This window comes from Echiichthys vipera (genome assembly GCF_963691815.1).
Source record: "Echiichthys vipera genome assembly, chromosome: 14".
Classification (NCBI taxonomy): domain Eukaryota; kingdom Metazoa; phylum Chordata; class Actinopteri; order Perciformes; family Trachinidae; genus Echiichthys; species Echiichthys vipera.
The window spans coordinates 7432164-7499014 of record NC_139839.1 but is presented as its reverse complement, the minus strand read 5'-3'; the positions used below and the strand labels follow the sequence as shown (position 1 = coordinate 7499014).

Here is a 66851-nt window from a genome sequence, read left to right as displayed (position 1 = left end):
AGCCCCAACCCTAACCCTAACCCTAACCCTAACCCCAACCCCAACCCCAACCCTAACCCTAACCCTAACCCAGCCCCAACCCTAACCCTAACCCTTACCCTAAACCCAACCCTAACCCTAACCCTAACCCCAACCCCAGCCCCAACCCTAACCCTAACCCCAACCCAAACCCCAAACCTAACCCAACCCTAACCCTAACCCCAACCTCAACCCTAACCCTAACCCTAACCCCCAACCCTAACCCTAACCCCAACCCTAATCCTAACCCTAACCCTAACCCTAACCCCAACCCTAACCCCAACCCTACCCCAACCCTAACCCTAACCCCAACCCCAACCCTAACCCTAGCCCCCAACCCTAACCCTAACCCCAACCCTAACCCTAACCCCCAACCCTAACCCCAACCCCAACCCCAACCCTAACCCTAACCCCAACCCCAACCCTAACCCCAACCCCAACCCCAACCCTAACCCTAACCCTAACCCTAACCCTAACCCCAACCCTAACACAACCCTAACCCTAACCCTAACCCTTTACAAAGAAAAAGAGCAGAAAAAATCTGGATCCATAAACTTAACACAATAACCCCGGCAGGCCTCAATGACACCTAAACACACCATGTCCCCTCGCCACTTCTCTCACTCCACTCCCGCCATCTTCTTCTTACCTTCTTCCTTCCTTCCTCCTTCCCTTCCTTCTTCTAATAAGTTGCCCCCCCCCCCCCCCCCCCTTTTTTCTTATTTAATTTTTTTCTTTTATTTTTTTTTTCTTTTCTTTTCTTTCCAAATATCCAGCTCCTTATAAGTCTATGGACAAAGAATCACCCTTAGGACAATAACTCAAGGCTAAAGACGGCAGCTGCCAACCAGTAACCCTAGGTTCAATCCCAACCCTATCCATACTCAGGCTACCTTCCTGCCCCATACAAAAAAAACAATCACCACCATTACTCTTCTTATTCTTTGTTTTCTTATATATTTCTCCCTCTCCACCCTTTCCCCCTTTTCTTTCTTCTATACAATACTCTAGGCCAGTGCAAAAACCAAGTTTAACCCAAAACCCTAACCCCAACCCAAACCCCAAACCTAACCCCAACCCTAACCCTAACCCCAACCCTAACCCTTACCCTAACCCTAACCCCCAACCCTAACCCTAACCCAACCCCAACCCTAACCCTAGCCCCCAACCCTAACCCTAACCCCAACCCTAACCCTAACCCCAGCCCCAACCCCAACCCCAAACCCAACCCTAACCCTGACCCAAACCCAAACCCTAACCCTAACCCCAACCCTAACCCTAACCCTAACCCCAACCCTAACCCTAACCCCAACCCTAACCCTAACCCTAACCCCAACCCTAACCCCAACCCCAACCCCAACCCTAACCCTTACCCTAACCCTAACCCTAACCCAAACCCTAACCCAAACCCAAACCCTAACCCTAACCCTAACCCTAACCCTAACACAAACCCAAACCCTAACCCCAACCCTAACCCTAACCCCAACCCCAACCCGAGCCCCAACCCTAACCCTAACCCTAACCCTAACCCTAACCCCAACCCCAACCCCAACCCCAACGCTAACCCTAACCCTAACCCTAACCCTAACCCTAACCCTAACCCTAACCCTAAACCCAACCCCAACCCTAACCCTAACCCCAGCCCCAACCCCAACCCTAACCCCAACCCCAACCCTAACCCTAACCCTAACCCTAACCCCAACCCCAACCCGAGCCCCAACCCTAACCCTAACCCTAACCCTAACCCCAACCCCAACCCCAACCCTAACCCCAACCCCAACCCTAACCCTAACCCTAACCCTAATCCCAAACCATAACCCTATTTTAAATAGGCCATAACTTTTGATAGGAACATCATAGAGACTCCATCTTGGTACCAATGGAAAGTGCGTGGCCATAATCAGGGGGGTAGGCGAAGTCTCAACAAATGAGCACCTAAGGAAAAAAAAATAGGCACACAATTGTCTAAGATCAAAGGGTTCCCAATGTCCGATCGCAACTAAACCAGCACTAGTGCACTCAGCGCCCACGAAATAGGGTGTAATCAAAGTTTCAAGTCTCTAAAATAACCCTAACCCCTAAACGCTAACCCTAATACTAAACCCTAACCCTAACCCAACCCCAGCCCGGACCCTAACCCTAACCCTAACCCCAACCCTAACCCTAACCCCAACCCCAACCCTAACCCTAACCCTAACCCTAACCCAGCCCTAACCCTAACCCTAACCCCAACCCTACCCTAACCCTAACCCTAACCGTAACCCTAACCCTAACCCCAACCCTAACCCTAACCCTAACCCCAGCCCCAACCCCAACCCCAACCCTAACCCTAACCCTAACCCTAACCCTAACCCCAACCCCAACCCTAACCCTGACCCTAACCCCAACCCCAACCCTAACCCCAACCCCAACCCTAACCCTAACCCTAACCCTAACCCTAACACAACCCTAACCCTAACCCTAACCCTAACCCAACCCTAACCCCAACCCCAACCCTAACCCTAACCCCAACCCTAACCCTAACCCTAACCCTAAACCCAACCCTAACCCTAACCCCAGCCCCAACCCCAACCCCAACCCCAACCCCAACCCTAACCCTGACCCCAACCCAAACCCTAACCCTAACCCTAACCCCAACCCTAACCCTAACCATAACCCCAACCCTAACCCTAACCCCAACCCCAACCCTAACCCTTACCCTAACCCTAACCTAAACCCTAACCCAAACCCCAGCCCCAACCCTAATCCTAACCCTAACCCCAACCCTAACCCCAACCCTATCCCTAACCCTAACCCAAACCCAAACCCTAACCCTAACCCCAACCCAAACCCTAACCCCAACCCTAACCCTAACCCCAACCCCAACCCGAGCCCCAACCCTAACCCTAACCCTAACCCTAACCCCAACCCCAACCCCAACCCTAACCCCAACCCCAACCCTAACCCTAACGCCAACCCCAACCCTAACCCTAACCCTAACCCTAATCCCAAACCTTAACCCTATTTTAAATAGGCCATAACTTTTGATAGGAACATCATAGAGACTCCATCTTGGTACCAATGGAAAGTGCGTGGCCATAATCAGGGGGGTAGGCGAAGTCTCAACAAATGAGCACCTAAGGAAAAAAAAATAGGCACACAATTGTCTAAGATCAAAGGGTTCCCAATGTCCGATCGCAACTAAACCAGCACTAGTGCACTCAGCGCCGACGAAATAGGGTGTAATCAAAGTTTCAAGTCTCTAAAATAACCCTAACCCCTAAACGCTAACCCTAATACTAAACCCTAACCCTAACCCAACCCCAACCCTAACCCTAACCCTAACCCCAACCCTAACCCTAACCCCAACCCCAACCCTAACCCTAACCCTAACCCAGCCCCAACCCTAACCCTAACCCCAACCCTACCCTAACCCTAACCCTAACCCTAACCCCAACCCCAACCCTAACCCTAACCCTAACCCCAGCCCCAACCCCAACCCCAACCCTAACCCTAACCCTAACCCCAACCCTAACCCTAACCCTAACCCCAACCCCAACCCTAACCCTGACCCCAACCCCAACCCTAACCCTAACCCTAACCCTAACCCTAATCCCAAACCATAACCCTATTTTAAATAGGCCATAACTTTTGATAGGAACATCGTAGAGACTCCATCTTGGTACCAATGGAAAGTGCATGGCCATAATTAGGGGGGTAGGCGAAGTCTCAACAAATGAGCACCTAAGGAAAAAAAAATAGGCACACAATTGTTTAAGATCAAAGGGTTCCCGATGTCCGATCGCAACGAAACCAGCACTAGTGCACTCAGCGCCCACAAAATAGGGTGTAGCCAAAGTTTCAAGTCTCTAAAATAACCCTAACCCCTAAGCGCTAACCCTAATACTAAACCCTAACCCTAACCCCAACTCTAACCCTAACCCTAACCCTAACCCCAACCCTAACCCTAACCCCAACCCTAACCCTAACCTAAACCCTAACCCCAACCCCAGCCCCAACCCTAACCCTAACCCCAACCCCAACCCTAACCCCAACCCCAACCCAAACCCTAACCCCAACCCCAACCCCAGCCCCAACCCCAACCCTAACCCCAACCCCAACCCTAACCCTAACGCCAACCCCAACCCTAACCCTAACCCTAACCCTAATCCCAAACCTTAACCCTATTTTAAATAGGCCATAACTTTTGATAGGAACATCATAGAGACTCCATCTTGGTACCAATGGAAAGTGCGTGGCCATAATCAGGGGGGTAGGCGAAGTCTCAACAAATGAGCACCTAAGGAAAAAAAAATAGGCACACAATTGTCTAAGATCAAAGGGTTCCCAATGTCCGATCGCAACTAAACCAGCACTAGTGCACTCAGCGCCCACGAAATAGGGTGTAATCAAAGTTTCAAGTCTCTAAAATAACCCTAACCCCTAAACGCTAACCCTAATACTAAACCCTAACCCTAACCCTAACCCTAACCCTAACCCTAACCCTAACCCTAACCCCAACTCTAACCCTAACCCTAACCCTAACCCCCAACCCTAACCCTAACCCCTAACCCTAACCCTAACCCTAACCCTAACCCAGCCCCAACCCTAACCCTAACCCTAACCCCAACCCTAACCCTAACCCAAACCCTAACCCTAAACCCAACCCCAACCCTAACCCCAGCCCCAACCCCAACCCTAACCCTAACCCTAACCCCAACCCTAACCCCAACCCCAACCCTAACCCTGACCCCAACCCCAACCCTAACCCTAACCCTAACCCTAATCCCAAACCTTAACACTATTTTAAATAGGCCATAACTTTTGATGGGAACATCGTAGAGACTCCATGGGCACCTAATGGGAAAAAAATAGGCACACAATTGTTTAAGATCAAAGGGTTCCCGATGTCCGATCGCAACGAAACCAGCACTAGTGCACTCAGCGCCCACGAAATAGGGTGTAGCCAAAGTTTCAAGTCTCTAAAATAACCCTAACCCTAACCCTAACACTAACCCAGCCCCAACCCTAACCCTAACCCCAACCCTAACCCCAACCCTAACCCTAACCCTAACCCTAACCCCAGCCCCAACCCCAACCCCAACCCTAACCCTAACCCTAACCCCAACCCTAACCCTAACCCTAACCCCAACCCCAACCCTAACCCTGACCCCAACCCCAACCCTAACCCTAACCCTAACCCTAACCCTAATCCCAAACCATAACCCTATTTTAAATAGGCCATAACTTTTGATAGGAACATCGTAGAGACTCCATCTTGGTACCAATGGAAAGTGCATGGCCATAATTAGGGGGGTAGGCGAAGTCTCAACAAATGAGCACCTAAGGAAAAAAAAATAGGCACACAATTGTTTAAGATCAAAGGGTTCCCGATGTCCGATCGCAACGAAACCAGCACTAGTGCACTCAGCGCCCACAAAATAGGGTGTAGCCAAAGTTTCAAGTCTCTAAAATAACCCTAACCCCTAAGCGCTAACCCTAATACTAAACCCTAACCCCAACCCTAACCCCAACTCTAACCCTAACCCTAACCCTAACCCTAACCCCAACCCTAACCCTAACCCCAACCCTAACCCTAACCTAAACCCTAACCCCAACCCCAGCCCCAACCCTAACCCTAACCCCAACCCCAACCCTAACCCCAACCCCAACCCAAACCCTAACCCCAACCCCAACCCCAGCCCCAACCCCAACCCTAACCCCAACCCCAACCCTAACCCTAACGCCAACCCCAACCCTAACCCTAACCCTAACCCTAATCCCAAACCTAACCCTATTTTAAATAGGCCATAACTTTTGATAGGAACATCATAGAGACTCCATCTTGGTACCAATGGAAAGTGCGTGGCCATAATCAGGGGGGTAGGCGAAGTCTCAACAAATGAGCACCTAAGGAAAAAAAAATAGGCACACAATTGTCTAAGATCAAAGGGTTCCCAATGTCCGATCGCAACTAAACCAGCACTAGTGCACTCAGCGCCGACGAAATAGGGTGTAATCAAAGTTTCAAGTCTCTAAAATAACCCTAACCCCTAAACGCTAACCCTAATACTAAACCCTAACCCTAACCCAACCCCAACCCTAACCCTAACCCTAACCCCAACCCTAACCCTAACCCCAACCCCAACCCTAACCCTAACCCTAACCCAGCCCCAACCCTAACCCTAACCCCAACCCTACCCTAACCCTAACCCTAACCCTAACCCCAACCCCAACCCTAACCCTAACCCTAACCCCAGCCCCAACCCCAACCCCAACCCTAACCCTAACCCTAACCCCAACCCTAACCCTAACCCTAACCCCAACCCCAACCCTAACCCTGACCCCAACCCCAACCCTAACCCTAACCCTAACCCTAACCCTAATCCCAAACCATAACCCTATTTTAAATAGGCCATAACTTTTGATAGGAACATCGTAGAGACTCCATCTTGGTACCAATGGAAAGTGCATGGCCATAATTAGGGGGGTAGGCGAAGTCTCAACAAATGAGCACCTAAGGAAAAAAAAATAGGCACACAATTGTTTAAGATCAAAGGGTTCCCGATGTCCGATCGCAACGAAACCAGCACTAGTGCACTCAGCGCCCACAAAATAGGGTGTAGCCAAAGTTTCAAGTCTCTAAAATAACCCTAACCCCTAAGCGCTAACCCTAATACTAAACCCTAACCCTAACCCTAACCCCAACTCTAACCCTAACCCTAACCCTAACCCTAACCCCAACCCTAACCCTAACCCCAACCCTAACCCTAACCTAAACCCTAACCCCAACCCCAGCCCCAACCCTAACCCTAACCCCAACCCCAACCCTAACCCCAACCCCAACCCAAACCCTAACCCCAACCCCAACCCCAGCCCCAACCCCAACCCTAACCCCAACCCCAACCCTAACCCTAACGCCAACCCCAACCCTAACCCTAACCCTAACCCTAATCCCAAACCTTAACCCTATTTTAAATAGGCCATAACTTTTGATAGGAACATCATAGAGACTCCATCTTGGTACCAATGGAAAGTGCGTGGCCATAATCAGGGGGGTAGGCGAAGTCTCAACAAATGAGCACCTAAGGAAAAAAAAATAGGCACACAATTGTCTAAGATCAAAGGGTTCCCAATGTCCGATCGCAACTAAACCAGCACTAGTGCACTCAGCGCCGACGAAATAGGGTGTAATCAAAGTTTCAAGTCTCTAAAATAACCCTAACCCCTAAACGCTAACCCTAATACTAAACCCTAACCCTAACCCAACCCCAACCCTAACCCTAACCCTAACCCCAACCCTAACCCTAACCCCAACCCCAACCCTAACCCTAACCCTAACCCTAACCCCAACCCTAATGTTAACCCCAACCCTAACCCTAACCCTAACCCCAACCCCAACCCTAACCCTAACACAACCCTTACCCTAACCCTAACCCCAACCCTAACCCTAACCCCAACCCTAACCCTAACCCTAACCCTAACCCTAACCTAAACCCCAGCCCCAACCCTAACCCCAACACTAACCCTAACCCCAACCCCAACCCCAACCCCAACCCTAACCCCAACCCCAGCCCCAACCCTAACCCCAACCCTAACCCCAACCCCAACCCTAACCCCAACCCCAACCCAAACCCTAACCCCAACCCTAACCCTAACCCCAACCCCAACCCCAGCCCCAACCCTAACCCTAACCCTAACCCCAACCCCAACCCTAACCCTAACGCCAACCCCAACCCTAACCCCAGCCCCAACCCCAGCCCCAACCCTAACCCTGACCCTAACCCTAACCCTAACCCTAACCCTAACCCTAACCCTAACCCCAACCCCAACCCTAACCCTGACCCTAACCCTAACCCTAATCCCAAACCATAACCCTATTTTAAATAGGCCATAACTTTTGATAGGAACATCGTAGAGACTCCATCTTGGTACCAATGGAAAGTGCATGGCCATAATTAGGGGGGTAGGCGAAGTCTCAACAAATGAGCACCTAAGGAAAAAAAAATTAGGCACACAATTGTTTAAGATCAAAGGGTTCCCGATGTCCGATCGCAACGAAACCAGCACTAGTGCACTCAGCGCCCACGAAATAGGGTGTAGCCAAAGTTTCAAGTCTCTAAAATAACCCTAACCCCTAAGCGCTAACCCTAATACTAAACCCTAACCCTAACCCCAACCCCAACCCCAACTCTAACCCTAACCCTAACCCTAACCCCTAACCCTAACCCTAACCCCAACCCTAACCCTAACCCCAACCCCAACCCAAACCCTAACCCCAACCCCAACCCCAGCCCCAACCCTAACCCTAACCCCAACCCTAACCCCAACCCTAACCCTAAACCCAACCCCAACCCTAACCCTAACCCCAGCCCCAACCCTAACCCCAACCCTAACGTTAACCCCAACCCTAACCCTAACCCCAACCCCAACCCTAACCCTAACACAACCCTAACCCTAACCCTAACCCCAACCCTAACCCTAACCCCAACCCTAACCCTAACCTAAACCCTAACCCCAACCCCAGCCCCAACCCTAACCCTAACCCCAACCCCAACCCTAACCCCAACCCCAACCCAAACCCTAACCCCAACCCCAACCCCAGCCCCAACCCTAACCCTAACCCCAACCCTAACCCCAACCCCAACCCTAGCCCTAACGCCAACCCCAACCCTAACCCTAACCCTAATCCCAAACCTTAACCCTATTTTAAATAGGCCATAACTTTTGATAGGAACATCGTAGAGACTCCATCTTGGTACCAATGGAAAGTGCGTGGCCATAATCAGGGGGGTAGGCGAAGTCTCAACAAATGAGCACCTAAGGAAAAAAAAATAGGCACACAATTGTCTAAGATCAAAGGGTTCCCGATGTCCGATTGCAACGAAACCAGCACGAGTGCACTCAGCGCCCATGAAATAGGGCGTAGCCAAAGTTTCAAGTCTCTAAAATAACCCTAACCCCTAAACGCTAACCCTAATCCTAAACCCTAACCCTAACCCCCAACCCTAACCAACATATGCCATTTTTGACAGGCCTACTCATGAATATATTCTGACATACATGTTTATCTATAAAAGTAAATGTAGACATGTGCCACATGTGAATGAATGGTAAATGGACTTTCTTTCATATATCACCTTTCTAGTCTTCTGTCCACTCAAGGTCCCTTTGTAGAACTTGTCACATTCACCCATTAATACACTGACAGCAGAGTCCACCTGCCCATCATTCACAGCATCAGGAGCAATTAGGGGTTGTGTGAGAAGGACAGAAATAATCACTCAGAAGCCAGCGTTTGAGGTTTTTTTGTCCGTTTTGTGTTTTTTTTCTTTATTAAAGGAAAGCATATTACTACAAATTACAAATAACACTAATAGCGAATCACATCAGCCTACAAAGCAGATATTATGAATATTAAATGTTATAATACAAGATCTCATTCAAGTATTTTACATTTTTCCATTTTATATATTTTTTTGTTCCTTTTTTCCTGGTTTTCATCTTTTTTTCCTCATGACAAGCCTAGGATATAGTAATGCAATGAACTATTTGAATGGTTCATATACAGTTATTTATTATTCATATGGCTTTATGGAATTTTGTCCTTTTTTCAGTCTCTAGACATCATAACCAGCCATATTCCTCTTTGTGACATCCTAACCCAACTCTAACCCTAACCCAACTCTAACCCTAACCCCAACCCCAGCCCCAAACCTAACCCCAACCCCAGCCCGAACCCTAAACCCTAACCCCAACCCTCAACCCTAACCCCAACCCTAACCCTAACCCCAACCCAGCCCCAACCCTAACCCCAGCCCCAACCCTAACCCCAACCCTAACCCTAAACACAACCCTAACCCTAACCCAAGCCCCAACCCTAACCCAGCCCCAACCCTAAACCCAACCCTAACCCCAGCCCTAACCCCAACCCTAACCCTAACCCCAACCCTAACTGCAACCCTAACCCTAACCCCAACCCTAACCCTTACCCCAACCCTAACCCTAATCCCAAACCTTAACCCTATTTTAAATAGGCCATAACTTTTGATGGGAACATGGTAGAGACTCCATCTTGGTACCAATGGAAAGTGCTTGGCCATAATTAGGGGGGTAGGCAAAGTCTCAACAAATGAGCACCTAATGGGAAAAAAATAGGCACACAATTGTTTAAGATCAAAGGGTTCCCGATGTCCGATCGCAACGAAACCAGCACTAGTGCACTCAGCGCCCACGAAATAGGGTGTAGCCAAAGTTTCAAGTCTCTAAAATAACCCTAACCCTAACCCTAACCCAGCCCCAACCCTAACCCTAACCCCAACCCTAACCCCAACCCTAACCCTAAACCCAACCCCAACCCTAACCCTAACCCCAGCCCCAACCCTAACCCCAACCCTAACGTTAACCCCAACCCTAACCCTAACCCCAACCCCAACCCCAACCCTAACACAACCCTAACCCTAACCCTAACCCTAACCCCAACCCTAACCCCAACCCTAACCCTAACCTAAACCCTAACCCCAACCCCAGCCCCAACCCTAACCCTAACCCCAACCCCAACCCTAACCCCAACCCCAACCCAAACCCTAACCCCAACCCCAACCCCAGCCCCAACCCTAACCCTAACCCCAACCCCAACCCTAACCCTAACGCCAACCCCAACCCTAACCCTAATCCCAAACCTTAACCCTATTTTAAATAGGCCATAACTTTTGATAGGAACATCGTAGAGACTCCATCTTGGTACCAATGGAAAGTGCGTGGCCATAATCAGGGGGGTAGGCGAAGTCTCAACAAATGAGCACCTAAGGAAAAAAAAATAGGCACACAATTGTCTAAGATCAAAGGGTTCCCGATGTCCGATTGCAACGAAACCAGCACGAGTGCACTCAGCGCCCATGAAATAGGGCGTAGCCAAAGTTTCAAGTCTCTAAAATAACCCTAACCCCTAAACGCTAACCCTAATCGTAAACCCTAACCCCAACCCTAACCCCCAACCCTAACCAACATATGCCATTTTTGACAGGCCTACTCATGAATATATTCTGACATACATGTATATCTATAAAAGTAAATGTAGACATGTGCCACATGTGAATGAATGGTAAATGGACTTTCTTTCATATATCACCTTTCTAGTCTTCTGTCCACTCAAGGTCCCTTTGTAGAACTTGTCACATTCACCCATTAATACACTGACAGCAGAGTCCACCTGCCCATCATTCACAGCATCAGGAGCAATTAGGGGTTGTGTGAGAAGGACAGAAATAATCACTCAGAAGCCAGCGTTTGAGGTTTTTTTGTCCGTTTTGTGTTTTTTTTCTTTATTAAAGGAAAAGCATATTACTACAAATTACAAATAACACTAATAGCGAATCACATCAGCCTACAAAGCAGATATTATGAATATTAAATGTTATAATACAAGATCTCATTCAAGTATTTTACATTTTTCCATTTTATATATTTTTTTGTTCCTTTTTTCCTGGTTTTCATCTTTTTTTCCTCATGACAAGCCTAGGATATAGTAATGCAATGAACTATTTGAATGGTTCATATACAGTTATTTATTATTCATATGGCTTTATGGAATTTTGTCCTTTTTTTTCAGTCTCTAGACATCATAACCAGCCATATTCCTCTTTGTGACATCCTAACCCAACTCTAACCCTAACCCCAACCCCAGCCCCAAACCTAACCCCAACCCCAGCCCGAACCCTAAACCCTAACCCCAACCCTCAACCCTAACCCCAACCCTAACCCAGCCCAACCCTAACCCCAACCCTAACCCAGCCCCAACCCCAGCCCCAACCCTAACCCCAACCCTAACCCTAAACACAACCCTAACCCTAACCCAAGCCCCAACCCTAACCCAGCCCCAACCCTAAACCCAACCCTAACCCCAGCCCTAACCCCAACCCTAACCCCAACCCTAACCCTAACCCTAATCCCAAACCTTAACCCTATTTTAAATAGGCCATAACTTTTGATAGGAACACCGTAGAGACTCCATCTTGGTACCAATGGAAAGTGCGTGGCCATAATTAGGGGGGTAGGCGAAGTCTCAACAAATGAGCACCTAAGGAAAAAAAAATAGGCACACAATTGTTTAAGATCAAAGGGTTCCCGATGTCCGATCGCAACAAAACCAGCACGAGTGCACAACGACCACGAAATAGGGTGTAGTCAAAGTTTCAAGTCTCTAAATTAACCCTAACCCCTAAACGCTAACCCTAATCCTAAACCCTAACCCCAACCCCAGCCCCAACCCTAACCCCCAACCCCAACCCTAACCAACATATGCCATTTTTGACAGGCCTACTCATGAATATATTCTGACATACATGTATATCTATAAAAGTAAATGTAGACATGTGCCACATGTGAATGAATGGTAAATGGACTTTCTTTCATATATCACCTTTCTAGTCTTCTGTCCACTCAAGGTCCCTTTGTAGAACTTGTCACATTCACCCATTAATACACTGACAGCAGAGTCCACCTGCCCATCATTCACAGCATCAGGAGCAATTAGGGGTTGTGTGAGAAGGACAGAAATAATCACTCAGAAGCCAGCGTTTGAGGTTTTTTTGTCCGTTTTGTGTTTTTTTTCTTTATTAAAGGAAAAGCATATTACTACAAATTACAAATAACACTAATAGCGAATCACATCAGCCTACAAAGCAGATATTATGAATATTAAATGTTATAATACAAGATCTCATTCAAGTATTTTACATTTTTCCATTTTATATATTTTTTTGTTCCTTTTTTCCTGGTTTTCATCTTTTTTTCCTCATGACAAGCCTAGGATATAGTAATGCAATGAACTATTTGAATGGTTCATATACAGTTATTTATTATTCATATGGCTTTATGGAATTTTGTCCTTTTTTTTTCAGTCTCTAGACATCATAACCAGCCATATTCCTCTTTGCGACATCAAATAACCCCAGCTGGGCTCTTTCTCTCTTTCCTTTCTCCTCCCTTCCCACATCCATCACTCATCTCTCTCCAGTGTCCGGCCTGCTGGCCAAGTCCGCGTAAAACCGATGAGCAGAGACTGTGGCGCCCCCTAGAGGTGGTCTGGACCGCTAGCAGCAGTTCGATGCTGATAGAAAACTCCCAAAACACCTGAAAACGCCAAAATGTCCGGTGACGATCACATTAGAGGGAGGGATCATGCGACTGTCCCAGGAAGAAGCCTCCACCCGGCCCCCCCAAGTGGCATCCTACCACGTCTGGAGACAGCCACACCGGCTCACCCGTTCAAAGCTTCGCCGGTTTGGGGAGGAGCGTTTCTTCTTTTCGGAAAATTTTCGTAGCTCTTATTTTTTTTCGGTCTTTTAACCTCCGGTAAACACTTTGATGCAGCGACTGTAAGCCTCTGAAACAGATCCTAATCTCCCTGATGACAAAGCAACAAAACATTAAAGGAAGAAGAAGAAGAAAAAAAAAAAGCAAGTACAGCTTTGCAAAACTTTGCTTTCAACAATTGTGGATTTAGAGAAAGAAGCTGAAACAGTGACAGGAACTCCACTGTGCTGGAACATCAACCAACAGGCTGAAAGATTATTACGCAAAAAAAAGAGGGACTTTAACAACAGATGTCGGATAGTTTGATCTAAAAAAAAAAAAAAAAAATGTCAGCCTTTTTTAAATCTCGTAATTCATAATTACTCGTTTGGCTGTCGGACAGTAAAGAGCTCATCACTCTGTCACAAACACTGAACTGTGTGAACAAAGAGCGTGTCATTTCACATCTGGATATCCATATGAAGACGCATGATTTTCTTTTTTTTAAACCAGAATTTTATAAAACTCCAATTTGAACCCCCAAAACAAAAATCTATGGGGTTTTTTAGACTTTGCAGACATGTTTGCGGAAAACCAGGAGGCTTTAGATTTAATAATTATTTTGTCGGTGGGAAATTCTGCTCATCTTGGCAAAAATAGAAGAAAAAAAAAACTTTACTAAAAAGGAAAATAAAGAACCGATTTCAACGTGAAACACTATAAGCTTACAGATTTGTCCTGATGTCAACTTTCCCTTTTGTGTCGTAAAGTATGTTCTCGTTTCTGAAATCCACAGATGTTTTTTCTTTAACAGCATGAACACAAACCCCCGCCTCCATGGTAACAACAACGCAAGAAACACTGCAAATTGAAATTAAAACGCATTAAAAGATAATCATAAGACCATAAAAAAAAAAAAAAAAAAGTTAGAGTACATACACGTGTAAGGCAAATATATAATCTGTTCTATAAACAATAAAACAAGTAGCAGGGAGCTGTAATCATTTCTCTTCATCCGTCAAATTCACATTAACATTAGTGGAGGAAGAAAGAATCACTCTTCTATTTGATATCGTCAGTACTAGAGTTGGATACAGATTGAATGATCCGCGCGGCTGACTGCAGGAAGCGTGACGACAGGATAGAACAGAGTCCAGTCTTGAATTTTTTTTGTCCACGGCAAGGCGAGACATCGAGCCGTGTGTTTTATATTCAACTTGCTCACACTGCTACATCTGTACCTGCATGCGACCGACACCTGCCTGTTCATGATGTGTGTATCTGAGTGTGGAACAGGAAGGAGGTGGAGAGCGCCCGAGGGCTCAATCAGGCCGAGCTTCAGTTTAACAGTGAAGTCGAAGGGGCCGAAACGTCCGAGCCTCACGGGCGTCTCCACCCAGAGCACCTGCGACAGGGCACCACGACCCTCCTCATAAACCATCGCTTCTTCAAGTAATCCAGATTGATGATTCCAGTCCGGGTATCGTCAATGATGGTCGACAGATGGATGGATGTCAAACGGATGGATGAACGGATGGATGCAGCTCGTCTGACGGGGAGGCGCAGGGAGGGGGGGGCGGGCGGGAGACAGTTAGGAAGCACCCAAAAAACAGGGAGATCATTGGTGATTCTCCCTTCCCAACTCTCCACCACACTGAAGTGTTTTTTTTTTTTTTGAGGGGTGGGGGAAAGGCAACAAACTTCCACCGAGTTTGTTTCAGCACAAAAAGCCACGACTTGCAAACACAGGGAAGAATTACAGGACTTGTAACAGACCGAATGACACTTGGAAGACAGTTCAGAAAAGGTGACGGAGGGGAGTGAGGGGGCTGGGCGGTGACACAGTTTGGTGGACGCAGCACCACCTAGTGGCCTCTGCTGGACACGGTGACCGGATATATGGGTGATTCCAATGCTGTACAATCGACAATAAGGTGGCGGGCACATGTAAGAAGCAGTAAAACCATTAAAATAAGGCAACTTTCAATGATCGTGTCCATACTGAGGGATTGGTAGATGTCTTTTTTTTCTCCTTTCTTTTTATCATTTGGTTCTTTAATATTTTCCACTTAATGTCCAGCAATAAAGCAAATCAAATATTTTGAATTTTTTGCCCCTGAACTGAGAGCTCCGGTGGCTCTTCGGATGGAAATGTTAGTCGCTCGGTTCAAACCGCTTTGGTCCGGTTGGATGTCAGGAGCAGCATGGCCTCCACTGTGGCCACTGGGGTGTCGTTCAGATGCTCAGTCTTGTTTAAACTATCTCCAAGTCCTCAATCTCACCATATGCCGAAGAAACAATAATCATAAATCTGAGATATGACTGAGGCATCTCTTTCAGCCAGCAGGACAGTGATGATCAAAGAGGGGGGGGTGTCAAGGTGAAAATGTAAAAAATAAAAAAATAAAAACTTCCAGGGTAGTAAATCAAATCATCACTGAACCATCCACCGCGTGGACTGGCAGTAATTTGTACAAGAAAGGAAAAGTGTTTGACACATCATCAGTTCCTTGCCTCATGAAGACAAAATAGTATCTCTTTCTTGAAATGAATTAATAAACCAAGCCGTATTAATTATTTGTCTTCCTTATATATCAAATCAACAGTCGTTGCAGTGGGAGGAAAAAAAAAAAAATGGGATGCTTGAATGAAGCAGCGGACGCCCCCTCCTCCCTCCTGTGGCGCAGAAAGAACCAGCGACTTGCAGACGTGGTCGAGTTGATCCAAGTGGGCCGGCGTGTTTGTGAAGTTACTTCAGTGTCTTGGCATCTGGAGCGGGGTCGGCGGTGGGGGCTTTCTGGCTGGCGGGTTTGGCATCATCCTTGGCCGCGGGGCCCTGGGCCGGGCCGTGGCCTGAGCTGGCCTGGCTGTGGGGCCGGCTGGAGGGCAGAGAGGGGTGCCGACGGCGACCGTCCCCGCTGGACGAGTGTCTTCTGCGGCCGCCTTCCTCCATAGGTGGCTGCAACCGGAGATAACCAAAGTGGAGATTAGAGGGAGAGTAGCATTCAAAGCAGCTTTTAGAAAACAAAACCAAAGCAGCAGCACTTAAGTCACCAGGGAAAGAAGATCATATACCTGTTCACTGTGGTCACTACTTGGGATACATATCAGTCACAGAGGTCAGGACATAGTGTCGTTGACCCTGAGGTTTAGATTATTTGAGGTAGAACTTCTTATCAATGTTGACATTTAAGGACCTAATCCGTAAGATTTGATACAGTTCTTTAAGTGCCCTCTTTGGTGGTAAGATTTAATTGCAGGAGAGCCTCTTCTTTCAGAGCCCTCCATCTTGTCACATTTGCGGTCGCTATGCACGTCGGCTTTTTTTGGTGCGCTTCTGTAAACTTTGACACACATTCATCGCTCTACTTCCAGTCCGTCATCTATATGTGACACTCTTAAATCCATACACACACATGTTCCTATTACACTTCTGCCCTTACTTAAAGCCTGACTCAGAAGTTAAAAGTTCACAATTTCAGATTAGAATGAAACGCAGCATAACCGGCAGTCACAAGCTCCACTAGTAGATCAGATCTGTCAGCAGCATCACGAACATGGCGCCATATTTACATTTAGAGAGGGAGTGTCGTCTCAGACAAACAAACTGGAATACTTCAGAAAAAGGCAAGTACAAGAGCTTTCAGTAGTGGGTCATGTGATCTGTCACCATTGTTTAAACTCACTCTTTGACAGATCGGAACCTAACAGACAAGTAACTACACGAAAAATCTTAAGGATCTACAATGTTCAAGTAGCACGTGTTGTGTTTGTGAACTGAACAGTTGAAATTCTATCTAGATTGAAACCTATAATTTAAGTGAATTTACTTGGAATAAAAAACTACGACTGCTAAACTCGACCAAGAAGCAGAAGCATTTCTCTTTCAAATGTGCTCAAGTGAATAACTCAAATGAGCTGAGGCATCTTCTTCTCTTACGAACCCTGAAGAATATTCAACTCACATCGATTCGGAAATCTTCCAGACGTTTAAACTTGCTCAGGCACTCCTGCAGCTTGGGGTCAATCTCCAGGGTCTTGGCTTTAGAGTATTTGAGGAAGGCCCAGAACTTCTCCAGTCCGTAAAGCTGGCCTGATGACAGGAAAGAGAAATGCATAAAAACATGTTTAGGCGATTAGTCTGAAAGTGAACCGTTAAAAGAGGAAAACATAACCTGAAACTGACATTAAATCATAGAATTGCATTTGTTGTTCTAATCAACACTGTCTCCTCTGATATGTGCACACTATGCGGTTTCTATTCCCTAGGCTCTCTCACCAGCCTCGTAGTCTTTCATCGTCTCCTCCTGGAAGTCCTTAAAGATGTCTGGCCGGAACTTCCTCTCTAGACCGTAGCTGTAGTACCTGAACAGGCACTCCAAACCGTACCTGCAACACAACATACACACGTTCATGTCCAACTTATGTCGTCTGAACAGACAGAAGGTTCTATCTGGTTTTGATACGTCCGCCACAACCACACCCACACCCACACCGCTGAATACTAAACCCTGAAAACTCTTTCTCCATCCATCAGCAGTCAAAGTTCTTACCTGTATCCTTCTTTCCCGTCCTCGACCACCAGCTGTCTGAACTCCTCGTACATCTTCCTGTTGAAGTGATCCCGCAGGAAAAATGACCAGAAGCGGAAGAGTGTGTTCATCTCCTGTGATTGGCCGATTCCGAGCCGCTTTCGCTCTGCGATTGGTCGAGAGGAGAGGGACAAAGTGGTTTATACTTTATTTAAAAATAGACGGACGGGAAGAAAACTTCACTATTAATAAATACTGCAGAATAGATTTGACTAAATAATGAAGTAGAAGAAGATGACGTGTATACCATTTAGGCAGCGCCGGCGGTACTTGTGGTAGACGTGTTGTGTGAAGCCGTTCTCCTTGAGCAGCTCGTGCGATGGGTGCTGGAACTTGGGGAGGGACTGAGGGGTGCAGCCGATGTTACCCAGGGCAGGGGTGCCTTCCGATGGGCTGGCGTTCGAGCTGAGAGGGAGAAAGGCGAAGGAAGAGATGGAGCACAGAGAGTAAGTAAAAACCCAGATCAAATATTAGAACTATTTCAGTTAAGTTAGCCCTGAGTCTGAGGTCCATTTCTGCCGTTTCACTTTACATTCTTAAAAGGAAAAGAAGCCCTTGGTTTTACCCAGGTTTCAGAATTGCTATCGAGACGGTAAAAATTTAAAAAACACCTCTAATCCAAAGAAAGAGTTCAGAGTGGTGATTCTTACCTGACTGAGGCGGTACGGGATCGGTGCTCTCTTGAGTCCATCACCCAGCCGACGTGACACTCCATGGGCGGGTTGGAGCTGTGTCTGGTCTTCCTCTTCCTGGGCGTCTGAAAGATTACAGCAATAACTGGCATGTTTAGTCTGAAAATGTTCAGTCACTGTGGGTCCTGTATCCCAAAAGTCCTCTAAAACGGATATTTGGACCATCAAATTGGCACTTTACCACTCAAATAAGCCTAATATCACCCTCACAGGGAAGCCATCTTACCTTGGCGTCTACAGGTCGACTTTCCTTCACCACTGGGTAAAAGCGCGGCGTCATGGTCTGGTCCTTCCGGTGAGGTGTGCGAGGCGTGCGGGGCGTCCGGGCACTGCGGTAGTTGGGTGAGTCAGGCACGGTAGTCGGGAGCGAGCGAGCTATTGAGGAGGGCTCGGGGGCACCGAAGAGTTTGTTCGCCAAAGCGTCTGTGGGGACTGAAGACGTGAGGGAAGAGGTTTGAATTTGAATAAGTAACATTTGTTCAAGTTCAGAAAAAAATACTTCTTTTTGTATCAGAAGTGCGCTTTATCTTCGTTTCTATGCCCCAAAGGCTCTAAAGCTTTACCTTGGATTCAAACTGTCTGTGTATTCCAAGTGAATACAAGGAGTGATTAGTTAAGTACATCATGTGCATCTGTTTTATGTGTTTTTTTCTTGTCCTTACTCTGCTGCGGTTTTGGGGGGCCTGGAGGGACTTCCTGGTTGGGGTCGACAGGGGGTTCAGGCGTCAGGCAGTCAAACTCTTCACGGGTGATCAAGTGGACCTTCTTGAAGTTCTCCACCTCTTGCTGTTAAACGGAGAAAAAAACAGATGTTAATATGATGACAACTTTTTCTTCCTATAACTAGTAATCAGCTTATTTTGGCAAAATTATATTTAAAAAAATGCCTTCGCAAGGAGGGGTAAAAAGAGTTTAGATACACATACTGAAATGTGCCAAATGGGAAGCCCAGCACCCAAAGATTTTACAGATTTTCAGACAAAACAAATCTTGCAATAAAAAACACACAAACTCCAGCTCTTTCACAAAATAGATGAGTAAATAAATAATAAAAGATAACGGTGGATATTAAGGAACGCATGGATCATAACCAACCTTATCTGCAGTATTCTGCAGATTGAGATGCAGCAGCAAAACATGGCCGCCAAAATAACTCTTTTCACCTTCATGCTGACGCCTCTTAACTGTCCAGGACAGGAGTACCAACCGACTGAGTTACATCCACACACAAAACCCTGAATTTCCCACCAGTGAACACATCATAATAACAAAACTGTTGCTGCTCCTCCTCCTACAGAAGTTCAATTTAAAATATTCAATCTACAAACACACAACCAGCCTCCTGTACCAGTGTTTGATTTTTGATTATTCTCACACTCACACTTGCCCCGTCATTCCACCAAGTATCCTCAGATCTTTGAGCGTCCATCTTTGTCTCCCCCCTGCAGCTCGACCCCTCAGGCCAAGGCCTCGTGTGCGGGGTTGTATTTATAAACAAGCGTCCTCTGTTCCACACGCAGCTGGATGTGTGCGGTCGAGCACGTGAAGGTCCCACAATGAGTCCAACAATGCTACAATGGGCAGCAATGACAACAAAACCAAACCAAAACAAAAAAACTTTCTGTTCTGTGTTGGGTTTCCATATCCAGAAACAGCTCTAAATCTACTTGTTATCTGGTTTTGGGCAGAAACACCTCCAATCTGACAATGATGCAACATGGAAGCTGTCAGAAGAGCCTGACTTGAGTTATCTATCACTGCCCGCTTGTGTTGTGTGCGATTGTGTTGACATGTTTCCAGGTGGATCAAAACTCTCCAATGACACCAAGAGATCATCGGGGGTCATTGGAGTCAATCAATGGTGAGGGCTCATAGTTCATGTTTTTTGTTCTGCAATTTATCTGTTTAGTTTGATTTTTATGAACTAGAATCCTTAATAATACAAAATTCATTTCAAACTAACTGTTTACAGCACATTTCTGCATAATTTAGATTTGAACTTTCATGTTTAAAAGTAGACCATCTACAGTAAATGTCCCCTTGAATCAAAAACACACATCTTTTGGTGGATTGGGACATAAAATCTAGGCAAAAATTGCTTTAAAGTTGATTTTTCCAAAACACCATGCATGTTTAACCGTGACTGGATATCGCTAATCATTTTGAAGAAAAAAAAATCTAGATTTTGTTTTCAGGTGTTTACAGAAATAAGGCCAATAAGATTTGGAATAAGCCAAAACTTAGAAACATAAAAAACAAATGTTAAATAAAAACTGAGTTTAGTTCTGAAAATTCAGGGGGATTTTCCTAAAAGGAAAAGATTTGTGTCGGGCTGAGATGTGGTGTCTTATTGTTACATTTTGACATGATGTTGGCATTACAGAGGATCTGCTGAAATGCATTTTTCTTTGTATTGTCACTCAGATCACTAGTGTAGCGCCCGTTCCGATCAGGCTGATTACGTGGCTCCTGGTATTGCTGCTTGCAGTGTTGTCGCTGGACGTGTCCGTTCAGAGCCCCTGAAAACACTGATGGCAGCTTTCTCAGGAACCACTCAAACAATCAGACTTCACACTCGACACTGCACTACCTTGTGTTGAAATATATACACATGGCATTTGAGCAAAAACTGCTTTGGAAAACTACCTCTCTACTGTAGAAAAACTAACAACAACATTTTGCAGCCAAAGTTGCTGCGTATAGAAGTCAATAAAAAACCTATTTGACAATTCAGTTTAAGACTTCTTAATACCTTCTAAAGGCCTTGTTGAAGGTTCTGATTTCAAGACTTTTACAGAGCTGCACTTGCTTCAATGCTGAAATCAGAGTTGTGAAAGTTCTCTTCATTGATGTTTATTCAGAGAAGAGACATGAAGATCTCATCACTTCTACAGCACGTCTGCAAACATTGCACCACAGACAGACTCTTGGAAAAACAGCCACTGCTAAAAAAAACCCTCTTGTATTTGTCACCATGTTTGGGGTTTTAGCACTACCCTTGTCTCATACAAGCTGTGCGTCCTGTAATCCATGTGGAAGGGATCTTTTAAACAGCCTGACATGCAAATAAAAAAAGTCATTCATTCATATTTCCATCTGTCTCTTCAAACATGAATGTAGGCAGCTGTTTGTCCAGCTTTCCAATTTCCCAATGATCTTTGTGACAGTTTTGGACCCACTGTTCCCATTATGAAGATTAGCAGCAACAATAGAATCAAACAGAATGCCCTCACCTTGATTGTGAATAACCATTTATAGGTCAACCGTGAAAAATGACCTCACCTTGATGGTGGCGTACTCGGGCTCGTACGTGTCGTCCCACAGGTCCTGCTCGTAGTAGAAGAGCCCGTCGTTGATCACTTTGACCAGCTCGCTGGACAGCTTGGCGCGAGATGTGTGGTGTCCCGTGCGGTCGCCCCCTGGGTGCTTCCTCAGGTAGGGCGGCGTCTGCGTCACGATCAAGATCTTGTTGACGTCGTGGTCGTCGATCTCGCCGTCCGTCTCTTCGTCCGACCAGTCGGTGAAGGTGTTGCGCCGTCCGTCCATCTGCTCCATCTCTTCGTCGAACATGAAGTCGAGCTCCTCTGGTTCGTCCTGCTCTGCTCCGTCCTGATCAGAGATAGAAATGAAAATTAAAAAGGAAGAAATTATCAGAAGGTGTTGGCTGATTATGTGATATATGTTCACTTTTTGATGTTGTGGCTCTAAAAACAGAACATAGAAATACTTGGAAGGGCAACAGTTTGTTCACGGATGAATAAAAGTATGTTTAAATAGTTTTTTTCATATAGCCCCGTTCCCTTTCTCACCTTATTTCCTGTGGTAGCAGGCGAGGGCGAGGAGCCAGTCTGAGGCACCGGGGAGCGAGTCGAGTCGTCCTTTTCCTTCTGCTGCTGCAATGAGGGGGCCTGCATCAGTCAACCAACACCAGAAACATGGCATGAGGAAGGAGGAGAGGAGGGAGGAGATAGGGGGTATGAAAAAAGGATGGAGGAATGATCCCAGCATGACAAGTTAAGTATAAGATGAGGACAGTAGTTTCACTGTGCAAAGAAATGCATGAAATGGCTAAAAAACATGTTCACTGTAAATATTATAATAAAACAAAAGACATGTGGCTAGGAAGATGAAATTCACCATGAGCTTGATGGTTACTTGTCGCCATAAATGTGTATTGTTTGTAGATTATTTACATTGTTGATTAATCAACTATGTTTACGATTAATCATCTAGTCATGGCAGAAAAGCCCAAGTACAAATAGTATATTTAATATACTATTCAGTTTACGCAAATATAAAACAAAATTCACAACTAAACAATTAATACAGTAATTGTTGCTGAATCGTTGATGCATACAGCAGGCTAGAAAAAATATTCAAAACCTCTGTCATTTCAGTTGAAGACTTCTTAATACCGTCTAAAGGTGTTGAAGGTTCTGATTTCAGGACTTTTAAAGAGCTGCACTTGCTTCAATGCTGAGATCAGAGTTGTGAAAGTTCTCTTCATTGATGTTTATTCAGAGAAGAGACATGAAGATCTCATCACTTCTACAGCACGTCTGCAGGTTAGATCTGACTGCAAACCCATCAGATCTAACCTAAAACAAACACTTGTATTCGTCACCGTGTTCGGGGTTTTAGCGCTACCCTTGTAATATTGCACTATATCAATCCTGCCGGGTTGCTGTTTATAATGATACAACTTTATTGCTACTTTTGACATTTGGTAACTGCATTACTATTTGCACTATTTTTATAGAATACATAAATGTGTATTGTTTTTAGATTATTTTTTATTGTCGATAAATCAACGGTTTACCATTAATCATCTAGTCATGGCAGAAAAGCCAAAAATACAATTAGCACATAAAGCGCATGTCCAAATTGATTATTATTACAATTCAGTTTGCACAAATATAAAATAAAATCACAAATAAATGATTAATACACTTATAGTTTCAGCACTAATTATCGTGAAAATAAAATTAGGAGAAAGGTTTTTTTGGGGGGGGATCCATTTAGTTTCTGTGACTCAATTTAAAAATTCAATGATAAAGTCATCGCTATATTATTTAAGGAGTGTATAAGCACTTTTCTCTGACTTTAAAGTGACACATATCTGCTGGTGTGTGGTTCATAAAAACACTGAATGGAAAACATCTTATGATCATACGGGTGAGCGATCATGAATTTCACCTTCTCTGCGCTGCCCTTGGGTCTGGCTGGGGAGGGTCTGGGCCTCTTCTTGACCTCTATCCAGCACTCGGAGTCCAGGTCGGGGAGGCTGGCGGAGAGGCCTTTGGGCATCGTCTTGAGGTTGGAGGTGTCTAGTTCAGTCTTGCTGCGTTGCTTCACCGGTGTGGAGGCCCTGGGAGAGCCTGCAGCAGACGCAGAAGGTCACAGAGAACATTTTATAGGATAACTTGAAGCAAAGATGTTGCAAATTCTGTTTCCTGTGAAAGTTATGGTGAGGATGGGCATGTCAGGCAGAATCAAGAAAAAGTACACTTGATTCCTTCTCGTGTTCACATTTCAGTTTCATTAACGGCAGATCAGACTGTTCACCTCTCGGCTCCTCGGGCATCTGCCTCGGGACGAACTCGGGGCAGTTGATGAGCTGGGAGAAATCGGTGTGGGGTTGATTGAGCATGGCCAGCCCCGGCAGAGGCCACTTCTCTGGGTCCACCTTCCGACGAATCTTCATGTCGATTATTTCCACTTCCTTACTGTCCTTCAGAGCCTGACAGGAGACAAGACGGCTCAGTTAGTCTGTGCATTAACAGACGTGTAGTTCCACTTCTGCATAAAGGATCACCGAATGTCAAAGGACACAAAGTTATGTGTTTATGTATCAGGGAAAAAATGACTTTGGGTGTTTTCTACTCGAGACAGCATTTTTTAGGCAGAGCTTAAAATGAGAGAGCTTACCTTTTTAAAGCAACTTTAAAAAGTGCAAAGACAAAGTTGTGGTTTTAAAATGAGACATTGACTATCACACAGGGCTGTGGTTGATCAGCTTTGCTGTCACACCACAAACGAACCACACCAGTTTCCCTAGGACTGGACCGAGGTCTGACATTTGCATTATTGTAAATGAAGGAATAGTTCATTTGACTTTCATTTGACTCAGTTTTCTGCCATCAGACCATTTTCTTTCTCCTCAGTTTTTACCTTTTGACAACTTTTCCCTGCAACCTTTCTGAATTTATACGCGTTTTACCGGAATCTTAGCCAATGTCGCACACCTTGTTCTTAAAATGATCACAAGTCCTTTAATTGTGTGCCACGACGTGATTTGTGTGTCTCATCACTTCGATTCCTCAAAGTCTTGAAATCAGTTAACTTAGGGTATTACACAGTTCTGACAGTGTTTAAAAGCAGTTTTGACTCTGCTAACCACATTATCATCTCAGATTATCTTTCTGAAAGTTCACTCGTCACTTTCAAACGTGCTTACTTCCATGATGAGATTGACGTCTGTGGTGAGGGCCTGCACTCTGTGGAAACTGGCGACGAGTCCGATGGGCAGGAAGCCCTCCTGGTCCATCTTCCTCCGCAGGAAGAAGTCACGCTCCAGGTTGTCCAGGCTGAAGTAGTACTCGCTACAGAGGGCAGAGAAACAGGGAAACAAATCAGCTGCTTCCTCACAACTTTTCCTGCATTTCCTGTAAAATGGGAGCAAAAGATCCAAGTGAGAGAAAAACAAATACATTTAAGACCAAAGAAAATCCATCCAGCTGACGGAAGAGACCACACGGGGCCGCATTAATGAGGCATTGCTTTTTTTAAGTGTGCCACATTGTACCAAATACCTTCCTGGGAACCACTAATCAAAACCAGAGTATTTTACAGGGTTTCAAAGTCTCTGAGTAACATGATACAGATTTAGACTGAAGGGGGCATTGAGTGCACACAAGGAAACTGTTACACTCCTTCAGTTAGGTGCCAAAACAACTACTGTCTCAACACACAGTGAAGTGTCTTCATCTGCCAAACTTTCACTGCAAGCCTGATGTTCAGGGAGAGGCAGACGTTTACAGCACTGCTATTTGCATTGTGTGTGTGTGTGTGTGTGTGTGTGTGTGTGTGTGTGTGTGTGTGTGTGTGTGTGTGTGTGTGTGTATATATATATATATATATATATATATAAAAAAGCTGATTAATTATATACACAGAAGCGATTCTCGTTTCTAAAAAGGCTCTACCATCTGTCCCAACTTATTCTGTTATGTGAACAACCCAGAGAAAGCCACCTGTGTTCGACAGGCCTGATCAATTTTGCTTAACTAAATAATGTGATTATTTCGGGGTGTCAACTAAACTCTTGCTTCTGTAACATGTAGCAAGAAGAAGAGAGTATAGATGTATTTATTCTAACATTGTTGGATCACATCAGCATAGCATCTTAACATTTATGGCAGCCGAATAAGACCTTTTGAACCGAAAATATATATTTTTTGCTTTCATCATATTTTGGTATGATATGGTCCATTTCACAGGGTTTCTAACAGTGATGCACGGCCGGCCCTGGCAGGTCAAACGGTGACAAAGCAGCATTCTGGGTTAGTTATTAAGAGCTTTCAGAAACATTGCGTGCAATAGTCCACCTTACATTCCCCTTACTGTCTCTCACTAAAGCAAACATACCTTTATTGCATATATTTGGTAGTATGCCGGTTGGGTGGTTTATTAATGCATATTTTTGCGGGCCGTGCAGTGGCTCTCACAACCGGTCGGCTGGGTGTGGGTATAAAAACACCCTGACCCGTGCATCACTTTCTTCTGCAGCGTTCACCAGATTAAGACCTTGTATAATGAAAATTATAACCTTTTTCATAGTCATTCCAGACGAATTCACGGCAGAGCTCAGCAGAGCTACCTCTCTATTATAGCAAAACATTTCACGGCCAACGTTGCTGCCTACAGCAGGCAAGAAAGGACTATTCAAAACCTCTGTCATTTCAGTTTAAGACTTCTTAATACCTTCTAAAGGCCGCGTTGACGGTTCTGATTTCAGGACTTTTAAAGAGCTGCACTTGCTTCAATGCTGAGATCAGAGTTGTGAAAGTTCTCTTCATTGATGTTTATTCAGAGAAGAGACATGAAGATCTCATCACTTCTACAGCACGTCTGCAGGTTAGATCTGACTATCTGTGGTGCAGGTTTGCAGACACTTGGAAAAACAGCCACTGCTATAAAAAAAAACTTGTATTTTTCATCATGTTTGGGGTTTTAGCACTACCCTTGTCTCATTTCAGCTATTTGCAATATTTAATTCCTGCTGGGTTACTGTTTATAGGCTTAAAACTTTACTGCCACTATTGCTACACCTTATTCTTTTTACCTTATATATTTACTTATTAAGCGTAGTATAGCATCAGTGCAAAGGTTGCCATCTTGATCTTGCTGTTCTTGTACAATGACACTAAAGATATTCTGTTCCTGTAAACTTACATCTGCCTCTTGATGTAGTCCTTCAGCAGGTCCTGGTCGACGGAGTAAAGGTCGTTGCTGCTCATGTTGTCGTAGTAGTAGGTCACCGTGTTGCCAAACTTCTGGGCATAGGGTCCGTCTTTCATATCGTAGGACTTGTAGCCGTAGTGGTAGTCATAGTGGCCTTGACGGGAAAGAGACAATCAGAGATTTAGATCATGTCATCAAATTCAAACTCCTTCACTGCATGTTGTCTACTCAAGTGAAAATACAACATAAACTAAAACTTTTGGACAACACATGACACCACAGAATGTTTCAATGCTGTAAAGATCGTGTGTTTTAACAGTTGCCCGTTTTCTGATCATCCTGGTCTCGACTCATGAATCTTGTTTTGTTCTGCTGCTAGACTCAAGAGTTAATATCACGTTGCTAAATTATACCACTGTTGGGTTTATTATAGCCAGACAGTACCATTTTGGATTAAGTTCTAACTAAGTAAATTATCCAGAATTATTAAGCTTTGTACAACCAGAGAAAAAAGGAGCCAATATTGCAAAATTCAGTTTGAATTCAAATTTGAGAAAATTTGAGGGAGAGACTACAGGAGCGAGAGACCGAATTCAAACTGAAATCAAGCTGCTCTTTTAGAAGCACAGCAGAATATAACATGTGTACTAAAATAAAAATTTTAAGTATAAGGATTTAAATAAGTCTCCTGTATGATGCTTGTGTTTCAGTCGAGACAGTAAAAGGAAATGTTTGAAATATCTAAAAATATCATAAAATGATATTAAGACAATGTGAAAACACACACATGCAAGAGCCGAGTAAATACGCAAATACACAAAGACACAAATATCATCTGCTCAGCATTAAGTCTGACCGTTTCTTCAGTGCTGCTGAAAGTCAACAACGTGTCCTCGAGGAGACAGGAGGGATGTAAACCTGGACTAAACAGAGGATCACTCTGTTTTTTCACTTTTCTTTCCACTTATTAAATATAAACAAAGGTAGCAGGGATTTGTCTACCTCAGTCTTGGTGGAGTAAGGCAAGAGGAGAGAGAGAGTGGAAAAAGGGAGAGAAGAGGGGGGACAGTAAGAAAAGACAATGTGTATGAAAAGAGTGGAGGAGAGGGAGAGAGGGAGAGAGAGTGAGAATTCTGCCAAAACCAACAGACCTTCGGGGAAATCTGCTTCTCCTGCTGGATCTAACAGGCCTTTTCCTCATTCCAACACTTACTGGTTGTTATTGCACTTTTTTGTTTTCACTGTAGCCTCAGTGGGGCCAGTTTAGGGTCACCATCCACCCGGTTTGAGAGCAGAGTCAGCCCAATCCCAACCAAAACTACACAAAACACAAAGGTTGGCGGGACACTACTTTGTAAAACATGCTCCATTTTGTGGAGCAAAGTCACGCTTTTTTTTTTTCTTTCTTTCTTGTAGCAAGAAGGGGATGGAGAATATCTAAAAGGAGTTTACTACCACTCAGAGGTCTGTACGATAAATAAGAAGCTATAGTCTGCAGTTGATACACTTAGGTGAGCATAAAGACTGAGAGCAGGAGGAAACAGCTAGCCTGACTCCTATCAATATAGTTTATTGACATGTTATCTCTTGTTTGTTTAATCCAGGGAAGTCACTGCGCACTGGCTGCACAGTAGTTACTCTACATAAATACTAAACAACAACTTGTTTCGACAATGTCTTTTCCAGTAAAAAAGCATGTGAGGCGTATCACAGGTTTGCTGCTGTGAGGAGTTTCTCTGGGTGGCTCGCTGCTTGTTCCAGGGGACGGGTCTAATTCTCTATGTAAGGCTTTATTGGAAACGACCTTAGGGGGTGGTGCTTCAAGTGAACTAAAGTTCATGGCATTTCCCATCTTTGGCACAGGTTTTAGGCAGAGTTAATATCACATAATACTTAAAGTAGCCTCACCCTTGTGTGCTGTTCCATCCATCTACCCGCCTTTTGACACCAAAACAATAATGTGTCGTGCGCTTAACTACCCAACCAACCCTGCTGTGCTTATTCAGGTCTGTGGAATGTGTTTCTAAAGTTCTGCGATGTGATTGTTTATGAGTGCGTTGTCAAGGAATACAACTTACAGGCAACATGTGGAACGGACGCGCAGCATACACAGGCATGCGCAGCTGTTTTGTTTCTTTTACCTCCTGCACTGACTTCATCAGCAGCATGTGGCTGCTGCCAGCTTCCCTGGGGGCCATTGAGTTTTAATACAGTTGGCTCCTCAGGTTTGGAAGCTGCTCTGCCTCACATTGCCCTCTGGTACAATGAAGCATATTCATTAATCATTTTTATAAAAGATTGCATTTGTTTTTTTACACAGTTCTATTAAGTGTTTGCCTGTTGCAGGGCTACGTAGAGAAAAGTAGACACGCCGAAACCTTAAAATAGAGCTCTGTGGCCTATGTGGGGGCGACTGTGGCTCAGTGACAGAGTGGGTCGTCCTCCATTCGAGAGATTGATGGTTCAATCCCCACCTCCCCCAGTCAACATGTCAAAGTGTCCTTGGGCAAGACACTGAACCCCAAATTGATCCCCCTGCTGCGCATGGGTGTGTGAATGTGGTGTGAATGGTTAGATTAGATGGTCTGTACATGTCCACTGCCATCAGTGTGAATGTCTGTGTGAACGGGTGAATGTGACAAACACTGTGAAAGCGCCTTTAGTAGTCAGAAGTTTATAAGTACAAGTCCATTTACCATTTATAAGTACAAGTCCATATGTATATAATGGATGTACTCTGCCGCGGGCATCCCATACACAGCCTGTGTAGTTTGGCTGTTATCGATAGTGTATTGACGTTTCTGCGTTTAGCAAGCACATTTGTCTTTCATTGTCAGTGTTTATATCGGTTTAAGTTATTTTTGTATTTTTGCTTCAGTGCTGAGATCAGAGTTGTGAAAGTTCTCTTCACAGATGTTTATTCAGAGAAGAGACATGAAGATCTCATCACCTCTACAGCACGTCTGCAGGTTAAGTCTGGCCCATACAGTACATCTCCAAACTACATGGAAGATTTTATTTTATTGTTGTGTTAAAATAGCCTTACTATTAAGATTGTGTGTATATGAGCTTACTGCCTTTTTATCTTGCGTTTCAGTTTGTCTTCTATTTTTAATTTTGAACATCACAATGACATTTCTTGCACATTTGTTATACTGGTAAGTAACTTGAATGGTAGTAAAAAATGGGTATGGTGGTCACACACACGCACAAAGTGGTGAAATCTTCTACCACATAAAGGCCACGAAAAGGATATTCTATTTTTGAAACATTTTTTGAGGACAGAAAAGTGGTAAAGTTGTATTTTTAGTTGATAGTTGTGTTTCAATGAGTGTCTTTTTATGGGTGGAACAAATAACACACGTACCTCTCCCTCCTCTGCCTCGTCCCCGGCCTCTTCCTCTCCCACGTCCTCGACCTCTAAACCCTCCCCGGAATGGCGCTCCCTCGCTCTTCACGCTGGACACCTCGTCGTGGTCGTCACGCCACTCCCGCTCGTACTTCTGACTGTGCCAGTCTGCAGGGAAACCAAAAGACTTCCCATCAGCACAAACACATCACCACCCATGGGAGTTTGCAGAATTATTACTGTTTGTTAATCAGAAGAAAGTTACTTTGGACTTCAAATCTTATGCATTACATCAGATAAAACGTCCCCTTACGCGCCAACACATTTCATTTGATCGATTTCATGTTATTTAATATGGACATCACAGTAGAGGTGAGCTGTGTTCAGTGTTTGTAGCAAAACGGTCATTTGCAACACTTGTCCACAGGATGTTTTAAAACAGGAGTAAGAAACCCAGCTCTTTATACTCCGTACATTTGAACAGCTGAGCTATCCAAGCAGAAGTAGCAGATTAGTAGGAGCACACACACAGATGTCTCCACATCCTGCTGCTGAGTCATTCATGCCGTCTCAACAGCTACAGTAATACAGACACATCCAGCAGAACGAATTCAAATCTGCTGTCACAAGGGAGAACTGACTGACCCCTGAGGTCGTTCCTGGCGTTGGGAGGCAGACGGGGGTTTTCGTTCTGTCTGCTGTTGTTCCTGGAGGCAGAGCGCTCCCTGGGACCCTCGGACTTCACCTCAATCATCAGGGGAACCCACTTCTGCTTGTTTCCTGTTTGTAACAGCGGGGAAAGGCGATGGTTAGAAAACGCTTTGTCATTCTGAGAGGTGTGCAGGAATCACCTTATCTTTTTCTTTCAAAACCATATATTGTATCGGAAATATGACTAAGTAAAAAAATGTTTTTCTGCCGAAATAGTATTTAAACTTTGTATATTTTCAGCATTTTTTATAAGCCAACACTCTTATTTTGCTGCCATACAAAAATATTTATGGCTACAGGTAAAAACTGTTACCTAAGGCTGGCTACAACAGACCTTTTTATGGATACAGCTATCTCTCACACACTTTTGGAAAACGAACTATACAAAGACAAGTGATGAGAAATACTTGACTAGTTACACTGTGAAAACAAACACTGACTGCCGCCTTATGTTTGGAGAAAACATATAAGGGGCTACAATAAATTTACTGTTAAATGAACTACATCTATCTAAGGCTACAGCTCTCAAATCTTTCCGTAGAGTATTCTAGCGATTATTCCATCGATTAATTGAGTATTCGGATAAAAGTAACAATAATTTTACATTATTGTACAAAATATTTTGTACAAAATACAAATTTTTGAATTTATTTGACATAAAATACAAAAATGTATTTTATGTCAAATGTATTATTAAATCCATCTGTGTTTAATTGGGGACCATCTCCTAGTCCTCCTGTTTTAATGTTTGTAATGTATGTTTCTGCTAAATTAAGAATATATAAAAAGAACATCGAACTCATTTTAAAAACAACTAAATGTAAGCCTTGTGAAAGACATTTTATTAATTGATAAACTCTTTAAGGCTTAGTGACTTGCAAATACCCCGTGTATAAATATAAAGAGAGACTAATCATATGTTAAACTGTTTTCCCACACAGCTATGGCATCAGCATACTAACTGTGGGTTTTGTCGCCATCTAATTACTCCAGGGGAACCGTTACCATCAATGCTTAGAAACCAATAATATTTGCTTTCACCAGTCAGCTGGATTTTTGGGATACACCTGTGCCTCTATACACTGGAGGATTAGCTGCTTTTTTAACTATGGATGAATTTTGATAATTTACTTCTGAGTCCTTCATTGGTGGAACAACACAAAGAATGCTGCAGTACCTCAGCCGGCCAGCAGGGGGCGGCCGTGCTCTGCTGTTTAAAACAACATCTGGCTGTAGGGGTGTTTGTTTGTGGGATTGTGTGGGTGAGTGTGTGACAGATAACACACAAGCGATGGGAGAGAGGACATGAGAGGCAGTTTTAAGTGACGTGGCCCTGTGTCTATCTGCTGACTGAGGAGGTAAGGGAAAGAGAGGGAGGTAGGGGGAGAATAAACGGAAAGAAGAAGAAGAATATGGACCCCCAGATTACACTGTGGCTACTGAGTCACAACGACATGTAATATACATGTATGGTATCACAACAAGGCCACTATAGTTTACACAGTAATGGATTGTTTGATGGCAGTAATGTGGGAAAAGAGTTTTTGGAGCTGCTCAAACAGCAAGACATTGTTGATGGTTTGTGCAATCACTAAAGTTTCCTCTACGTTTAAACTGAGCGTCAAACAACAGTCTATCCTGCCGGGTCTAAAATTAGTGGAGGGCCAATTTAGGGTTTAAATCTGCCCGGCCTAGTATGAGTTTTAAAAGTATTTTTTGTTCTGCTTGCTTGCTTCAATGCTGAGATCAGAGTTGTGAAAGTTCTCTTCATTGATGTTTAATCAGAGAAGAGACATGAAGATCTCATCACCTCTACAGCACGTCTGCAGGTTCGATCTGACTGGTGCATCCCCGGAGGACGCAAGATCAGACTTAAACTTGAGATTATATTATTATAAAATATAAAAAAGGTGTATGCTTAACTGGACTGGTAACTAAAAAAACTCCACACACCATCACATCACATTTTGCATGTCAGTATTGCTTCAGGACTAATAAAGTCTGATGACCACCAGAGCGATCACATTCCAGAGATTCAGAGGAATCATTTTGTGAAAGTCGCGTGGCTGCCTGCTGTGTTGGTGTGCGTTCAGTGTCTTTTGTGTGCAGGCTGTTCATTTTTTAAAAACTGGGGGAACTGGAGTGAAGGAATTGTTTTGGTATCGAAAGAGGCCCCAAGTATCCTTTTTTTGGTATAAGTTTCCTCGTGCTGTTTCTCATTTTTATCGTGCCTAAGTAATAAAACGGTTACGCAAGTCCATACATTCAGCGATGTCGAGGTGAAACATACAAGCCTGTTTAGATGTTACTTTAGCATGTGCTACTGTTGAATAGCCATCAATTTGCCGTCTGATCCATATTTACCTTTTTTCTTCGGCCCGTTCTTCTGGGAGTCGTCGTCACCGTTCTTCTCCTCTCCCGAGTCGTCCGACTTGGCCTTCTGGTTCTCATTCTGGTTCTCCTTGCTCTCCTCGTTGCTCTCTCTCTTCTCCTTCAGCTCCTTCAACTCCTTCTTGACGGTCGTCTTCTTGGGAGCCTGCAGAGGAGAACGATTCAGACATTTACAAAAGAGCTGTAGAAATAAAATCGGTCCACTAAAGAAGACTGAAGACCTACTCAAACAAGATAAGAGTTATTGGGGACTTCACACGAAACTATTTAGGGGTAATACAGGACATCAAATTAGTGCCACAGATGCATGTTAAATGCTCACATATTTACATGGACTCAAAACCAAATACTTTGTTGGTTCACATGCACAAGATTACCGTTGGTCAATAGACTGCTCACTTAAACCCCCCCTGAACAGCGATTGTCCCTTCTCAGCAGCGTAACTTGCAGGCACAGAGCTATGCTAGTTATGTAAAGCTTTGGATTACTCAGCATGCCTAAGTGGTGGGCATGGAGCCGTGGTAAGAGAGAGCTTTGGTATCCAAAGAGTTTGAAGGGTGTCGAATTTTCTTTTAGCTTTTCCAAAACCATAAACTTTGACTTTTTGCCTGTGACATATTACTTTAGCTTCACTCAGCATGTTATCACGTATGCAGCCTGTAAAATGCATATTTAAAGAGTCAGCGCGAGACGACGTTATCAGCCAATTCACACAATTAACTACCGATGAATTAGCTAGCTACATCTGATAAAAGCTGCTTATACAAGAGTTGTTATTTCAGCCGACTAGAAATGAGAATCCGTTTAGTCTACTTCTGCAAAATCAAAGACCAAAATTGTGAGTGGCAAATCTCTGCCTAGCAACAGTAATGAATGGAGGGGCGGAGCTAAGCGAATAGTCCTGTAGTAATTTACCGACGTTTCGTGGTTTATATAATCAGAGCTTACAAAGCACCAGACAAATATCGTTTATATATTCAACCGACACTTGTGAAACCAACATAGCATTTATAATCAGTAACAAAAGCGTTAAGTGAATAAATAAAACCAATGAGTAGATTTGAAGAGAGAACGTTTTAGTACAACATACCCAACAACCTAGCTTGTGGAATAAACTGATCTGAATGCAAATACATTCATGTATTGGTACCAAACAGTTTGACAGAAGTGTTTTACCCATTCATGTTGAAATTACAAATACAACTGCCTCATCGCCACAGTAAAAGTAACTGTGATGAGGCTGACTCTGCGTATGGCTCAGATGTTTCTTCACCCCATCTTTTGTTTGACTACAGCAGAGCAACACCAGTCCTCCAAAAAAGCTAACACTCAGTAACGAACACAGGGTAGTTCACCATTCATGAATTGCCCTAGCTGGTTATCTTTTTCTCACAGAGCTGATATCCGACTTAATTCAAATCAAACAGAATTCAGCCGCTCATCTCTGCTTTGGCAGCTCAGCTATCAGCAACGCACACGTACGAGTTTGACACTCCTGAGGGGTTTGCATAGCAGTCATGCAAAGCGTCTGGCTCAAGTTGAGTAACTAACTGGAGGTTTGAAACATTTCAAGCCCCAAAACCATCCTATCAAAAACACACGCCCTGACATGCTCAGCCTTCCGGGGATCGTAACGCAAACTAATCTAATCGCGCTGAACTCAAACACCCACTTCAAACATGCACTGTAGTTCTTAACAGCATTGTTAACAGCGAGTCTCACCAAACATCAAACGGCAAAAGGGGCACAGCAGGTTCAGTGGTGCAAATTATAACCTTTACAAATGACACCGGTTTGAAAATGATTGTGAATCGACTGGTGGAGAAATGAATTTAGAAAGACGAAGAAGCTCGTTTCCAGATCTAACTAAAGAAAGAATCCATACGGATGCCAGTGTTTCTGAGCCCTCATTACTCTTGGCTGATTCCAGGGTTAATAGTGTGTGTAATGACATGATGCTCTTAAGAGGAAAGTAGCCACTTAAAGAGGCAAAGGAGGATCCGTTCAGGCTACATAAAACTGCCCGTCTGACCTACGATTGCATTTTATTTTTTACATTTATGCACTTTATTTATATTTTTATCATAATACAGTTTCTGCAAAATTCATGTAGCTGTCGAAGTGATGCGTTTCTCCATCTTTCCTATCATGCCGAAATAAAGCCTATGTTTTAATGACAAAAAGAGCCACAGTAATTGAGATACACCTGTTTCATTATTTGTAAGACAGTGAATCTTGCTGCCTACGTGTAATGTCTGACTGATGACTCATCTAATTCCTAATTGATGTCATGTTTTTTTGGACATTCAAAACCAGAAAACATGGAGAAAGTGCTGCTAGGAGTATTATTTTGGTTGTACAAGGATGTTCTGGTTTTTATTTACCTCTTCTGACCCACACTGCAAGGGGAATGAAATGTTTTTACAGACTCATTTGACATCAGAGGAATCTCTTCTACGATTTGCCTTCATATTTATTTAAGATGCAGGTCTGTGAGGGGCTTTAGAGTAGCAGAAGGAAATTATTGTTCTCTAAAAAGGGCACAGAGCCAAAAAGAAAAATGCTAAATGTAGATGAAGGTTCAGTGATCTGGTCTAAATGCTCAGCATGAATGTCCTTTTAGTGTGAAACTGAACATCAAATCATTCAGAAGCTTAAATCACAAAACATTTAGGCATCTAACGCATGTTCTGCAATGTTATTTTGCCATGAGAAACTATTTTTTGCTTTAATGCTGTTGCAAAAGAGTTATTTTTTTGATCTGACATCAAATATAGTGGTGGATGTTATCTGAAACTTTAAATTTAAACAGGTTAGGTGATGGCAGACTACAGAGTAGATTCTTTCCTCTGTGTGTAAGGCTTATTCTTTGAACACTACCATAAAAAATATATATTTGTGTGTTTTTTCTTGTGCAGCATCAAGGGACTTCAACTTTCAACTCTGTTGTAGAATGACAAATAAAGAGGATTAAACAGACAGTGTTGCAGTTACTCGTTTGATAGCAGGCTTCAGCATTTGACAAAAAAAAATGAAATCCAACTGACTGAAGCTGCTTAAAATATAGTTGGGAGCAATGTGATGATCCCAAATCAAGCTTTAGGAAATATTGGAAAAGAGGAGAATATGGAAATGCTGACAGACACCTAACCAACATATCAAAACCTGCACAGCTGTATCGTGAAATGGGAAAAAAATCTACTCATGATTGACTTTAGTTTTGACTTGAGTGCACTTGGTCAAAAGATGTAATTTCTGTTGCTTAGGGCACACTCACACTGTCCATCCGTACCGGGCCCAAACAGGTTCCACGGCTAAAGTCTAGTTCGTTTTACCAGTGTGAGTGCAACAGTACTGCGCCTATTTGCGGCACGCTTGTCGGCCACGGACAATTTGGGAGAGGTGGGCTTTTGTAAAGCATGTTTGCACATGTACGAGCACGAGCGTGCGCACTTGTACGAGCACGGGGCCTACGCCAGTTCTGATGTCATATTATGTGCGCCTCTTCGGACATAGAAAAAAAGAAGGAGGGAACACGCACTGACAACAATAGCGGCGACAGGTTCACATTGGGGTGATGCGGAAGTAGAGTGTTTACTGCAGATTTGGTCGATGAAAATATTCAAAAACAGTCGACAAGACGCACAAAAACTCTGAGGTCTATGGAAAGATTTGTAAAGAAAGCAAGGCATCGCGATGACGTCAATCAATGCGTGTGACGTGTTACGGCGTGATGACGTATAGGCAGGCAAGAAGCATTTGCCGAGGCCCAGGCAGTGTGAGTAAAAACGGGCCTGGCCCGCGAGGGGAGAGGGGGCACAAGTACCCAATGTGAGTGCGCCCTTAGTCCCATCTTAATCATCAATCTAGACCAATGAAAGAGAGACAGCCAGTGCTAGCTTGTGTAAGTTTAGATTGTGTGTTGCAAGACAATGGAATCACATATAATTGCATATTTTAAGAAAAGTAACCAGCCTAGTTTTATTAAGAAAGTCAAATTATGGCTTATGGGAAATGTGTCTATTCTTGTTGATGAAGCATATCCTATATATCGTATGGATTTGATGGTGGTATAATGCACCTTAACTGCACCAATGTTGCCTTTACATAAAGGTCAACAATGGAAATAAGAATGGGCAGGATATGACTAAGCAGGGCTACTGTAAGCAAGCTAGGCTAAGTATCTTCCACGTTCTGTGTGCAATACAAACGTGTCAGCACGACGGGCAGTTTGAGGTTTCCTTACACAGAAAGTGAGGAAATTTCAGTTTCACTATGACTGTTAGGCTTCAATTGACTTGATGACATTGTTTGATGTTTTTTTCTTTGTGTAGAGTTGAATTTTTCGTTTTTTTTTTTTTTTTTACTTGTTACTGGTATCATAAGCAGGTAGGTAGGCAAGCTGCAGGTTTCAAAGGCTGCAGGTTGAACTTACAGTGCATCTCCATGAGTCTTTGACCTGCCTGACAGTCGGCGGGCAGGACACGGTCCGTGTCACTGCCTCGATCTGAACAGAGGGAGGGAAGAGCAGAGAAGACAATGAGGTGGACGATGATGTTTACACGCACACTCACACACACACACAAACATTCATGGTGTAAGTGAAAACACTAAGATGTCTTGTACGTTAAAGCTCTTCTGCTAAGTAGTTAAAAATGGACATGAGTTAAAAATGTTTTTAGACTTTTCGGGCCATAAAGTGAATTTACAAATCCTTCAAGGCCCTGTGCTTTGGTCATTCTGTGCTATAAGGGGTGAAGAAAAAACAACATAATTGTTGCCTCTTTAAAAGCTTGTCTGTGTTGTGCTGCTCTGCTCCAAAAACACAAGGGCACACGTCTTCCTGTTGCCATCAAACACAATGAAAATGCCAAATGGATGCAGCACAAGCTCTGGATAACAAGAGGCATCTGCTGCGTCTACGGTCCACTAAGCTCCCTCTGGGTTCTAAAGTACATCCCATATCATCTCAGCGGCTAAATGGCTAATGTTGTGTCATTACATGAAGACAGGCATACATTTTAGTGGGTTATTGCTTTGGATTCTGCACAGATGGGAATAAGAGATTATTTTTAGTGAGGACAGAAAGGTGTGAAATGGCGGGAATGAGCCATTAGATGACTGTGTTTAAAGCTCAGGTGCGAGTGTGTTTCCTGAATCGATGAAGACACGCGGCGTAACGGCTGAGGAAATGTTGACAGTACTGCTGAGATCAGAGGGATGCTGATTCATTCTACTTCAGATACAGGAAGCCACAGATGAAGCTTCTGTTACGGTCACTTTCACCGCCAAAGATAAAGACTGCTGAACACGGCTGCAGTATAAACCTCCGACTAACATAAGAAACCAACAGTATACTGACAATCTTCTTCACTGTGGACACAAAACAGACAACGAAATGGGGTGATGACAACACAACAAAAAAACAAAAGCTGAAGCCACACACTGTGGACTGAACACAGCCATGTGCACGGGGGAAGAGGGGCTCTTTGTTATGGGTGGACACATGGTTTTACCTGCTTAAACCTGCTGCCTGCCACTAAATGATTTAATTGATCATAATGGTTGGTGCAGAAAGCAACATTTTATTATATAAACAGAAAAGGTGATGATAATTTACATAGTTAAATTCAGATTTCCAAGTCTATCTTAAAGGGTTATTTTAATCCAGGTCTTTGTCATGGCAGTGTGGGCATTGTGTTCAGATGAACAGTGGTTGGCCCGTCTCTGTAGTGGAAATCCCTGTGGAACGGAGCATCCTCCAAATGACTTTCAACATGTCGCCGCAGAGACAGGTCGAACGCTGTTCATTTGAACACAATGCGCACCCTGCCATGACACAGGCCTGGAGGAAACTCTGTGAATCTCTTTAATGTCTTAAAGTAAGAGAGAATTTCATGCTTAAGATTGTAATGTTGCAAGTTACCCATTTGCTTTGTCAAACTATTGTTACAATAACAGTTAGGTTGTGCTTTATGCTGTCAATGCACTAATTGCTTACTCCTCAAAACTAAGGCTTTGCATAAGTGTTTTCATTATCAATCTTCCAATTATCTTCCCATTTGTCTATACAATGTGAGAAATGGAATACATGTTTTCTACAGCTTCAAATGTCTTGTTTCTTCCAATCAACAGTCCAAAACTCAAATTAAATTTACTATCCTATATGTCACAGAGAAGTATGTAAGTGATGACATTCTCATATTTGAGAAGATGCAAAGTAATTACCATAAAAGCTCTTATTTAATCTACACTGTTGTCCAAACTCAAACATATACAATTTACAATGTTATAAAACAGAGAAGCCCATCCCCACGTTTGAGAAGCAGAACTCAACTTGATTAATTATCAACCAATTATCAAAACTATTGTCAAAAGTCATCTTCTGGTGAATCTCTGCGCAAGGTTTATCGTTTGTCTTTGTGTCTTTTACTGTTAAGATTTACTGCATATCTCTTAAATCCAGGCTGCCAACTCAACACACACACTGTATGCGTTTGTGGTGCTTTAAAGACACATCTGTCACACCAACATGCTACTTAAGAGTTTTATGCTGCAAGATTAGAGAGATATCATATTCTGAGAAATATGAATACGAAAAATCTTATGCACTCAATTAAAAGGAGAAAGGCTGAAATCATTCAAAATCACAGAATCAATGTAGAACTTTTACCACAGCTCTGCACTGTGAAGCACAACCCTGCAATAAAAAACCCCTCCATCGTCAAATTACAGTGTCTAATTCCCAGCATGCATAATCTAAAGAGTTCAGCAACTGATTTACAGCTTTAAATGTTACGTGGTGGAGAGTGAACTCTGGTCCCCTAAGAATAGCAGCAGCAGCACTGATCCAGGGGTGGTTTATTGAAGGGGGATCCCTAAAAAGGACATCCCTTCCCAGGCCTTGGTCACCATCTCTGAACTCCACCCCCATCACCTACGATTTCTGCCACCGGAGACACCGGCTATTCCTGTCTCTAATGATGTGACCCACATTTTGCTGCAGCACTCCCTCATGTTCGCTCAGACCTGGCTGCCTAAAATAGGGGAGGTTACCAGGGTCGCTCTCCTGGTGACACACTATCACCAAGAGATCAGAAATAGAAAACGCCTGAGGGGTCACCAACTACTACTGCTGCTGTAGGCCACACAAATTAGACACATCCCTTGTCAGGCCAACAGCTGTAGGGGATGAAAGAATAAGTAAAGAGGAAGGGGGTCAGTGTGTTGGATGTATGGTTAAAGGTGCTATAGGACAGCTGAGCGGCTCTAGACTGCATGTAGAGCTTGTAGGTGTTTAGGGTGGAGACCACTTCTTTTGTTCTCGTACTTTTTCCTCAAGGTTTTTCATGTGCAATTTATTGTTTTCATTTTCCATTTTATCTCTTTGGTACTTTTCATCAAAAGCCCAAGGAGACATCTTCAAATATCTTTTTTTTTTTTGCCCGACCAACTAAACAAAACCTAAACTTTTAAAATAATTAATCATTTCCTCACAAATGAGAAACCAAGACCAGGAATGTTTGGCATATTTGATGTTTAAAAAGAAGAGAAAAATGAAAAATGACTTTATAATCTTTATAATTACCTGAATGACCTGAATGACAGTGGATGTGTGTTTGTTGAAGGCATTTCACGCAACAATCAAACTCATTTCTGTGGGCTTCTGATTGGATAATTTACCCAGCACCTATGTATATATATATTAGGTGGTATACCTCAATATAACTGAAATAGAATAAAAATCCTATTGATATACATATTTATGGCCTGCACTGGATTGTTGTAGATTTTTACAATCAGAGATCCCTGCTTTGAGGTCAGCCATCTGTGTCCAAGAGGTCCTGCCACGGTGGTGAGCCTGGACTAACCTTTCCTCATAAAAAAAAATAAACACGCGGTCCTGAGGACACAAAGTCGGGCCAGCAGAAGCAGACTTCTCTGTCTGGACGTGCTGGTTAGCTGCTGTGTAATTAAAGCCACAACCACCAAAATACCTACTGCAGAAACTAAACACATCCACTACAGAAAAGTGTAGCAGGAGGTGCTGAGCTGCTCCCTCTTATTGGTTGGTGAATCTTATAACTTGGGACTTGAAACTACGAAGATTCTCTTTTTATAAACACCTCACTTTGTGTTGAATTAAGTCTTTTAAAAATGTCTGTTCTGCCGTCATTGTTATGCATTATTCCCCACCGTCATCCCAACATAGCTGCCGTTTAAACTTAAACCAAGTCATGCATCCAAAACGGTCACATTACAACAAGCTATCAAGTCAAAAGTATCATATTTGTTTTTGAGTCCACAGCTCTAACTCAGGTGTGTCCTGCAGACATCTAGTGACCCGTCACTTAAAGACCCAGTAAAACAATAATGCTAATCCTGTATCCTGGTCTGACTGGCTTTTCATGTTTCAATGTATTTATTATCATATGCACAACAATTACAGAAAAGCAGTTGACCATAAAAATCTTAGATTTCAGGATCCTTTAACAATAGTCAAACAAATGCTAATAAAAGCGAGCAAGCACAAAGGAGCTCAAGACACAGCAGCCGTCTTTGGCACCATCCCCAAAGCAATTTCAGTCAAAAGCAACTGGGCTTGTTTATTTGTCTAGGAAGACGTTTCACCTCTCATCCAAGAGGCTTCATCAGTTCACCTAGTTTATGCTGTCCAATGCAATGAGATCTCTACATTGGAGAAACAAAACAACCACTGCATAAACGCTTGGCCCAACACAGGAGAGCTAACTCCTCAGGCCTGGACTCCGCTGTCCACTTACATCTCAAGGAGAAAGCCCACTCCTCTGATGACAACAATGTCCACATCCTGGACAGAGAGGACAGATGGTTTGAAAGAGGAGTAAAAGAAGCCATCTATGTAAAAAGTAGAAAAACCATCGCTAAACAGAGGAGGAGGTCTGAGACACCACTTATGTCCAATTTACAATGCTGCCCTTTCATCCCTTCAGGAGATTCAACAATCTAACCTCAAAGAACAACTGTTCACAAAGGGCCTCCTGTGACTCCAACAATGGTCGTTGGCACTTGGAGCACAAAGGGTTCCAGTGACATCATTGGCCATGTGAAAGGTTAAATACCTGGATCTACATGAACTGATGAAGCCTCTTGGATGAGAGGTAAAACGTCTTCCTAGACAAATAACCATGTCCAGTTGCTTTTGACTGAAACTGCTTTGGGGATAACGATGACCTGGACAAATGAGAACATTCTCAGGCCTTTGGCACCATCTTACAAAGATGCAGCTTATCAGTGGTCGAAGTCACTGACAGATACCACCCTCATCTTCTCAGCGTGTCCTCTATACTGTACTCAACACTTCTCAAAACACCCACCTGCATGTCTTTAGTTGCGATCTCCCCTGGAGTCGGCCAGCTGTTGGTGTCGCCAAAATCTCCGACCTGAGCAACAAATTAAAAAACAAACAAAAACAAGGCTGAATTAGGAGTGGCACAGGTATCTGGTAAACTCAGATTTAAGAGCAGGTAATCCGTAAAGACAGGTGACTATCCAAGATATCACCGTTATTGTGGATATTATAGAGTAATAGTTGACAACTAATCAATGAATTAACTAATTCTTGTAAACCTTTTACTTAAAATTAAATTGACTCAATTTTCTTAACGTATGTACAAATATCTAGCTTCAATATGTTGCCTGTGATTTGTTGTCTTTTTTTTCTGCAACACAGACTTAAGGCAAGGGCATCATAAATGTTTGTGGAGAAGGCGTGGTTGAATTCCCTGGAGTCCAACAGCAGAGTGTCTGCAATCAAAAGGTAGGAAGTTGTAAACAAAGCACTTTGGGGAGAGTTTATCCGTCGGGCCAATGGCTCACCAGGAACTCACATTTGCATTCCAGGAAGTGTAAAGGGAGATTAATACACAGCTTGAGGCATGACAAACAAATACCAACACTGACAGCACATACCGTCACTGAGCTCTGATGAAGCTCTGGACATACAAGGATCTTCTGTTTGAATAAGTCCGGATCGTATGATTACATAAATATTTAACAGATAGTATATGTATTATATGTACTATATTTTCAGCATACAGTGTTTTAATCTCCACACCACCAACTCTAATCCTAACTTCCTTAATGATGAGAGCCCTGGCAAGTCATTAACAAAAGAGTCTTATGCCCCTTGTACACAGACATTCTGCAACAGCATCACAATAAAAAGATTTATGCAAAGGCGGTGTAAAGCTGCTAATCTTGTGATTTCACTCAGAACGCCGGCATTACAGAAGCAAAAGAGGCACCTAGTGTGTGTGAGGCGATCCAATCCATTAATCAGTTGCTCGAGGCTGACTCAAAAGAGAGCGAGGAAGACACGGTGGACAATTTTTCTCAATGTTGCTGTCCGTTATTAATAACTACCTTGCTGTGTCACTTTCTGACCTGCCTGTGTGTCGTTCACACAGACATCGGCTTGGCACTGTTGCAGCTCTGTGACTTCCTCCTATGCGGGCTCTCAGGCACGAAAGATCTTTCCCAGGATTCAATCACTGTACCTTTCACACAGGCGGCAGGCCTTAATGAAAGCATAACAGCCCAGACAAACAGGTGGTGTGAATTGGACTCCTGTTTCCCCTCTCTTAAATCCATCCCACTTGACGTGAATGCGGCATTACGACCCCTATGAGGAAGCCCTGCAGCCGCGAACCGGGTCAAAGGAATCTACTCCAACCTTCTGTGTATTTTTCAGAAGAAGTAAAAAAAAAAGGGTTTTGAGTTCCAATTACTATTCTCCTAAAAAAACACTAGAATTCATCATGAATATGAGTTAGACTGATGCAAATAAGCTACTGCACTGCATGTTTAGGGTTTCTCCCAACTCTAACACACCTGATTCTCATGATCTGCAAATTTAGGATTAGGAGGGCACTTGCTCTCCAGGAGCAGGGTTGGACACCACTGATACTGTATATTCAGTATAATGTCATTATTGTTGATATCCACTGGTGTTTTTCTCATATAGAATAGAAACACAGAATATTACCTTTCCTCCACGCCTGGCTTTGGGCGGGTTGCCTGCTTTCACCACCTTGGCGGGGCCGGTAGACTCTGTGAAAACACATCAAGAATGTCAACATTACAACCGGCTTTGTTTACAAGAACAGAGATGTAAAAATCAGCAGCATTGACTGAAGAGTAAAGTAAGAAACATCAGATTCACATTTGATTTTTGTCTAAGTCATGCCGACTTGCTTTTCTAAGTTTAATCTGTTTTTGTTATCAACTTTTCCACTACTTGTCTTATCTACCTGTGATAGATACACGCAATAAATCATCTCTTTCTTTGGCTGTCTCCCCGGATCTTCTTGGATTTATTTATATGCAGCTGTGGCATCATTTTCAGACAAACTGAACTAAAACGGCAGCGACCAGACACCAGCACCATCATTCTTTCTCTCCGTCGTTAATGTAACCAGGTAGAACAACAGAAGTTCATTCAACAAAAACAAAACAGAGTACATAAATCAGTACTGGAGTAATTCAACAAGAGGAAACAGGGAGATAAAAGGTGGTTTAAGCACATGAATCTGCAGCCGTACAGACAAACTGGGAAAACTGGGAAACTTATGGAGAAAATGTCCGGCAATCACGAAAAAGGCATCAATGCAGCCAAACAACAGAAACTTGCATCAAGAGCTAGTAATCAGTCTGGTGGATGAAAAAAGGGCATTCATGTGTTTACATAAGTATTTTATAATGTAGTTTCATTAAAGAATGAACAATTAATTAGTTAGTTAATCCCTAAATGTCCCAAAATGGTGTATAAAGTCCATCATAGTGACCAAGGTAACATCTTCAAATCATTTCTTTTTGTCAGACCAACAATCACCAAAAGGCATTTCATTTACATGAAAGAGAGAAAAACATTTCAGAAGCCTGAAACAGCAATTGTTATCCTGTAAATATGACTAATGATTCTTTTGTTAATTAATCGACTAATCATTCAAGTAATTAAATGATCCGATAAGCTGAAATGATTTTGCATGTCTGCTATTTTACGTTTATGTACAATTTTGACCTGGTAGCTAACTTGTGCGCCTGTTTTTTGTTTGTTTATCTTATTTCTGTTTATTTAATGAGATATCCTTTTAGCTTTCAACATAGAAGTTGCCAATTTTCCCAGGCCAAATAAAAAACATTAATACAATGATGAAAGCAGGGTCCAACAGACTGAACGAAAAAGATCCAAATACAATAAAATCCAAATCAATAACACACGACAACCACCAATAATATCAACAAATGACAACAAATAACTATACATAGAGGGCCCTAAAGTAGCCTAATGTGCACCAAACACAGACAGTCAACAAACAGCTTAACAATACAGCAACAGTTTAGAACACAACCATCTATAAAACTCATCAGGAAGACGTTTAGAGTATGTCCATGCTTTGGGTACACCTGCATTCATTTCACAAGTGAAAGCACTTGTTGAGTACCGTTTCGTTCGGATTCACAAAAGCCCTGTACACAACGTTAGGTTTGAAAAAGGTTAATCCTGGTATGTGTGAAAACAACAAATGGTTATCCCGAGTTAGACCCGAGTGCAATCTAATTTAGTTGAAGCAGATTCCTAAAAAATAAAGTTTTTATGACAAACAGTAAGTGACCGGCCCTGGTCGCGCCTCGCCATGAATCCACATCAAAACATACCAACAGCTCAGCGAGGCTCACTTCATCATGCTGATCTGTCTTGTGTCCTGAAGTCAGAGATCTTTCCCTCTTTAGTCTCAGTGTCACCATCAACGAGTGAAAGCGGCTCACAGGGACTTCGACACCACGTTTACAGCCGAGAGAAAATCTCAGTAAGCTCCTTAAGGACGATCGTGTCGAGGGACAAGGCCAGAAAGAGCGAGAGAGGAGGGAATACAATCCTGTGGCAGACTATCATCACCAGCACCCAAAGCAGCAGTGTACCAGGGTTTCATTACAAACTGCTGTGTGTGTGTATTTACGAGCATGAAATAACGAATACTTAGGATTGTGCAGGAAAAAAGGAACATATAAGGATGAAAACAAATATGAATCACCAATTTCCATTACAAAAGCCTTCTGAATCATGCAGAATTAAACAGAGAGACGATACAGCGCCTAACCATGACTGAATCTGCTGCTTATTTTCTTGATTGATTGTTTTGTCAATAAAATAATAGAAAATGGTGAAAGGTGCCAGTTATAATCTCTCATAGTCTAAGGTGATGTCTCCAGGCCCCAAAACATTCTGTTTATTCTGATTAATCATTGAATTTCTAGACTAAAAAGTAACAAATTGGGTCTTTTATCAATCAAAAACTGACTACGTTTGCATGTTTCAAGTTCTCAAATGTGAAGATTTGTTGCTTTTCTCGATTTATATCATTGTAAATTGAATCTATTTGTTTTTATGAGTGTCGAACAATTCAAAGAAAAAACATTGGGTTCTGATATCCTTTTCTAGACAACACAACTAATCAAAAAAGAATAGATACATTCATTTTTGTTGTTGTTACAGCCCTTCAAACACATGAAAAGTGAATCAAAACATGACGCGAAATATCCTGCAATGAACAATCACTTACCTCTAGCCTTATACACATCTAATTGAGTCCATATTATAACTGTATCTCTGTTGTGTGTATTTGTGTTTGCACGACGCACAAATAACTTTATCTGGAGCAGACCTGAAGGTCTTAACTGTCTTTGACAATTACGTCAACTCTGAAGCCCAACCAGCAACATCAACTCAACACATGAGAAGTCAGAAATGTTCCGAGGTTAAATAGTTTAGAAATCCAGTGAAAGAGTGCGGGGCGCAGTGGGGGAGATTAGTGCAAACACAGCATATATACTGTATGCAAGTCTCACTTAAAGACATACAATCCTTGGAGTAAAAACTGTGACCAACTGGAGATCACGTTTGCAGAGCACATGACTGTACGACCACACTGAGAGCTCTGTTAGGCCAAAAGAAAAAGTGTACAGAAGCACAGGAAAAGAAGGCTCTAAAAAGGGGTAATGGGTGCAGGCGCAGAGACTGGATGGAAATGTTCTCCATGCACACAGGGTAAAGAGTTAAGACTAAGGTTGTCAAAAGTATCCATACGGCAATACCTCATGTTTCAGAAGAACATATCACCACTTTATAGCATCGATAGTACTGAAGCTGTGTGTAAAAAAAAAGGAGAAAAAAGCAGATCTACAACCACATTTTTAACCCAAGGCTGCTTAGGTGAAACAACATGGAAGAAAATCAACCGTGTTGTGTTCAGTGACTTTTTCTGAACCAGCAACGGATGCAGAAAGTGACATCATGTGAGGCAATTTATCAGACTTGACAAGGATCAGGTGGTCTGCCAAAAACTCCGGTCCTCCCGTTCATTTTGGAGACGCTTTAAAAAAAAACACTCTTTTGAGAAATGCTCTTGAGGGTAGGGGGTTGACGGGAGTTTTTGCCCTGCAGTGTGAAAATATGTCCTTAGAACACATTTTTCCGGCTCTACTATTGACAAAATCTTACTGTCCCTTTCAAGTTATTACAATGCCAGCTCGGAGACTGTTCTTGACACCAAACGCTTCGATGCAAGACTGAAACTTGTGCCACTTGTGTCTCCAACAATACTTTGGTATCTCAGAAATGTAACGCGTGTCACTTACTGACATCACCTTACATGACTTCTGAACTATAAACTTGAACTTGTTTATTCGGTTTTGAAGCTCCGTGACACTACAATTGTGACCTTTGCTTTATCTCGTTTGCTGAACTGTGTCAGTCATGTGTCATCAAGGTATTAACTAAAAAAACATACTGTATAAAGTGCTGGGAAGAATCAAACAGGGGAGATCAAATCAAACAACGCCTGCATTAAGGTGAGGGTGTGGTGTCCCTAATTACAAAGACATATGTCAGACTTATTTAGATAATGCAGCATGATGATCATCTCACATAGCCAGACCTCCAAAAGGGCTGTGTAATGAACAAAACTCAGTGTAACGTGTAAGTTGCAAAGTCTATTGTTTCCTCAGATGTTGCTCAAACACAGATTCGGAATGAGGATGAAATTGAGACAAATGTGTGGAAAAGGTTCAAAGACAGATAGCAGCTTATCCCGCCTAAAAATAGATACATCCATTCATTAATGACAGGGTTTTTTTGCAGATCTAGGCTTCAAAAGGCCAGCTCTCAAATTTAAATTAGAGAACACTAGAAGAAGTCATGGAAAGAGTTTTTAATGTTAACAGTTAATGAAATGACGACAGTTTTGCGCATCTTGTCCCATTGTAGACGCAGTTATCGCGCTTGTTGGTGCTTTTCCCTTTAATTTGGTCTAAAAATACTTTTCATAATGTGTGAACTACTTCAACAATGACATCTTTGCTCTGTGAAGCTGGCAGCTTACCTTCTTAACCAGCCTGCATTATACTGTTCAATAAAAGCTTCTTATGACCTGCCATTTCCAGTGGTTCACTCAACATCTCACACTCGGCAGGCATAATGTTGCTTTAACAGTCTGCTGCTTATCCTAATCACGGCTGATGACATCACATGAAACTACTGTTCAGCCGAAAAATCACTAACGACCAGTTTAACAAAGTTCAACACCTTCACAGGCTAATTCAACCCAGATTCAGGATCCTATTTAATGTTCTCTAATAGTGGATCCAGTCTCCAGCGTTGATGTGTTTCTGGGGTTTTAGGAGCATCAGCTGACCTGGACCTCCGACCACAACCAGGGTTTACACGTTTTTTCTACAAACATTTCCTGTTCATGTGACTATTTCACCAGTCAGATAAGGCAAAGGAGCTTCTGACTGGATTACGGCTACGACAAATTTATCAGTTATAATTCAATTTATCGGCTAAATGTGCATCACAGTGATGGAAATCTTGGGATACGAACACAGCTTTCTCTATCCATATATATGCAGTTCATTGATCAAAATCACATTAATGATTAATAATCATGTGTCTAGGAAAGTTGAGAAATCCCTTACTTGCCCCTTATCACGTGTTCTGACCTTTCACAAAAATGTTTTTTATATATGCTATTATAATCGACTAGCACCATCATGTCCCAGCTGGTGAGCTTGTTGGTGGTTAGCTCAGCAGCTCTAGTACAACGTCTTTAATTTTATTATGTTTTTTACATCTTGCTGAGTGAATTAGGGATTGATTTTGACCAAACCAGAGTTGGACCAGTGGAGAAACTAACAAAGACGGTTTTGGTGAGGTCGCCACTGCGCATACTCCTGTTGGCAATCGGTGGTTACTTGGCTGATGTGTGCCGGTTAAAAAATTTGAACATATCATTTAAACGTATTTGACTGGGCCACTTTCTGGTGTGGTAGGCACATTAAAATGACAGAAAACACAACCTCCTATGCAGATGTAAATATCTGATAACGTCTCAAATACCTCCACTGACTTGTCACCAAGCATTAGGCTGATCAGTCATTGGTCTCTGGAGTTTAAAATATTCGTGTATATATAGACATCTATGATATCTAGGTCACGTAAACACACAGTTCATACAACATAAACTCCTTGTCCTCTTAACAACCTAATGCAGCAACAACTCTGTTTCTAAATTAAGTCGGCAAGAATTCCTCAGGTATTTAGCCGCACTTATCTGCTTAGTTTGAAAGGAAAGTGTGACTACAACAGTAGTCTGAAAGTTTAAAATGTCACACTGCTGCTGCTTACAGAGCATGACAGAGCATGTTTCTTCACACACACACACACACGGACGCACACACGCAGATGTGTGGTGTGATCACCAGATCTTTCCAGCAACTGTTTTAATTTCCTTTATAGCCTATTTTTTTAAAAGGTTATCACAGCAAGTGGAACATCTGATGAAAGTTCGTTTTAGCTTCGTCATCATGACAGAGGAAAACTCCGGAGCCGCGGCTCGTTGCTACAATGGGTATGCTTTGCTTTAAAAATCAACAAAAACTTAACCAAGGCTTTCGGTGAATTAAGGGGGAGCTGAGCAACACCGAGGAGCGTCTTGTCACTAAAATTCGAAAAGCTGATCCGCCTTAAAAGTCGGTCCAGTGAGCTGAAGATGTTGCTTGCTGCGAGGCAGACCCCTTCTCATTTAATAAGCAGGTAGCAAGCAAGGCACAGGAAGTTGGCTAGAAGAGTTGTAGCGTATATTATGTTCACATTGTTACCGCTAACTTCATACTCTCCGTCACACCCGGCTGCTCACAATACACTGGAGGAAACCTTGTGACTCATGTACTTTGTGTTAAGTTCTAGTTAGCAAAGACTAAGCTGGTGAACATGGTAAACATTAAAGCTGCTAAACATCAGCGTGTTAGCATTGACCTTTTGAGCATGTTAGCATTTAGTGCCACTGTGGCCCAGTACAGCCTCCCAGGGTTGCTCTGACACCTGTTAAATAAGCATTACACTGCAGTGGGATGGACAAAATTAAAGTAGACACATAAACTAAATAAAAGTATGGAGCTTGTTGATGCTTTATACGATCAAATAACAGAGAGGTGCAAATCATATTAGGAATCAAAAATATCTTCATGTGGACAATTAGAAGTTGCACCAGGCAACTTTTATGAATGAATACTTACTATTAATAAACTAGAAAAGCAGGTCATAATTGAATCATAGCTCTTCTCATTTTGAGGTCAACTGTGTGAGAATTGATCCAAAGAAACCGTTGAGGCATGTCCGCACCACACCTCAGGGGGTGACATTCTGGTATTTTACAGACAACATAATTGTTACTCGCAGTAAAGGAGGCAATGTCTTGGTTCACTGAATCCAATTGGTGACATACAAATCCTTTGAAACCACTTCTGGGAAGTAAACGCAGAAGATCACCAGCCATGAGCCATGCATCGGGCATGACTTCACTTCATTTTGCAGGATTCCACCACTAGTGATCTACAATAGTCGTTCAATGATAAACAGAAGGTTTGTCAAGTTCTGCCAAAGTCAGCTGAGTGTTCAGTGCACATCAGATGATATCAGATGATAGTTTAAGGTCAGAGGAGAGCCTCCCAGGGCCAAGAGGACAACCCAAATATAAGCTGCTGCCCCTCAAGCAGTCACGCACCAGAAATGCATTCAGACCATATCTTTAAGAGTTCTGCCTCTTCTCACAGTGTCCATTCTACGCCATCACCCCTCTGAGATTTAGTTTTGTCAGACTTTTTTTACATTTTTTTTTAGACATTTTCATCTGTCAATATCTGCAGTAAAAACCCCACCAGGAACCGTTCGGCGGCATCTTTTTAAATGTCTGCCGCGGGGAACAGACATCTTAACTGCTACAACCGGTGTACAGTATTCATTCAAACAAGCTCTTATCACTTTTGATGATCAGGAGGTTATATAGGGATTTCCTAAGTCACTAAAGTGTGTAATGCAAGTTATGTAACAACTACAAAAGCAAGATAAAGAGTCAGACATTATTCACACATACAGGATCACACAAGCAAGGGAGAGCAATTACTAATTTTTAAATGACGTACTTAAGTAAAAACTGAATGACTGAATCCTCTATTTTGCAATGCAGACATTACAAACTTAAAATATCACACCAGCGAATCAGTAAATTAAGTAAATTACACCTCAAATCAAACTTTTAATCATTTATAATAGTATGTTAGTGTGTAAAAGAAACTTTTATTCACGTTTTTTTTGCTGCTGATATTTAGTTTGTAGGATTTATCATTTTATGGGAGTACTTGGCCTAAACCACACTACAGGCGTGAAACTCCCCTGAGGACAGTCTGACTCGACAGGTAGGAGTAAAGGCTGGGTGTTATCTTAGCGTTGTGTGCTCAACTGCACAAGAGCGCTGATAAGTGTTCTCTAAAACTCAAGGACAGTTCAGGCGTGTGTTTCTATGATATAGACATACGTTTCCAACACACCCACGCACAAAGGAGGACGTTTTGCATTAGCAGGGACATAATTGCTCCTACTTTACCCCCAAGTTGTATCGGCGGAACAAGATGAGTAAAATAAGAGAGGACATACGTTAATCCTCCCGGCAAAACACTGTGCTTGAATGGAAACAAAAAGAGATATCATAATATCAAGTCTGAGACAAAGCTTGATTCTCATTTTATCCAGACTCATACAGGGGTAAATGAAGCACTCCCCCAACACTAACAAATGTGGCTACCTTGACTGATATGTAACTGTATTACTCACTCCATTGAAATTCTGAATTAAAAAACAAATGTCAGGAATGAGCTGGATCAGCTGCACCTGAAATATGACCTGACACACAAATACAAATACACCAACACAGCAACGCCAGGGCAACTGAAAAACAAACAACGTCAGAATTTTAAACAAACCTCATAATTTTTACAGCAATCAAAGCCCAGAAATTGTATTTTCTGCCCCCATTTAACTTGAGCATAATAAAATGTATGTTGGTTTTGTTTATGAAGGGGTGTTTATAAAGCGCTGGACCCCTTTGTCACTTTTGGATTTGAATATTGGATAACATTCCCCAACAACACTGTTTATATTACTAGAATCGCCTAATGCTGAAACCAGGCTGCTGCAGTACAACAACGATCTCTCCACACATTAGACCACTCAGCCAGCGCTGCAAAGTGTTTCACTGGAATTAATAAATGAGTGGCTAGTGGACTTCCTCGGCTCAGAACACCGGTGAATTTCATCGTGCGCGTTTTTTTAAGTCCAATATTGTTGAAACAGAGCTGCCAATGTTGGTAGCAGAACAAGAAGCCACCGCTGAGTTGCTCCAGCAGCTGCCTGCTGCGCACCCGGCACAAGTGTGAAGAGAGGAGAGGAAAGAGGAGAGTAAAGCATCTGTAAATGCGTTTTGAAGTAAAGACTCTCTGAAATGAAAACAACGCGACGCAACAGGTATCTCATGTTAACTGAAGCCATTATTTTACAGATAAATATAGATTGTGTTTATCCTACATTCTTGAAATAAAAAACAAAAATGACTATCCCATACCAAAATTGATAACCCACCAAACGCATATTTGAATAGTTGAAAATTCGGATCCAACCCTAATTTTGCAGGTACCCAAAATGCCCCCACACTACAGATTTGACGCGCGTTTTAGCAGATAGTGTGACCCCCAGAAAGTGTGTACCCACTTCATCACCTTCTTCTACGCATGAAATGACGTCTTGGTCAGACTCGACGGACAACTTCAAGCATGGATAGGATGTCAGTTAATTACTTCTGACATTTACAGCTCTTCTAAGGTCCAGGTGTGTGGCACGACTCTCACAAAACCAACTGGCGCACACAGACACGTGTTGCATGACTCTTGAGGAGATTTCACCGCACACCGTGAGTCGCCCCCCTATCAATTCATTTAACTACCATAAAACATGCTATATTGTGATATGCTGTATATCATCAGAGGTATGAAATGACCTATAGATAACTATATAAGATTTTGGCCATACTGTCCATCCCTAAATCATCATTTACCTGCTTTCCCCTAATCATCAGCAACTCATTACTATGTAGTGACTCCTAACACTAACTCAGCTTCGTCATCAGCCTCTCTTTAGTCACTTCTTATGATTCATTCTTATTCCTCTGGCTTCTTTCTCAGAATAAAGAAGACACTGTGTTTATTCCCTACGCCTTTCTTCACAGCACTCAAGAGCAAGTTGTAGTAGCCTGCTGTGCATGTCTGACTGCCAGAGGCTAACATTAACATTAGCCAATCTCCAACCCCCAGCCAGTTCACCTTAACCATTACATCTCCCTTTGTCTCTGCAATACTTTTCTTTTAAGGCTCTAAGCAAGATCCTTTTACACATCAAAATAGTTTACTGCTTCCTTTTCATTTAGATTTCGAATAAGCAGCTGCAGGAGTCGTGACAGTATACTAAATCAACTTGCACGGTTATCTCCGATTTCTCCACCCCCAACAGCCAGAGTCCCCCTTTCTTTTTCTCAGAAGACTCGCTACAGAGCACACACACCTCAGGTGGAGTCCAAAGACAAATTCCCATGGGTGCTGCAGCGCACACACCAGTGACGATACCTGCTCCAAAGCCCACATGGTATCGCTGATGAAGCCTATAAATAAACCTTGTGCCACGTCAGCTTTGCAGTCTTAGATAAACTCAGTGGTGGTGTTGGGAAACAGGCCCGATCCTCAGCCAGACGCTAGGATTTTCTCTTGGCTATGGAGAGTGGGTTTGTTCTAATCCCACACGTTTTGTATCGTCATTCTGAGATCATATTGTCTTTTAAAGAGTTACTTACTCCAGGCATGTGTTATATTCTGTGATTTCCAGGTTAATGTGACAAGTTAAAAGGAGGGAAAGCTTCACTCTGACATTGTCCTCACAGGACGACATTCAACAAAACAGAGAGAAAATCCTTATTATAAACACACAAATTGGAGTTTTAAGTCCTCCCTGAAAGAAAGAAATGAGCCGGACCATCAGGACTTTTTCAGATGCTTGAGATGCACTCACTTCCCAAAAAGACACCCAAGACAGCTAAGAGGTCTGCTTTTGCTCCTTAAAAGGAAACACCAAGTGGATGAGGATGTGCGATAATAGTTAGTCATTTCTCACACTCAAAATCTAAAGTTTAATCAGTGTGAAATTTAATGAGCATTGTCTACTAGCCACTGGCAGTCTGATGGTCACAGCAAAGCAGTGTGATGAGGAGGGAAGCCACCCTGCAAGAACCAAATATGGTGGAAACATATGCCAGTAGACCGGCCGCGTGCTGCACAGAAACACACACGTCAAAGACTGTGTGTCGTCACATGATCAGTATGGTGACATCACCTCTTGCAGAGTGAAAAGCTTATGTAGCAGAGAGCAGGGATCTTCCTGCTTCGCTGAGTCGCTGTAACAACCTGCACATGTTAAACCCAGGTCATGTAACAAGAGAGCGACAAAGGGCTTAACAAATCCAACCGGACATCAAACCTCACCCTACAGATCACAATGCTGAACTGACTTTTTGGCTTTGCATCCCGATTCCAGGATGAATCCTAAAACCTATTCTGGGATGCTTTTCTGTCGGTTGTTACAGCTGAGAGTTTTGACTTCTTGTCTCGCTGGGAGCTAAAACATTATAACAACTGTCATGTTAATAACTCAAGATTTTAACAACTGAATTTGGAAAGGTGTGGGTGTCTGTGATCCTTCATGCCGTGCTCGTCCCAGCACCTGGGTATCCAAATGACAGCAAAGCGAGGCAATAACTACTCAACTTCAGCTCTTCATCTAACATTGACATAGTAAGGCTGAATATGTCCAAACGTTGATGTGCAGACCTTTTGAAGAAAAGCACCACCAACAATGCTTTGCTAACTAATGTTTCTATACTATACAGGGGGGATCTGTGGCGTTTGAACAAACTCTGATTGACAGCCAGCACTCACACAGCCATGCACCGAGTGGACCCCATGAACCAGGCACGATGGATTTTTGCAAAACAAACAAACAGGCTCTAGGTGGACGTAGAGCTGTGTTTTTTGTTTTTTTCTAAAACCGGCTGATTCGTGTTGTTTTATCGGAGCAAAGTGTCTGTTTCAGGGAATACGATCAAAAACAATCTGGCCGACTGTAACTTTAAGCTTCTTCACAATAAAAGTTTTATGATGGTCTGCAGGTCAAAAGTAGAATAAATCTGATATTGCAGATATAAAGATTCAGTTGCAATCTCAAGTCCTATGGGCTGAACATTGAAAGAAAAAAAACAAAACATACAGCTTTGTCTGTAGTCCCCCAGCACAGCTTTGCACAAGACAAAACTCAATTTGGGGCAGGAGACCATTACTCCACTGCAGTGAGGCCCTAATGGAGTGGTGCTGATGTTTGGAGCAGCACAGACAGCTTTACCCTGTGCTTGAAAAGAAACTGCTTAAAGTTGATGCTGCAGCTTTTGCTTTTCACACTGATTAACAAACATCTGGTTTGGAGTGAATTCATTAACTCACACCACCGATTAAACTCTGATGTATTTTTTATGTTATTACAGTTCAAGTTGTGAACATGTTTAGAGTTCCTAGAAACCCAATTCACTTCACTGTATTCAGATTCTCCTCCTGTATGTACCTGTACAAGTACCAAAGACTGATCCACAGGCTACAGCTGTTGATGCTGCGGGACAACACTTCGGATTACTTTGCAAAACAAGTTGATTCTGACTCTAAAAATCATTTGGCTCATACTCCTGTTTACATTTCAGGTGTTGACGCAGATGAGCATTTTTGGTTGACAATGATTCACCCACTACTTCATTCCTTGTGCAGGTCTAAGTATCGAAAGAGGTATTGAGCGTTGTTTTGTATACTAGGTAGCACAAGTAGACGTTATATATCTCAATTATTGTATTCTGTCATATCGTTTTTAGGATGTCAACATTTCCGACTGCACTTGAAGGCAGCTTCATTAATGGGAGGACTTTCATTTTCCCCTGATCTAGTCTGAGTGCGGCCTTAGCCACACCACTAACGGGACACAACCTTGATGCAAACAGCCCACACCCTGAGCCTGAGCACAGAGAGGGATGTGCCGCTATCGTCGAGTCCAGACACAACTCTGACACAGATAAAGCAGTTTGAGTTGGATGAATTAAGACAAGGGCTCATCACAAACAGCTGACGGGTGTGATGAGTGGGTGTGTGAGGTGTAAAGGGAGAGGTGGAGTAGAGTGAGTACATCCACTTGGCTGCTACATATCCTAATATTTCTTCTCTGAGCTAATCTGCTGTTGTTCTTCAGAGTCTACAGCTTCAAATCAAACAGAAATGCCGTAAACATATGTTCTTCAGATTTGACAAATTACACTTATTCCTACACCCTTCATGGTTTAGTTACATTTTCATAGCGGTTCTTTAATATATAGGGTTGCAATTGACAATTTTCATTGTCAATGTGTTGATTTTAATGAATCGTTGAGTTGAAAAAACAAAGCAGCGATTCAATTTACGATGACAATCAGACAAAAGCAGCAATTGTCTACTTTGAGAAGCTGGAAAGGAGAACGTTGGACATTTTTGGCTAGATAAATGTTTAATTCAATTGTCTGTCAATCATCTAATTGATGAATCACAGAAGGAATCCCTCTATACATGATAATATTGTGTTATATGTTGCTGCATTATAATATGTCTCTGAGGAGTGAGTTCAGGACCAGTTACAGTGACAAACAGATGTATCAAAGATGAAAACAAAAAGTTAAATGATCTACAGGACCAATGACAAATATTTTGAATTTAACAGATAATTAAGCTGTATTAAAACACTTGAGTCAACCACCTTAAACAGCAAACATGAAGTCAATCAGCTGAACGTGCATCAACATCATAAACACAAATTTCAGAAGCAGCAGCTAACCTTACTGAGGGTACGTCCACACCATCGAAAACTGTTATGTGACGCCACGGGGGTTAGAGGGCAGCTGTGGGGAGATGACGGCATTGTTTGCCAAGTATAAGGTCTCGCCGTCCACAGGACAACGCCACAAGGAGCGTTTTCAAATCTTCCCACTCTGGGACCTGGTTACAAAAAATACCATTTTCACACATAACGCCGGCTGCGTGTGGATGCTCGGCCATAACGATACAAAAGTTGTGCGGTTACAGGAAAATGCGTCTTCGTGTGGACAGGCCCTGAGTCTGTCCTGTGACAGTAGTTACACTTAACCCAGTCTCACATCGCCACTCAATCCGGGTTCATGACCTTTGCTGGGTCCCAACAGGTCGTAACACCCAGCTACAAACAGCCACCGTGGTGTCTGATGACCAATGGTGGGGATCTGCGTCTTCGCGGCTACAACAAAAAGGACATGATTCACGCAGCAGGAACAAATACGGGGGACAAGTGAAGTGCCCATGCTAATTTTGAAACAGCGACTCCAGAGCAGAAGCAACTGCTGCGGGAATGCAAAGCAGCACCGAAACACAACACACTTCAGGGTCCTTAAAATTCACAACTTCATTTAGAGCTGGCAGGAAAGCCAAAGCTCAGAATGGCTTGTGAAATAAACAAGGAATATATGGTAACAATTCAACCACTCTGCCCCATTTAGCATTTCAGCCGTATATTAACTTTGAATATGGTTTATAACACTGACGAATGTAACTTCTCCTGTGGACAATGACTATATGGCAAAATGCTTAAGTTAACAATCCAATGTACATCTTAGTTTAAATTGATGACAAATGCTGCACATTAATAAACATTAACCATATTGTGCACAGCTACATTATAGTGTTATAAACAAACTATTAAATGTTTATTACCAGATTCGAAATGCTGAATAGAAGGTTAAAACAAAGTGTTGCTAAAATGATAAGAAAAAAAATACAATTCTTGCCTGATTTTGCTCTTTTATTTTAGACTAAAGCTGTTTTAATTTGTAAACTAGTCAAAAGCCATGTTGCCAGGTTTCATTTGGCAATCCCTTTCAAACCCCAGCTTCACTGCATTTGCAAGTGTTAATTAAGGTTCCTGCATTATGCTAAAGGCTTGCTAATGCATCAAGCAGTGCATTTACATGCAGTTTAAAAACCTGATTATAATCAGGTTAAGGGCATACCCCATGTAAACACCATACCCCGATTAACAGACCTAAAGAACTCCTTCAGTTCCCTGATTATTCCTGCATGTAAACACTGTTTTTGGTTTATCATCGGGTTTCTCGGCTGTGCATGCTCCCACAAACAACCGATTTTCTTGCCATTCATTGAACTTGTCTGACTTTTTCTGCGTTGGCCTTTACCGACACATGTTCCTGAACCTCGTCACCCCACCAGTCAGACATTTTCATTGCCATCCTTGTGTAAACAACCATTCCTGATAGGTTCTAAAGACGATCTAGCTGTGTGCTTGGTGTGTTCATGTGCCATGTTTACTGCACTGCTTACAGGAGCTACATTACACACTGATGTGGCTATAAAGCCCCATGAGTCCCACATAAAATAAACACATTATTCCCTCAGTTATTTAACGTTTCAGTTAAGTCATGCAAACAAAAAATGTGCTGAGTGAACATTCACGTAGCAAAAACATCTGCAAAACAAATACTTAATCCAGCAGTGTCCTTACTGTACGCTGTGTTATTAGTCTAAGCCTATAAGACAACAGTGTGTTGATGCTGTGGGAGAATACTTCTGATGACTTTGCAAAACAAGTTGATTCTGAGTCTAACAATCATTTAAAATATTTTTTTCCTGTTTACATCTCAGGTGTTGAGACAGATGAGCACCTTATTGTACGATACCCCCCCAGATCCCACAGTGCAAACTTCCTGCTTCATGTTTCATCGTCTCACCAGTGCCTGAAGCAGCAACACGCATTGCTTTTTTTGGGATGTGGGGCTATTTTCTGTCTGAACTGAATGAATGAATGACATCATTTTAAAGAGGGCTCCTCTGTGGTGACATATCAGCACAACGCAGGTTACAGCACTGCTAGCATGTATCACCTATTCACACTTAACTCCCTTTGGGGCCAAAATACACAGATGAATGTAATCGTTCAACGAAACTGAGCCTACTTGTCTGGGAAATCCATTCAAATTGTGGACTATAAACTTTTAAAACAAACTGAAAAGTTCTGCGGATTCTAGTTTAGTTTTACTAACATGCACAAGCACTAAGGGGGTCAGACAAGTAAAGGACCCTGACTGCATCAGGTCCGTGTCATGATTTTATTCATGTTTGCCTTATTGCTTCTGTTTTTGTTCAACCGCTCTACATCTCTGCAACAAATTCCTACATTAAGGAATATATATACACAAAGCAACATACTGTAGATGATCTTTACTGCTGCACAGTGTCACATGACAAATCACAAACCGAGAAGTCATTCAGCTAAATGCCAGAACTGTAAATGTCAGACCAGCTTAAACGCTACTGTCCGAGCGGCCCCAGTTAAGGTGCCGTCAGACTGGATTTCACCTGTTGAAAATATGACATGTGATCTCACAAAAGTCACGCGTGACAGGAAGTATTGTGTGGACAGGGTTGTAAGAGAAAACTGGGGCAGTTAGTGAGGTATGCAGGGTTAACAACAGCAAACCACCAAGCTGTAAATTCATCAGTGTTTAATGCACTGCAGTTATTGTGCTTCTTGTCGAAGTCTGTGCGTTTGTCCAGCTTTCAAACGATAAATTTCTCTTTGGGAAAAAAAAATTCAAAAAGGGGAAAGTAGTGATGGGAATCAAGAAAAGGCAACAAATTGGAATCAGTATCCTGTGCCTCTGAGGGTATCAATTTTTATCGATGCCAGCATGTATTACCAATTTTATAAAAACATCAGTGACTCAGGCAGACGTATCAGATTTTTTTCTTTGACTAAGAAAACCTAATTTAAAATAAATGCTTATCAAATAATCTCTTAATCTACGTTGTGTACAAAGAAATAATAAAACTGTTGTGTTGACTCTGATAACCTGTATAGGTTGACCTTTTCCCCACACAGAAAACTGATCAGGACTCGATTGAGAATCAAATCGATAAGCAGGATCAATAGCAATCGGTATCAATAGAATATAATCAAATTCTGTCCCATCTATCCAATCCAAGAATATAAAGCCTGCTCTGAAGTGACAATGAAAAGCAAACTGGTGGTCTCCTTGCCCCTTGCCCAGTCAGTAGGAGCACATTTGAGGCGATTGTGAAAAAGTGCTACTTCTTTAGAATCCAAATCCATTAAGGATCACTCCCACTGTGATCCTAAAACAAGCCACCTGGGCTGCGGAAATACATTTCCAGCCGGTGTTCTTATCCAGGACAGGAGTCCAGGGTCTTTTCCAAGGACACACTGAGTACACATGACTGATTAGAGAGCAGTCTACCAAGAGAGCAGTTGGCTCAATACGTCTTACTCCATTATTGAACAATCATTTTGACCAAAATGAAATATTCCAATCAACAACTTTACAGAGGATGTCACCATCTTCTGAAAAAAAACACAGTCAAACTTTTAAAACACTAAAGAGCCTATCACACATGCACTGAGCCCATGTGTGAATACAGCCGCTCATACTCCAGTGTATTCACTGAGAGCAAATGGGTGCGTTGAATATCACACTATGGCCAAGGCGGAAGAAAAAAAAACCTTCAGTGGTGAAGATGACGGGTTATTTACATAAAGACAGCAACGTAAATGACTGGAACTTCGGACATTTAGGGCTGACACCAAATTCTCAGACAAATTTGTGGAGTGGCAAGAGACTTGGTTGTTTATGACCAAATGTCCTCCCCCTGCACGCCTTACACAGGCACCCCCCTAGTCTAAACCAAACAGAGTATTTCTAGTTAGTGAGAACACATTTGATACAGACAAACTCTTGTTGTGTGCTGCGTGTGTGAAAGGGAAATGACAGAAAAATGACAGACTATATCCAGACCTGATTCTCGTGACATTGCTGTGGAAACTGCTTGAGATCCAACAGATTTGGTCATAGTATTCCCATTATGGCTACACAATTTTATTGAACTTACAATACGGACTAGTGTAATATCCAAATCTCAGGGGGGCACGATTATTTAAAGGCAAAATACACGTGTCAAAATACCATTCTGTATTGCGGCACCACCTACTAAACTTATTCTACACTTAAGGGAAAAAAAATCTTTGTTTGGCCCAGACCTTCGCAACAATGGCACAATGACCATTTTCATATATTTTTCAACGAAAATGAGAATAATGATGCAAAAAAAAGTATAATTTCCTCCAGAACACTATCACAATTATCAGTCAAAAATGCACTCTTTGATTCAAATGCAAACACGTCAAAAACGCACAACCTGTGGCAACAGACATTACTGTATTTTGGGTCAAAGAGGGAATAAAAGGGTTTAGAAACACCGGTCTAAACACACAATCAACAATCCAGCTTACAGTTCCCATCTAACCGATTCTGGTCTTTAAACACAACATAAAAAGGGGGCACCACTGCACGGTTATCTCAACCTCTGGCTCCCATCCAGGTTTACTTGCTGATGTGACAGCTTTTGGAGCACATCCACCCAATTCCACCCAGACCGGACCAGATCCTGGGTACAGGCTGTACCATGAAGTCTACATTAGTTACACGCAGCAAACAAACCAGCTGGCAAACAAAAGAAGACGACCCAAATTGCTGACAGGCCAATGGTCTGAATCAGGATGACCTGACTGTGCAACTGCAAAGCTAACACTGTCCAGGAAAAAAAGAACACAAATGGCTCAGACACAAAACACAAATTGGCTAAATATCAGAGAAGGGGGCTGCCTCCATGTGCATCCCCAATAACCATTTCACATAATCGATTAGTTGGGCTATGATTCGGAGTAAGCGCCCATTTTAATGACAAAACACAATTAATTGCTTTAGCCCTGACAAGTGAGATCATGCAGAAGCCACGATGACTCTCACCAGCCTGCCTGTTAGCTCCCATGCTAACGATAGCTAGCTGGGTGGACAAGCAGACAGGAGCCTGGTTGTCACTGACAACAGAGACACGACATGACAACCAGGTTATAACCCACGAAACAGCCAGACTGCCTCGCATAGGACAACCTCAAATGATGTCTGATCTCTTGAGTCTGCACGGATCCGACGCAGTTAGCCAGCTAAGTGGCTATCGAGTTAGCTAGCAGCGCCCATGCCTTTCTCTCGGGGAACACGTGGAGTGAACACGTGACGTCTCACAACAAGCCTGCTCCCTTTTTAAGGGAATAAACGAGCAGATGTTATCGCCGGGCCGTGTTTCGGTGTCGAGATTAGATCTTTAGACAGATTTAAGAAGCTGGCATGTTTTTACACACAATGACATGGATAAAATGCACAGTAGCTACCTGGAAGCTAAGGGGAAGGGCTTGGCGACGCACTAGGCCAAAGAGGAGTCGCTGTGCTATTGTTAGCTGGCTAAGCAGCTACACAGCCGGCCCTGCTCATAATGCAATGCGAGACATGGGCGGTGGATGTCTCATTGATGTGTGGCGTGGCTGTGTGTCGAAAACCTGCCTCAAAACAAACGGAAAGAGCTTAAATTGTTTGGCAAACACTGGGAGTGTGTCAGTTAGTTGTGGTTGACTGACTGGGTGGCAGCAGATGAAACACACACACATGATAAGAACATGGTGATGAAGATGCAAGCTCAACATGAGGACATTGGAGCTAATCTTGACTGCTGTCTTTAAAGTTTAAATGCACTGTAGCAAGCTGCACAGTGAGTGACACTGCTCACATGCTCCCCATCCCCCCCAAGATGCCAGTAACATACACTGATGCACACAAACAATGCAGTTTGTTTGGTGTGATGATAAAAGCACAAAACATTGACGACCATTACACAACACAAACATCTGCAGGGGCGTGCAGAACATGCAAATCAATTAATTACACCTTAAATTATAAATGGAGGGGCAAGCAGAGGAGACATAATGTCATGTTCAAGACTAGCAAAGTTAACCTAGTTTAACATATGGTGAAAAGGGTGCATCACTGCCTTGATATAATAAGTAAGTTTACATTTGAGGAAAAAGGATTTGGAGTATTTGAGCTTGTGGTTATTATCATTTTAAAAGGGTGTGATCCCCCTGTGCAACCAGCCACCCATTAGGTCCACAACTCCAGGAATAGCCTACACTAGCAGCAGGAGGGGGGGGGGGTGCTTTCACTCCAAATATATCCAGTTTGCAGGGAGCAACAAGAGGGCGAACACAGACCAGGGCTTGTTCAAATGCACTCACTTTTGCTCCTCTGGTTCGGATAAAAATGCTACCTGACCCCCCTACCTGTGACAGCTGTTCAAGTCATCTTGTGTGACCACACCTGGACGGAGAGACACCGACACAACACTTGACAGCCAGTAAAAACCAACATGTAGGACAGGGAGGGTACAAACCGTGGTGTGCTTGTCCATTCACGCTGACCACGGTCACCGCATTCATTTTCCTAGTCCACGGATTCACCTTGGGCGGGGGAGCTTCAGTAAACTCCTTTCTGCCTTTAACACCTTCCTCGTTTTGCTTTTCGTCGCTGTCACAACCCCCTTTGCTCTCCTCTGTCGCCTCTTTGGTGGAGCTTTGCTCTTCCAGGGTGCCTCCCTGCCCGGGGCTGCTGCCGCTGCTGCTCCCCTGCTCGGCGACACCCGTCTGCCGCTTGGCCCCGTCGCTCCGGCCGCCCTCCTCTTCCTCCGGCTCACCGCGGATCACTTTACCGTGCTCCTCCTCGGCTTTTGCGAGCGGGTTGCCGGGCAGGAGAGTCTCCACCTGAGTGGCCATTTCCCACCGCCGTCTTTCTTCCCCCCTCAGGATTACCAGTCCTCCCCCCCGGCCCGAATTCGCCTTCAATTTCAAGGAAATGTGAAGTTGTTCCGCGGAGTCTGCCGCTCCTCTGTCGCTCATGGACCGACGCAGCTTCCGTGTAGGCACAGAGTAGTCAGCGCCGAATTAAAACATGTATACAATGAAAGAAACGTGTCCGAGGGCCTCGCAGGATTACAACCTTATCTCCACCACTAGCAGCAATATGGATGATCCCCACCACGCGATAGAGGGGTACGCGCACGCACGGTGTAGAGGGGGAGTAGCCACGTAAAAGCCGGGAGCGCGCTTTTGGGTCAGGTCGACATGCTGCTTTCAAGTGCTTCCTCTTAATTCCCAATTTCGGAAGTCACAAAGTGCCACTTTTGTCGGGTGCATTCAAGTGCTTTTCGTAACGGATTGTATTATCGATAGAGAGTACTTTAAAAAAAATAAAGATAGATGCCTAATCCAGTTTGTGAAGTGACACCTCATTGTTTATATATTTTTCTTGATTTTTGTATTTTACTATTTTATCTTTTCTTTCCTGTCTGTGGTCATTAAACTATACAGCACATCCCTTGGAGAGTCTGTCACCCCCTCTCTGTAATACGGACTAAATCATAAACAATCTGTTCTTTGCATGTTATTACAGTACTTTTGATCTGTATATATTACCATTTTGTAATTTTTATATATATATGTTTTAACAAATATATGTTATCTGTCTAATATTGTTGTTAAATATGATGTTTGTATAGCTGGAGTTTGAAACGAAAACAATTTCCCCCGGGATTATTAAAGTATTTCTGATTCTGATTTACATTTTTTAATATATATTGCCAATAGGTCTACTCGAAAGCTGCTAAACTGTGTTCCCTTGTTCTAAAGAAGAAGAAGAAGAAGAAGAATTACTCTTTCACTCTATTATTTTTAATCATGTTACACACACACAGGCCCGAAATACACACACATGCACAGACAGGACCTATATACATGCAATTAATAGAGAGATTTTAGAGCTAAAAACAATGTTAATACAGATCCATCTATCTAGTTATTTATTTTTTTAAATAGTTTTGGAGAAGTCAATGAAAAAAAGCTCACTGTGCATGTTTTAAATGCACCATTGTGTAAAAATGTAGCAGTTTTACATCACGTCTGTCATGTCCTGTGATGTGATTACAGCCTTCTTTGTCTTTAATTCATTTAGTCAGTCAGACACACAAAGGCCTACACTAGCCTATCACTGCGACTCATGACCAGAAGACTATTCACTATCAGTTTTAGATATCAAACCTTAAATCCAGTTACATATTCATCACATTTGATTTGACATCTGTTTTCTAACAAGTTAGTTAGCTTCATTTAATGTCACACCAGTCCCAGTGGCTGAAGAGGTAGTAAAGTTGTGAAACCAAAATGTATGAATACTCAAAATTTAGTGTTTACGGCTAAAGTATACTATAGTGAGTTAAATTACTAAGATTGGTCCTTTTCAGGATAGCATATTGTTATATAAATTCTATAATTGGGTTATCATTATTTATGCATTGACATGTCAGCAGCATTTGAATGTTGAAGCTGATTGAGATGGAGCTTGTTATATAACAGTTGTGTGTAGGCTGACCACGTTGTATCTGATATATCTTGATCTGCTGTTAACTTTATAAAAGCTGTCAAATAAATGTTGTAGAATTGAAGTATGAGTATCATTAAAGCAAAATACAAATACTAAAAACACAAATACTTTATAGTTACATACAGCATTGGAGATTGTGTGCACTTAAGCCCGACAAGCCAGAACACAGCACCTTTTAAGAGTTGGATTTGATTTAATTTAAAGTTTCCACCAATTTTTTAGGCCCATTCGTGAGGAACAACAATGCACGTGGATTTTGGGAGGAGCTGAATAATGATGTACACACTAAAACAAATAATGTGTTTACCCCCCCCCCCAACTTTATTCCAAATCACAATTGTCCGTACATTTCAATTTGAAATACACACACATTTACAAAAAGTCATTTAAAGAAACATTTCCTTGCATTTGAAACAGTACAAGCCCACAACACATTAAC

At 42.8% G+C, this 66851-nt stretch overlaps 1 protein-coding gene across 1 annotated transcript; it reads right to left on the bottom strand.

Moving 5' to 3' along the window:
• Positions 1-12604: 12604 nt before the first annotated feature.
• Positions 12605-64973, bottom strand: larp1 (La ribonucleoprotein 1, translational regulator). The gene is made up of 21 exons (XM_083927032.1): positions 64371-64973; positions 44518-44582; positions 42848-42913; positions 37927-37998; positions 33465-33636; positions 31035-31169; positions 30408-30557; positions 27032-27194; positions 25035-25179; positions 24143-24317; positions 23774-23955; positions 22387-22485; positions 21860-22186; positions 19240-19363; positions 18804-19009; positions 18536-18642; positions 18133-18290; positions 17847-17991; positions 17573-17682; positions 17259-17386; positions 12605-16252 (listed from the first exon to the last, which is right to left on the bottom strand). Exons 1-21 carry the CDS (start codon positions 64870-64872, stop codon positions 16043-16045), a joined length of 3441 nt encoding a protein of 1146 aa, XP_083783158.1. The 5' UTR covers positions 64873-64973; the 3' UTR covers positions 12605-16042.
• Between the last annotated feature and the right edge of the window lie 1878 nt (positions 64974-66851).

Coding starts and splice junctions, on each gene's coding strand:
- larp1 (XM_083927032.1), bottom strand. CDS start 64,872: ATGAGCGACAGAGGAGCGGCAGACTCCGCGGAACAACTTCACATTTCC. Junction 18,643..18,803: donor GTCGACCTGTAGACGCCAAG/GTAAGATGGCTT, acceptor GTAATCTTTCAG/ACGCCCAGGAAGAGGAAGAC. Junction 16,253..17,258: donor TGGAAGATTTCCGAATCGAT/GTGAGTTGAATA, acceptor CTCCGGTTGCAG/CCACCTATGGAGGAAGGCGG.